The sequence below is a fragment of the Xenopus tropicalis genome, chromosome 3, assembly GCF_000004195.4.
Source record: "Xenopus tropicalis strain Nigerian chromosome 3, UCB_Xtro_10.0, whole genome shotgun sequence".
NCBI classification, from domain to species: domain Eukaryota; kingdom Metazoa; phylum Chordata; class Amphibia; order Anura; family Pipidae; genus Xenopus; species Xenopus tropicalis.
In genome coordinates, this window is record NC_030679.2 from 150,734,563 (window position 1) to 150,806,651 (window position 72,089).

Genomic DNA, 72,089 nt, shown 5'->3' on the forward strand with positions numbered 1-72,089 from the left:
AGGCCCCTTAGTCTGTCTAAAGCTAACATTTAAGGGTGCGCTACATTATTGTTATAATAATGGTAGGAAAGTGTAACTGCTGGGTACATGGGCAAAGCTGACATTTCTATGAATAAGCTCTACTAGAGATACACTTACCATATTCAATTTTATCTATTTTTCAGACCTATAATATATGCATACAAATAATAGTTTGTATATCTAGAGATGATATGCAGATATATTAGATATGATATACAATCAATTATTTGCTTCTCCCTCTGCAGTAACAACCCCATCAGACCTTCAGGCATAAGTATCTCTTCTGCAAATTATGGAAATGGAAATATCCATTTGTCCTTTATAGACTCCATGCTGCATTGAAGGGTATTCCCATGACGTATTTAGCCGGGGCCATAGAGGCTAATTAAAGCTATTCACCTGGAACCTTGTAATAAAGGCAACACAAGTGGGAAAAATACATTTTGTTCAACATATTACAAGGGCACCATTCATCCCCAAGAAAAACTATGGAATCTCGTCTGAAACCCTATATCCACCCCATCTCCCATACATTCAATTTTAAGCAAATCATTCTATTTTTTTTTATTGGTTGATTTTTTTTTTTTGCTATTATTTTATTATGTAATAATAATACAGTGCTTGATGATAGTTATGGGTAAACTTCCGCGAAATTTGCCAGAAAACTTTGGCGAAAATTCACCACAACAAATTTTCAGAGCAAAAAACGGCCATTAAATTTTATGTATTTCACTTAAAAACAACAAAATTAAAAAGAAGCAAACATGTTTTTCCATTAGGTTTAATAGAACCTGGAAATACAGAATGTATGTATGGTATTTGTAGATTAAAACGTCCATGTCAGCACCATAGGTTCTACAATCTTTGGAACTAGTGATGAGCAAATTTTTTCGCCAGGCATGAATTTGCAGCGAATTTCCGCATTTCACCATTGCCGAATTGTTTCGTGAAACTTTCGTGAAAATTCGCCACAAAAAAATTAGTTGTGTGGCAAATTTGGGAGTGGTCACGTAAAAATTGGGCACGGTCGCGTCAAAAAAGGTCATGGTGTTTCAAAGGGGCGTGGCCACGTAAAAAGGGGCGTGGTGTGTAAAAGGGGCGTGGTCTCGTTAAAAAAAAAAGGCAGATGACAAAAAAAAGATACAGGCAACCAAAAAGGGAAAAAGATGCAGGCGACAAAAAAGATACAAGCGACAAAAAAATTGCGCGACAAATGCTAATTTTTCACCGTTTCACCATAAAATTCACAAAACGGAAAGAAAATTCCCTGAAACGGTGAAAAATTCGCTCATCACTATTTGGAACTTGTAAGGATATATTTCATTGCAAAGAATCTTCAATAAATGATAAAACCCAAAGAGTGGGAACAATCAAAAAAATCATGGCAGCAGTGAAGTACTTATGTCCTAATAAAAGTCATGCTTTTTATCTTATAAGTACTTCACTGCTGCCATGATTTTTTTGATTGTTCCCACTCTGCAGGTTAATTTATTGGTGATTACCTATAACCTAGAGACTGAGGTTTAAGTTGTGAGACAATCTATATTTATTGTTATTGGATTTTTTTGATTTTTTCAGCTTTATTTACCTTTATTTTTCTACTTTTTTTATCTATTGAGGCAAGACATATGCACACCGTCACTTTTTTATTTACAAAGAATCTTACCAATACCAAACTAGCATGGTCATATCGGTAACCATCGCCCTTTTATATATTTCACCTTCAATTGTCATTTTAAGATGCTTTGTGTTGTCCTTTACTGGTCATGTGACAGAAAATAATGCAGCTTCGAACCATGGCAGAGTTGCTGTGTCTTTTACTCTATGTGGAATTATGCATTGGCAAATACTGCTGGTATATTTTTCTTGAATGACTGAAGTTTATTAGAGCACAAGTCACATGGCTGAGGGCACCTGAGAAGCTAAGAAGATGGCTGGTCCCACCAAATTCCCATCAAATTTTGAAACTTAAATACAACGAAAATCTGTTTGCTCTTTCAAAAAGAAGCTCTATTAACTGATGCGTTTTGGAAAAAAACATGTTTTCCCATGACAGTATTCCTTTAAACTTTACAAAATAGAATGCATGGGATAGGAAAAAGATTCAATTTCAGAAAGAATCCTATTAGACTGAGCATAAAGGTAAATGTGCCTTGGCATTGTACATCTGTACTGCAGCAAACACAGGAATTATGTCATCAAATAGCCTGACCAAAGCTTAGTCGATAGGATTGGGCACAATGGTACAGTTATCGGACCCCTTATCCAGAAACCCATTATCCAGAAAGTTCAGAATTACGGAAAGGCCATCTCACATAGACTCCATTTTAATCAAATAATTCACATTTTTAAGAGATATAAGATATAATTACCCCTTATTGGGGGCAGAACAGCCCTATTGGGTTTATTTAATGGTTAAATGATTCCCTTTTCTCTGTAATAATAAAACAGTACCTGTACTTGATCCCAACTAAGATATAATTACCCCTTATTGGGGCAGAACAGCCCTATTGGGTTTATTTAATGGTTAAATGATTCCCTTTTCTCTGTAATAATAAAACAGTACCTGTACTTGATCCCAACTAAGATATAATTACCCCTTATTGGGGCAGAACAGCCCTATTGGGTTTATTTAATGGTTAAATGATTCCCTTTTCTCTGTAATAATAAAACAGTACCTGTACTTGATCCCAACTAAGATATAATTAATCCTTATTGGGGCAGAACAGCCCTATTGGGTTTATTTAATGGTTAAATGATTCCCTTTTCTCTGTAATAATAAAACAGTACCTGTACTTGATCCCAACTAAGATATAATTAATCCTTATTGGGGCAGAACAGCCCTATTGGGTTTATTTAATGGTTAAATGATTCCCTTTTTTCTGTAATAATAAAACAGTACCTGTACTTGATCCCAACTAAGATAAAATGAATCCTTACTTGAGCCAAAACTATCCTATTGGGTTTAATTACTGTTTAAATAATTTTTTTAGCAAACTTAAGGCAGGAGATCTGAATTACGGAACGACCCCTTATCCGAAAAACCCCAGGTCCCAAGAATTCTGGATAACGGGTCTCATACCTGTAGTATATAAAAAGATACAAAGGGGTAGACACCCTTAGTGTTTATCATTAAAATCAATTGTCTAAATAATAAATACAAATTGTACAAATTGCAAATATAAATACGTTTTTCTGGCCCGATATTTCCAAGATATGGTTGTTGGCTGCTCCACAATAGATCCCACAACATGAATATGGAAAAAATGCAGAATTAATGTTCATATATTTCAGTCCCATCAGATTCATGAACACATGTACAGTATGAGCCACTGAATTAAATGGTAATGCATCCCCCTACTTTGTAGTAGTACGATCCAAAGCTGGCTCTCATCTCCTGGTTCCTTAGGCTGTAAATAATGGGATTGAACAATGGCGTGACAACAATGTACAACAGAGAAAGAACTTTATTTAGTTGTACTGAACGCTCTGCAGAAGGAAGAAGATAAATGGTGAAGAGGGTCCCAAAGTAAGTACACACAGAGACAAGGTGGGCACTGCATGTAGAGAAAGCCTTTCTTCTCCCTGTCTTAGTAGGGATTCTCAGAATTGTGCAGAAAATAGCCCCATAACTTCCAATGATTAAACCAAAAGGAAAAAGACCAAGAGTGATAACTATAAAGAGGGCTTCATTCTGTATGATGTGGATATCAATAACTGACAAATCCAAAATGGGACCCAAGTCACAGAATATATGGTCAATGACTTTTGAGCTGCACGACTGATTACTAAGAAGTGTTAAAGTTATTATTGACATAATTGTAAATCCAAACAGCCAAGCTCCAAGAACCAGACAGTTACAGGCCCTGGAATGCATAACTGAGGAATACCTCAAGGGGTTGCAAATGGCCTGGTAGCGGTCAAATGCCATTACAGTAAGGAGCAGGCACTCCACACTCCCTGAAGAACAATACAGATAAAATTGGAAGAAGCAGCCATACATTGACATTGTCCCCACTTTGCGCCATATAACATACAGCATGTTTGGGACAATATTACTCGTGAATATTATTTCACATAAAGAGAGGTTACAAAGAAAAAAGTACATAGGGGAATGAAGTGTGGAACTGGTTACTATTAAACCAATGATCAATACATTCCCAGTTATGGTCACAAAATAAATGAGAAAGAAGAGAATAAACAGAAGCCCTTTCATTTGGTAGAGATCCCCAAATCCAAGGAGAACCAGTTCCATTGCCATCGTCTGGTTAAACACACATGTAACCTGTGTAGAAGGGTAAGTTAAATAAGAGATAAGTAAGTATTACAGTCTAGAAAATACAATATGAACAGTAGTTATTATATACGGTTCCTTAGAGGTAAATGGCCTTGGTGTCTTGTCAGGGACCTTTAGTTATGCAGCTGTGGCTTCTCATTCATGTAGAACAGTGGTTCTCAACCTTCCTAATGCCGCAACCTTTTAATACAGTTCCTCATGTTGTGGTGACCCCCAGCTATAAAATAAATATATGTTTTCTGATGGTCTTAGGCGACCCCTGTGAAAGGGTCATTTGACCCCCAAAGGGGTCCTGATGTAGAATGCGTTGGTTCTGTCAGTATATAAAACAGTTGTCTCCTCCTTCACCCTCCATGGGGATGTCCTAAAGGACTGTGAATTTCTCTACATCAGTCATTTAGATTGTCCCCCCAATTCTACACATCTAATTGAACCTTATAAAAAATACCTTCCCCCCCGGGTAGCTTATCTGCCTGCTTCATTAACCTGTCAACCTGACCTGTAGGTCCTATCACAAAATAGTCCCATCAAGCTGGTAGGCTGACCCTACCCAATTTCCCCCAGCATACAAAGACAATGAGAACAACCAGGTTGGGATAACAGAGGCCATGGCTGTATTCACACAATTGCTATTAAATGGGAAGTTTTAATAAATAGCAGTATTAGCATAACAATAGCATAAAATAGATGAACACTAAACATCCCCACATGGAATGCTTGCCCCATGAAAAAAAACACCAAAAGCTGGGCTACCTGCCATGCTGGGCATCTCACTTGAGAGCAATAGGTGGGCAAGTGGGAACAGGCAACCAAAATACCAGTGACCTGGGACATTTGTCAGAGGAGACCATCATCAACCTTGGCACACTTGGGCTTGAAACTAGGGCATAAACGGCATAAACCCCACCACCCCTGGCAAGCCTTCTTCCACTAGAGATGAGCCAGAGTTTTCAACAGGTATGAATTTGCAGCGGATTTCTGCATTTCGCCATTGGCCATTTTGGGCGAAACTGCTGCAAAAATTTGCCTAGAGAGGAAAAAGTTGCGATTGCACCAAAAAAGCCAGTGATGCATCAAAAAAGTTGCGTGATAGCCAAGGCATAGAGGCAGGGAAGGCACTATATGACTGACAGACGGGATTATTAAATAGCTTTATTATGGGTATGGATGTGTTTATTAAAAAAAGGATTTCCATTCCAAAGCTTTTTATGTTAGGGTGACAGCCCCCCTTAACCTGGCACTGGCCACACTGGCGCTGTACTACCAAATGAAGTTAATAATCATGATTCCCATCTGTGATTTAGCTAAGAATATTATTTGGGATATGGATATTTCATTCACATTGCTGTGAGCCAATCATTTGGAAAAATTATCGTATTGGCCCAATATTGCCCACATCAAGGGGCCAAACGAGCAGATCGTAGTGTGTATGGCCAGCCTTAGAGCAATACTGCAGTATACAATACTTTTGTCCTTGGAGCAATTTGGGATTAGTTCGTAGTTCCCAGAATTCCTTTTGTCTATTTGCATATGTATGAGATGGTCTCCTCAACCCCAATGTTTTCTTTGTGAATCCCCACCCCTGGCTCTCCCTAAGCTGATCAGAAAACCTTGCGCTACACTCATAAGCCCCAAGAAGGGTGAAACCAGTCTATAGTTGGGAATCTGATCAGCCTATAGGATAAACCCATTTAAATGGAATTTTCTTGGGGCTCTTTGGGATTAGTTCCCAGAATTCCTTTTGTATCTTTTGAGGGAAACTGCATTGAGACCATTCATGGACATTTCCGGACACAAATTGATTGTTTGGTATACAAGTGTGTGAACACTGAACTATATTTTAATGAGGACCTTTTTACTACACCGTTGCTACACAGATACTAGGGGAAGTTACTGCCTGGCTGTCTACACTCACTCGCTTTACCATTTACTCTGCCTGTATTTAGTTGCACTCATTAGGAGGAGTAGTAGGAACAGATGCAGCCAAGTTCCTTTCCCATGTTGTTGCGTTATGTCGCTTCCAAACTAACCATCTTGTCTGGTCGTCAGGATCCTCATGTAGCTAAATCCACCTTAGAGTTGGTCCGGCCTCTGCTGGTAATGCTCCAAGAAGCATTGTACATGTGAGATAGACTTTCATTAAAGCACAAGCAGAATGAGACTTCTATCATGATTCAATGGCATTTTATATTATTCTATTCACCCCTGGGAATTAATTAGATAATGTCATGAATGGTCTTAATAGGAGACACAAGATTTCCAGTAAAATAATGTGAAACTTGGTTTACGCTGTTCTTTGAGTAGGAGGCTGATTAGTTACCCTTTGTGTTTGTGGGCAGTCCCCTAATGTTGAGAGACACCTAAGTTGAGTCCTAAATCACAGTTAGAAGGGGAAAGCTGATCCTGGGTAAAAGTAGGCTTCATGTAGTCCCATAACTGATCAGGTCCAGGTCATTGCTCCATTGTATAAAAGGGAGAAGCTGGTGGGGTTTGTGCTCTTTCTTCTTGGATTAGAGCTTGGTTAGAGCCTGGATGGAAGAAGGCCTAGTAGGGGAGGTCATTTCTGAGTATAATCTCTTTTATAGCTCACTCTAGGAGTAAGCGTTAGGATCAGGGTTTTTAGCAAGCAGCCTGATGCTCCTAAGAGGAGAGTACTGTAGAACCATTAGAGTCCTGGTGTAGCACCTACAGGGTCATGCTGGGGGGTGCAGGTCCCATCGGGGCTGCTGCCCCCAGAGCCCATGCCATGGCCCCCACATTCCCCCACAGGGGCTCCCACCACACAACCCCTCCCCCAAGCATGCATAAATCAAACTTACTTTCAGCACATCGGGGGAACACACACCCAGTTCAACCCTGAGCACCTTCAAGATAGGGACACAATTGTACAAACTTAGACACTACTGTAGCTTGCCCAGCTGCCTGCCTAAATCTTGTGGTTGAAAATTTGCAAGTTGACAATCCGCACACTGGTTACTGGCAAACACTTCTGAAGGTTCTGTATATGAGTATGTGCTAAACGACTGTTCAGTCCATTGCCCTAGAGATTGTTTTAAGCACCACTGGCGCCATTTTTGAGTCTATCCTTTACACCAACATTAAGCAAGAGCTGGGCCAGTACGACCCTGCAAAGTGAGAATCCATTATCACAAGCAACTTGCATGGATTTACAGGTTCAGCTTCCCTTGAATTTCCCACCAGGTGCAAAGTACATGGGGCATTGTAACAAGGGAGCCCTGAAATGAATACTTGCCTTGAGGAGCTGTTTCTTCCATGGTTCCCTTGGCATAGAGCACCTAGATCTGCAATAGACCTGGGCTTTATGAAATGCATGGAAAAATCCATCTCCTCCACTCTTGAAATCCTTGTCATGGCCTCCCAGAGGATGAAAATCCCTTTAAATCCTTTTGCATCTCATTACATCTCTTTGGGTGTTTCTTCATATGTTCCTGGTTGTCTCCTTCTTTCCTCTCAGAGGCACCATCAAGTCATACCAACTACATCGACTCCCAACTGCTTCCCTCTGAAATGCCATTGCTGAATTCCCCCATAAGGAACATGAAGGCCCATTAAAGCTAAACAAAGAACATAGTATGCCTTTGCCCCAGTGGCCGATATTCTCACAAAAGGTAACTATTATGTTCAGCACAGGGTACAAATTGCAAAACAAGGCATAATCTTATTGTACAGTGCTGCGGAATATGTTGGCGCTTTTTAAATAAATGTTAATAATAATAATAATAATCTACCACATTTCTAACACTTTGCACCCTGTCTGTGCTTATTAAATTGCCCCTTGAGAGAATCTCATCCATTAGGGCAACGGCCCACACAGTGATTCTGACTCTTTTGTGCACAGATCGTTGTCTGTCCATGAATACAGTGCAGCCTATGCTCAGTACTCAATCATTTTTGTATTCATAATGGAGAGTGGAAGGGGCAAGTAATCACACCCCCTGTTGCCCCCAATGTGTCCCTAACTTCACATCATTCCTATTATCTCTTTATTTTTCCTATTATCTCTACCCTGGCGTTTTCCTAACACTTCCCACTTCCATTCATCCAACACTCACCAGTAACATCTGCCTGTATGAGTTGCAGGACACCTTGGTAATCCTATTACAGTAACCCAACAGCTTTCACCCCTCTGTGAGTTTTGGGGGTCACCTCTCTGAAGAGTTACAATGCACCATTGTGATTGGATAAGTGGAAGAGTTTATTTGCCGAGAACTGAAGAAGCTGCTCGGATGAGTAGTGAAATGTCTTCAATGATTACTCAGCAAGTCCACTTGCTCTAGTTTGACTTCTACTAGATATTCTGCTATTTAGTGGTAAAGGTACGGGATCCATTATCCGGAAACCGGTTATACAGAAAGTTCAGAATTACAGGAAGGCCATCTCACATAGACTCCATTATAAGCAATACCTTCTACAGTACTTGATGGCAACCAAGATACAATTACTAGTGATGAGCGAATTTTTTCACAAGGCATGGATTTGTAATGAATTTCCACATTTCGCCATTGGCGGAATTGGCGAATTCGTCACGCGGATTTTTTTGGCGAACGTCAAAAAGGGCGTGGTCGCGGCAAAAAGCCCGGGCCAACAATAAAAATAGACGCAGGTGACAGAAAATAGCCACTGCCGACAAAATAGCCGCGGTTGACAAAAAAATTGTGCAACAAATGCGTTTTGCAAATTTTTTCGCCATTTCGTGAATTTTATGGCACAGCCAAATTGGACAAATTCGCTCATCACTAACAGTTACCCCTTATTGGGGCAGAACAGCCCTATTGGGTTTATTTAATGGTTAAATGATTCCCTTTTCTCTGTAATAATAAAACAGTACCTGTACTTGATCCCAACTAAGATATAATTACCCCTTATTGGGGCAGAACAGCCCTATTGGGTTTATTTCATGGTTAAATGATTCCCTTTTATCTGTAATAATAAAACAGTACCTGTACTTGATCCCAACTAAGATATAATTACCCCTTATTGGGGCAGAACAGCCCTATTGGGTTTATTTAATGGTTAAATGATTCCCTTTTCTCTGTAATAATAAAACAGTACCTGTACTTGATCCCAACTAAGATATAATTACCCCTTATTGGGGCAGAACAGTCCTGTTGGGTTTATTTTATGTTTAAATAATCCAGAAGGTCCTAAGCCTTCCTGATAATGGGTCCCATACCTGTACTGGGGGTTAAGTATAATTATCTAATGATTATTATATATTGTTAGGAAATCAGTCCTATAGAAAAATATATTTAGTTATTATATACTTTTTTATTCCCTGTTTTCCTAAAAATAATAGAGGCAAGGGCTTTCCTAATTTCAGCACTCCGAAAGCTATAGATAATTGGGTTTAGTAATGGAGTGACCACGCTGTACAGAAGGGAGAGGGTTTTGTTAACCTTCACAGATTGGCGCCCACTTGGGGTTACATATAAAGAGATCATGGTTCCATAATATGTACAGAAAACGGTGAGGTGGGAGCTGCAGGTTGAGAAAGCTTTCTTCCTTGCCATCGTCGACTTAATCTTTAGGATAGCAATGAAAATGCTGATATAGGTGGCTATAATATAGATAAATGTGAACACAAAGACTGGGATTGTTTGTGCAAATACTTCAAATTCAGCCGGGGAAGTGTCTGAACAAGAGAGCTCCAGTACTGGGGCAAGATCACAAAAGAAATGGTCAACAACACTGGAGCCACAGAAGTTTAACTGGAAAATCATGGAAATGGAGATGGTAGGCAGAATGATGGCAGCAGCCCAAGAGAGGACAACGAGCCAGAGGTAGCATCTAAAGTTCATTATTTTGGTATAATGCAGGGGCTTGCAGATAGCCAAATACCGGTCATATGACATTGATGTAAGAAGGAGACATTCTGCTATTCCTGTTGCAGCAAAAGCATACAGCTGAAGAGCGCACCCAAAGAAAGAAATTAGGCAACCCCCTTCCAATATAACCTGGAGCATTTTGGGTACAATATTTGTAGTGAAGATCATTTCACACAATGAAAGGATTAACACCTTCATCAATGAGAATCTTGGTACCATTGTGATTGGATCATACCTTCTTACACCTGTCAGTTTCAGCTAACACCTAACTGAACAAGTTCAATGGAACCATTGTGATTGGATGTCTGTGACTCTACTACCATCAAGAGTTTAAATGCCGGGGAATTCCCTACCAGTCATTTGAACTGAAGAAGCCACTCGGATGAGTGGTGAAACGTTTTCAAGAAAAACTCAGAAAAAGTCCAGTTGTTTTAGACTTAATTCTACTAGATACTGTAACATGAATCCATAAAGTAATGCTTTAACTCTTCTGTATTTGCTGCAACCGATGAACTCGTGATTAAGTGTTTAGCCTTAACAAGGGATTCTGTATATATATTCTCATGACCTCAAATTCATTAATCTTTAGCTTTTATTGTATATGTGAATGAAATGCTGTGTATTTTGAACTTTATATTTATGTGATAAACTGTGTCGAATTGGGATTTTTTATTTTTTGAACACTTAATTTTCCTTTTTAATAAAGATGAACCAATTGGTTTTACCCTAAGTGGTGTTTATTTGAGCGCTAACTCTTGGGTTGTGATACATTCACATCTTATTTTGATGCAAACGTGTCTTTTTGCTCACTCTGCAAACCTTTGCTGTGCCGAATTTTTGTGGCTGTTTCTCGAAAAGTTTTGCAGATAATCCATGCCTGGCGAAAAAACGTCTTTAGCAAAATCTTAAACAAACAATTAACAACTGTTTTTGGGCACTTTGCAAGATCTTATTAGCCCTGGGGCTTGGAACCCTGGAACCCTGGAACCCAAGTGAAAACTGCAAGATCTGAGCACTCGGGATGAGCAAAAAATGTGTCAAACTGCGAAAAGAAATTGCGAAATGGAAATGCGTTAAAGTCAATGGGCAACTTTTTGACACTCATCAATTTTTAGGTGCGCAATATTTTTACCCGTGACTTTTTTTCTTACTCCAAATGCATTAACGGTAATGGGCGTTGTTTATTTTTGTTTTTAAATCTCTAAAACCACGAAGAAAAGAAAATTTTGACTTGAGGTTTTATGGGTTCTATGAGTGGCAGGACACCTTGGCAATCCTATTACAGTAACCCAACAGATTCACCCCTCTGTGAGTTTTGGGGGTCACCTCTCTGAAGAGTTACAATGCACCATTGTGATTGGATAAGAGTTTATTTGCCGAGAACTGAAGAAGCTGCTCGGATGAGTAGTGAAATGTCTTCACTGATTACTCAGCAAGTCCACTTGCTCTAGATTGACTTCTACTAGATATTCTGCTATTTAGTGGTGAAGGTACGGGATCCATTATCCAGAAACTGGTTATACAGAAGGTTTTTGTTTTCTAAATTTAAAAATAATACCTTCTACTTGATTGCAACTAAGATACAATTAACCCTTATTGGGTGCAGAACACTCCTTTTGGGTTTATTTAATTTTTAAATCTTTTTTTAGTAGACTTAAGGTATGGAGATCCAAATTACAGAAAGACCCCTTATCTGGAAAGCCCCAGGTCCTGAGCATTCTATATAATGGGTCCTATACCTGTACTGGCAAAGAATGAAGTGTGGGTTAAGCATAATTATTTAATAATTATTTGATATTTTAGGAAGTACTCCCCATAGAAAAATATATTTAGTTATTATATACTTTTTTCCTCTTTTTTCCTAAAAATAATAGAGGCAAGGGCTTTCCTAATTTCAGCACTCCGAAAGCTATAGATAATTGGGTTTAGTAATGGAGTGACCACGCTGTACAGAAGGGAGAGGGTTTTGTTAACCTTCACAGATTGGCGCCCCCTTGGGGTTACATATAAAGAGATCATGGTTCCATAATATGTACAGACAACGGTGAGGTGGGAGCTGCAGGTTGAGAACGCTTTCTGCCTTCCCATCGTCGACTTAATCTTTAGGATAGCAATGAAAATGCTGATATAGGTGGCCATAATATAGATAAATGTGAACACAAAGACTGGGATTGTTTGTGCAAATACTTCAAATTCCACAGGGGAAGTGTCTGAACAAGAGAGCTCCAGTACTGGGGCAAGATCACAAAAGAAATGGTCAACAACACTGGAGCCACAGAAGTTTAACTGCAAAATCATGGAAATGGAGATGGTAGGCAGAATGATGGCAGCAGCCCAAGAGAGGACAACGAGCCAGAGGTAGCATCTAAAGTTCATTATTTTGGTATAATGCAGGGGCTTGCAGATAGCCAAATACCGGTCATATGACATTGATGTAAGAAGGAGACATTCTGCTATTCCTGTTGCACCAAAAGCATACAGCTGAAGAGCACACCCCATGAGGGATATTTTGCAACCCCCTTCCAATATAACCTGGAGCATTTTGGGTACAATATTTGTAGTGAAGATCATTTCACACAATGAAAGGTTCCTGAGAAAGAGGAACATTGGCGACTTGAGCCGCTGGCTAACCGACACTAATCCAACGATCAAGGCATTTCCAAATAACGTCAATATATAAATAATGAGGAAGAGAATGAAGAGGTAAGTGGTGATGCTCTGAAGATGATCAAATCCAAGAAGGAAAAAATGGGTCAGTTGTGTAGTGTTTCCTCCAATCATGTTACACAAAGTAAAATCAAATGGAAACTTGAAAAAAGAACTATATTAGTTTTAACATTTCCAACTGATATTAATGTGAAAAATGAAACGTAGCAGTAACTCAGCTAATGAGATGTCTAACTCCCCAAAAACCTTATTATATAACAAGACTCAAACGACAGGTTCTTCAGCATAAGAAAAAGCTTATTTATGATATAATCAAATACAGAGTCTTGGGAAGCCTTTTCAGCAACACAAACCATTGGAAGATGTGTTATAAATGATTATTATTATTTATATAGCGCCATCAGTTTACGCAGCACTTTACAGAATAAAGGGGTACAAAAGACAAAACAGTTAATGTATACATATAAACAATTCACAAAAATGGGTTACAGTTACATTTGGATGAGGATTGGAGACACTACGGGGAGGGCCCTGCTCACAAGAGCTTACATTCTAAAAGGGAGGGCGGCTGAGACATAAGGGAAGGGTAACTAGCATGGCGGTAGAGTTCATATTTGTGTGAAAAGTGACAGTAAGTGTGGAGTGAGAGGTGAAATCCAGTGGTTAGTGAGTGTTTGGGAGAAGATTAGGGGTGCTCAGTGGGTAATCTCATTTCTGAGGGTTTAGGTTATAGGCTTGAGTGAAAAGGTGAGTTTAAAGGCTTGGAGAGTCTGGCAGTGCCTAATGGGATGGGGAAGAGCGTTTCAGAGGATGGGAGTGAGAGTGAGAAGTCCTGGATGGGAGAGTGAGAGGAGGGGATGAGTGAGGAGGAGAGAAGGAGGTCATGTGTAGAGTGAAGGTTACCCCTGGGGGTACTTGAGGGTTAGGGGGGTTATATAGAGGGGTGCGGCACCAGTGAGTGCTTTGAAGGTGAGTACAAGAATCTTGGACTAAATCCTGTATGTGACAGGCGCCAGTGCTGGGATTGGGAGGGGCGGCACTTGGGGAGCGGGAGGAGAGGTGTATGAGTCTGGCAGCACTGTTCCTGATGGATTAGAGTGGGGGCAGTTCAGACAAGGAAAGCCCACAGAGCAGTGAGTTGCAGTAGTCTAAGCGAGATAGAATTCAAGATAAGTTATAATTCGTTACAGGTTATAGAGGCAACTTCATTACATCATTTGCGAGTTGCAAAGGTTACAGATAAGGAGAACCCCCTTTCAGCTGCCGATATCGGCCCTTTAGACAGATTCGTGTATGGGCGCCACTGACGGGCCTCCCCAACTGACATCCAGCATGAAATCAGCCAGATCTCGATTGGGCAGGTTTGATTTTTCCATCGTATCGGGGACCACATTGGCTCTTGATTCGACCCCCGAACCGACGATGCCTATGCCTGCCCTAGGGCCAAATGATTGAAATAGCCCAATATAAATGTTTCCAACAGGAAAATAAAAAATGATAAAGAAACTGGAAGAGGAGGAAGGTTTATTATTATTGTTATTACTTTTTAGAATGGTTGAAATAATACGAGCTGTGTGTATGCTTTACCAGAGATGTGACCCCTTGATAGAAAGTGATACAAATACAGACACAATATATTGGGTACAATCTAGTCCTGACAAAAAGAAACTCCCATTGACTTCTATAGAAACTTGCAAGCTTTTACACGATTTTTTACTTTTTACATTCGATTTATTGGGTTTTTTGCACTTAAGAAATACCAGACATTAAAGTGGTTAAACCATAACTTAAATTCGAGTTTTGTAAGTGCGAATCGAGAAAAAAATCAAACTTGACCGTTGATAAATCAACCCCTTAGTATTTATCTGATACAGTTGGAAGCCTTTAGTGTAATATATGGAAATCTTCAGGTGAAAAGAGAAGAATGGATATTAGATGTAGAGCTAAAACAAGAACTCCATTTACAAACTGGATATTAAATACCCCAAAACATCCACACATTTATATATTTGAAATAAAATCATTTTTTCAGTCCAAATTTATGGAAAAATAATAATCAAATATTAGTGCCATTAGTTACATTTCCCTCGTTCATCCGAAGTGTTTCCTCGCTGGCTGACAGGCTTCAGTACTTACCTCAACAGAATTATCGGTCAAAAAGTAAAATGAGTTGATGGCCCCAACTGGTCTGGCCTCGTGGGGAGCGGCACACAGTTACCTACGGGCTGCACACATTTCATTTATCATCGAGGTGTTTCCAGTTTGCATTACGTATTTATATTTTTTTTTCAAAGAGAGAACTATACATTTGACCAATCAGAATCTTCTCTCAGTAATTGAGTCAATACTCCTAAGACATCATGAGTAATAAGAATAGATGTCTTGGCTCTTGGGATTAAAAACTCAACATTAGTGAGGAACTTGTTAGCCGATCCCATAGGTAAAGGAGACATTTAATTATGAACAAGATTAACATTTGTTATATTCAGAAATATCGGTTTAGAAATGACCCTTAGTGAAGGCACCTTAGCTCAGACATTTAGTAAAATTTGGTATTATTTCTTTGTGTAGCAAAAGTCTTAATATTTTACACACCTTTATAAAAGTCATGTATGTAAGGTTTGACATTTGTCCAGGTTATAATATATATAGTAGTGTTTAGTCTAAGTCAGTGGTCCCCAACCAGTGGCTCCTGAGCAACATGTTGCTCCCCAACCCCTTGGATGTTGCTCTCAGTGCCCCCAAACCAGGGAGTTGTTTTTGAATTCTTGGCTTGGGGGCAAGTTTTGGTTGCATAAAAACCAGATGTATTGCCAAACAGAGCCTCCTGTAGGCTACCAGTCCATATAGGAATTTTTATTAAAAATAAAAATGCTTACAATAAGAAACAAAACAATATAATTCTTATACTAACAATACAAAAGTAACGGTTTTGTTGAATTGACCATGAACAGTTCACATTTTACTCCCTCCCCATTCCACCCACATGAGGACGGACAACTATCAAAGTCCACCCCTTTGTCCATATTGACCGCCTCCCCTCCCCACACCCTCACCAATCCCACAACACCCAATGGATAGCCAGTTCCAAAGTCTTGTCTCTGTCCAGTTTGGCTTCTATTCCCCTCCACCAAACCAAAATGTCCAAAGCCCACGCCCACCCTAACCCCTTCCCCCACCCAAAAGAAAAAGACCCCCAAACCCAATACAAGGCTTCCGCCATAATAATCAAGACAAAGGCTTGGGATCTGTCGAAAATGCCTAAAAATAAACAAAAAGGCAGTATCACGTTCTTGAAATAAATATAAACATACAAAAACCAACTCAGTAGCAGAAGGAAACTGCCTTGGGGTGAAGCCTACAGGGTAAAGCCCCTCCATAATGCCGGGGTACAAGAGGATCGAGCCGACTCTAACGATCGAATGTACCTTAGCTCCACCATGATGGATTTAGCAATGTTCTCAGGAGTCACATCCGAACCAAAGGAATAGCGGCATCGCCCGTGCCATAGATGGTACCTATATACTGTAATAACCAGGTACAGCGTCTCATGGTCGTGGCTGTGCAGTTGGGCCAACACACCATAGGCCAGTTCAGCATAGCCCAGGGTGCCCAGGAGCAAAGCACAGAGAGCTCGGGAGACCTGAGAGCGCACACTCTTTGCCAAGGGACAATGCTGCAGAAAATGCTCCTGGGACTCCTCCACACCACATCCCCAGGGGCAATTTCGGTCGACCACCGACAAATACTTGACTTTTCCCCTGACAAAGAGTTTTCCCTGAAGAGAGAGCCAGGATAGGTCAAATAACTTGGGAGGCAACCTCTTGCTATTAAGGAAACGCAAGCTCCTGACCAGAGTGTCCCCAATGCAGTCCCTCAAGGCTAGCGGAATAGCAAAGTAGACATCTAGCACCCTTATATAAAGAGCGCGCCTGGAGGCTGTACCGAGATCATCTACTCTGATATCCCATCTCCTGAAAAGCTTCAGCCCAAGGACAAAGTATGATGGGGGATGACTATGTTGCACCCGCACCTGCTTCACCCTATCGCCCTGTAACCAGTCACCTACGAAAGGGGATACCCAGGCCCTGACACTGCTTTGCCACGGAACTTCAGTTCTTCGACCCAGATGCCCAAAGTTAAACTTTAGGAAAATGGTGCCAAAGAAGGCCACAGGACACAACATGTCCAACCCACCCTCTTTTGTCTGCAGGTAGGTTATCCCTCTTTTTACAGGGTTCAGCCTACTCCCCCAGAGCATCTGGAAGAACAGGCTGTGGATCCTCGCATAGAAAGCTTCTGGCAAAGGATAAACAAAAGACACATACAGGAGGAGAGGGACCAGGTAAGTTTTGATGAGCTTCACCCTTTCCCTATAGGACAGCCTCCATTTTTTCCACCACTGTACCCTTGCATTCACGGCATCCAACTTTGATTCCCAATTGAGTTTGGAATTGTCTTCCCTCCCAAATTTGACCCCAAGGATACTAATTTCTTTGGAGGCAATCTGAAAATCAGGAAGAGGGAAATCTGGCTCCCCTTCCACAGTCCAGAAAGCCTCCGACTTGTCAGTGTTGCTACCAGTCCATATAGGGGCTACCAAATAGCCAATAACAGTCCTTATTTGGCACCCCCAGGAACATGTTTTATGCTTGTGTTGCTCCCCAAGTCTTTTTACATTTGAATGTGGCTCACAAGTTAAAAAGGTTGGGGATCCCTGGTCTTAGTCAACTCATACAAGCATCTTCTCAGTTCTCTGGCACCCTGAAGAGTAAGCCCTATGGCCCACAAGGCATGTTCTCCACCCATGTTTCAAGTTCAATGGAGTTTAGTGCCCTTGTCACTAGCAGTGATGGGCAGACCCAACCAGAAAACACTAATATCGGCAAAAAAAAAAATGGAGAATTCACCCAAGTGCCACAGTACTAATATTATCACTATGGCGCCATGACTTCTTGAGACAGGTATGAAAATAATTTCAATTGTCACACTGTAAAATTACCATAATCCAGTAAATTCAGGTTACTTGAGGTGTGAGTTGTGAAACCATTGGTATAATTATGGTAAAATGGCATTGTATGTGGCTGATAGGCGGTGTAGCAGCTTCCCCCCTCTGCCCAGGGATGGTTGTTATCATTCTTTGATATCTATAGATGGCCTATTTCATGACTATTTCAGACCAGTTGTCATATCTAGTGATGGGCGAAATGTTTAGCCAGGCATGGATTCGCAGCGAATTTCCACGTTTCGTGAAACGGATGAAAAAATTTGCCATGGAAAAATTTGCCGCACGTCCAAAAATTGTCGTCGGCATCAAAAGAATAGCTGTGCGCCAATCAGATTTTACCTATTGTCTTGGTGGAAATCCAACCTGCTGCCAGTCTCACAGTAATAACACCGGGGTCCCCAAACTTTTTACACTTGGTTACTAGGGGACCGCAATTTTAGTTTTGGAAAGTGGGCGGAGCCACCAACAGCCAATCAAATTTAACTAATTGATTTTTGTTGGTTTGATGCCAGAGTTCCCAAACTTTGCACAGTCAGTCATTGGGTGACGCATTCAAGTTTGTTTTTTGTTTTTTTTTAAAAACTCAAAGTGGGAGGGGCCAACAGCAGCCAATAAAATTTTACCCATTGACTTTTATGGGGAAATTGAAACTGCTGCCAGTCTTACAGCTTTGAGGCTACACTCCCAAAATTTGAATCACATAGTCAACCTGAATGAAAATATTTTGATTGCTGGATGCCCAAAAGTGGGCGGAGCTATGAACAGCCAATCAGATTTTACCTATTGACTTGGTGGAAATCCAACCTGCTGCCATTCTCACAGAATTAACACCGGGGTCCCCAAACTTTTCACAGTTGGTCACTAGGGGACTGCAGTTTTGAAAAAGTGGATGGAGCCACCAACAGCCAATCAGATTTTACCTATTGAATTTTATTTGTTAAGTGCCAGGGTTCCCAAACTTTGCACATTCAGTCACTGGGTGACTTCGTACTCAAGATTAGAAAAAGAGGGCGGGGCTGCCAAAAGCCAATCACATTTCTTTCATTGTTTTAAGTGGGGATATTTTAACTGTTGCCATTCTCACATGTTTAATGTCACAGTCCCCAAACTTTGCACAGTTTGTCACTGGGTGACTATTTTCCAAGTTTAGAAAAGTGGGCGGGCCAACAACAGCCAATCAGATTTTAACTATTGGTTTTCACCCATAGAATTCATATGTTTAAATTTAAACTGCTGCCATTTTTTAAATATTAATACTAAGGTCCCCAAACTTTGCAGCGCTAGTCACCAGGTAACTGTGGTTCAGAGTTGGGAAAAGTGGGTGGAGCCACCAGCAGCCACTCAGATTTTAACTATTGGTTTTCAATGGGGAAATTCAACCTGATGCCATTCTCACAGTATTAGCATCAGGGCCACTAGGGGATTGCATTTTTAGGTTTTAAAAATGGGTGGAGCCAGCAACAGCCAATCAGACTTCACCTATTGGATTTTTTTTTGTTTAAATTTAAAATGCTGCCTTTCTCACACTATTTATGTTAGGGTTCCCAAACTTTGCAAAGTCACTGGCTGACTACATATTCAGGGTTAGAAAACATGGGAGGAGCCACCAACAGCCAATCCATTCCCACCAATTAAATTTCATTGGTTTATATTTAACTGATGCCATTTTTTAAGTATTTAAATATTTAAGTATTTTACAAAAAAAGTGGGCGGAGACACCAACAGCCAATCACATTTCCCCTATTTACTTTCAACGGTGAAGTGTAAAATGCTGTCAGTCTCACAATTTTTAGTCCCCAAACTTTGCACAGTTGGTCACTGGGGGATTGCAGTTCAAAAATGGGAAAAGCGGGTTGGGCCACTAACAGCCAATCAGATTCCATCCATTGAATTTTGTTGATTTAAATTTAAAATGCTGCCATTCTCACACTATTTATACAAGGGTGCCCACTTTTTGTCCCTGGGTGACTTCGACTCAAGCTTAGAAAAAGTGGGCAGGGCCACTAACCACCAATCACAATTTACCTATTGACTTTTATTAGTTTGAATTTAAACTGCTGCCATTCTGTAACTATTAATCCCAGGGTCCCTAAACTTTGCAGAGTTAGTCACTGGGTAACTGCAGTTCCAGGTTAGACCAATCAGATGTCAGTCGTTGACTTTCAGTGGGGAAATTTAAATTGCTGCCATTCAGACACTATTAAAAACAGGGTCCCCAAACTTTGCACAGTGGTTTTACTATGTAACTGTGGTCCAAGGTAAGAAAAAGTGGGCGGAGCCAACAACAGATCAGATTTCATTCAGTGACCTCACCTTTTTCAACCCAACATGAAGTTTGTTCTCAAACTTCCCTTTCTAGTTATTATATACTTTTGTATTCTCTTTTTACTTAAAAATAATAGAGGCAAGGGCTTTCCTAATTTCAGCACTCCGAAAGCTATAGATAATTGGGTTCAGTAATGGAGTGACCACGCTGTACAGAAGGGAGAGGGTTTTGTTAACCTTCACAGATTGGCGCCCACTTGGGGTTACATATAAAGAGATCATGGTTCCATAATATGTACAGACAACGGTGAGGTGGGAGCTGCAGGTTGAGAAAGCTTTCTGCCTTCCCATCGTGGACTGAATCTTTAGGATAGCAATGAAAATGCTGATATAGGTGGCCATAATATAGATAAATGTGAACACAAAGACTGGGATTGTTTGTGCAAATACTTCAAATTCAGCCGGGGAAGTGTCTGAACAAGAGAGCTCCAGTACTGGGGCAAGATCACAAAAGAAATGGTCAACAACAATGGAGCCACAGAAGTTTAACTGGAAAATCATGGAAATGGAGATGGTAGGCAGAATGATGGCAGCAGCCCAAGAGAGGACAACGAGCCAGAGGTAGCATCTAAAGTTCATTATTTTGGTATAATGCAGGGGCTTGCAGATAGCCAAATACCGGTCATATGACATTGATGTAAGAAGGAGACATTCTGCTATTCCTGTTGCAGCAAAAGCATACAGCTGAAGAGCGCACCCAACGAAAGATATTTTGCAACCCCCTTCCAATATAACCTGGAGCATTTTGGGTACAATATTTGTAGTGAAGATCATTTCACACAATGAAAGGTTCCTGAGAAAGAGGAACATTGGCGACTTGAGCCGCTGGCTAACCGACACTAATCCAACGATCAAGGCATTTCCAAATAACGTCAGTATATAAATAATGAGGAAGAGAATGAAGAGGTAAGTGGTGATGCTCTGAAGATGATCAAATCCAAGAAGGAAAAAATGGGTCAGTTGTGTAGTGTTTCCTCCAATCATGTTACACAAAGCAAAATCAAATGGAAACTTGATGCAATGAAAAAAAGAACTATATTAGTTTTAACATTTCCAACTGATATTAATGTGAAAAATGAAACGTAGCTTTGGAATGTTGTTCATTTTCCCCAACAAAAACCTTATTATATAACAAGACTCAAACGACAGGTTCTTCAGCATAAGAAAAAGCTTATTTATGAATTAATCAAATACAGAGTCTTGGGAAGCCTTTTCAGCAACACAAACCATTGGAAGATGTGTTATAAATGATTATTATTATTTATATAGCGCCATCAGTTTACGCAGCACTTTACAGAATAAAGGGGTACAAAAGACAAAACAGTTAATGTATACATATAAACAATTCACAAAAATGGGTTACAGTTACATTTGGATGAGGATTGGAGACACTACGGGGAGGGCCCTGCTCACAAGAGCTTACATTCTAAAAGGGAGGGCTGAGACATAAGGTCAGGGTAACTAGCATGGTGTTAGAGTTCATGTAGGTGTGTAAAGTGACAGTAAGTGGGGAGGTGAAAAACCAGTGGTTAGTGAGTGTTTGAGGGAAGATTAGGGGTGCTCAGTGGGTAGTCTCATTTCTGAGGGTTTAGGTTATAGGCTTGAGTGAAAAGATGAGTTTTAAGAGACCGTTTAAAGGCTTGGAGAGTCTGGCAGTGCCTAATGGGATGGGGAAGAGCGTTCCAGAGGATGGGAGTGAGAGTGAGAAGTCCTGGATGGGAGAGTGAGAGGAGGGGATGAGTGAGGAGGAGAGAAGGAGGTCATGTGTAGAGTGAAGGTTACCCCTGGGGGTACTTGAGGGTTAGGGGGGTTATATAGAGGGGTGCGGCACCAGTGAGTGCTTTGAAGGTGAGTACAAGAATCTTGGACTGAATCCTGTATGTGACAGGCGCCAGTGCTGGGATTGGGAGGGGCGGCACTTGGGGAGCGGGAGGAGAGGTGTATGAGTCTGGCAACACTGTTCCTGATGGATTAGAGTGGGGGCAGTTCAGACAAGGAAAGCCCACAGAGCAGTGAGTTGCAGTAGTCTAAGCGAGATAGAATTCAAGATAAGTTATAATTCGTTACAGGTTATAGAGGCAACTTCATTACATCATTTGCGAGTTGCAAAGGTTACAGATAAGGAGAACCCCCTTTTAGCTGCCGATATCGGCCCTTTAGACAGATTCGTGTATGGGCGCCACTGACGGGCCTCCCCAACTGACATCCAGCATGAAATCAGCCAGATCTCGATTGGGCAGGTTTAATTTTTCCATCGTATCGGGGACCACATTGGCTCTTGATTCGACCCCCGAACCGACGATGCCTATGCCTGCCCTAGGGCCAAATGATTGAAATAGCCCAATATAAATGTTTCCAACAGGAAAATAAAAAATGATAAAGAAACTGGAAGAGGAGGAAGGTTTATTATTATTGTTATTACTTTTTAGAATGGTTGAAATAATACGAGCTGTGTGTATGCTTTACCAGAGATGTGACCCCTTGATAGAAAGTGATACAAATACAGACACAATATATTGGGTACAATCTAGTCCTGACAAAAAGAAACTCCCATTGACTTCTATAGAAACTTGCAAGCTTTTACACGATTTTTTACTTTTTACATTCGATTTATTGGGTTTTTTGCACTTCAGAAATACCAGACATTAAAGTGGTTAAACCATAACTTAAATTCGAGTTTTGTAAGTGCGAATCGAGAAAAAAATCAAACTTGACCGTTGATAAATCAACCCCTTAGTATTTATCTGATACAGTTGGAAGCCTTTAGTTACATAGTTACATAGTTTTTTTCAGTCCAAATTTATGGAAAAACAATAATCAAATATTAGTGCCATTAGTTACATTTCCCTCGTTCATCCGAAGTGTTTCCTCGCTGGCTGACAGGCTTCAGTACTTACCTCTACAGAATTATCGGTCAAAAAGTAAAATGAGTTGATGGCCCCAACTGGTCTGGCCTCGTGGGGAGCGGCACACAGTTACCTACGGGCTGCACACATTTCATTTATCATCGAGGTGTTTCCAGTTTGCATTACGTATTTATATTTTTTTCTCAAAGAGAGAACTATACATTTGACCAATCAAAATCTTCTCTCAGTAATTGAGTCAATACTCCTAAGACATCGTGAGTAATAAGAATAGATGTCTTGGCTCTTGGGATTAAAAACTCAACATTAGTGAGGAACTTGTTAGCCGATCCCATAGGTAAAGGAGACATTTAATTAAGAACAAGATTAACATTTGTTATATTCAGAAATATCGGTTTAGAAATGACCCTTAGTGAAGGCACCTTAGCTCAGACATTTTGTAAAATTTGGTATTATTTCTTTGTGTAGCAAAAGTCTTAATATTTTACACACCTTTATAAAAGTCATGTATGTAAGGTTTGACATTTGTCCAGGTTATAATATATATAGTAGTGGTTAGTCTAGGTCAGTGATCCCCAACCAGTGGCTCCTGAGCAACATGTTGCTCCCCAACCCCTTGGATGTTGCTCTCAGTGCCCCCAAACCAGGTGATTATTTTTGAATTCTTGGCTTGGGGGAAAGTTTTGGTGGATAAAAACCATATGTACTGCCAAACAGGATTTTAGCTTGCCGCCTTTCTCAACTTTGATTCTTTCTCCGGACTTTTACAATTTGCCAAAGAATTTAAAACATTTTCAACCAAGTCACTTGTGTCCCAAATGAACCTGATCTTGATTGATCTGGAAAGCTAAGCAGGGCTTGCCCTGGTCAGTACTTGGAAGGGAGACAGCGTACAGCAGGTCTCTTAACTCTTTGACTTTTGTCATGGCCCTTTTGGCTTTAGCTTGCCGCCTTTCTCAACTTTGATTCTTTCACCGGACTTTTACACATTGCCAAAGTATTTCAAAATTTTCCAACAAAGTCACTTGTGGCCCAAATGAACCTGATCTTGATTGATCTGGAAAGCTAAGCAGGGCTGGCCCTGGTTAGTGCTTGGAAGGGAGAACACAGCGTACAGCAGGTCTCTTAGAATTTTGTCATGGCCCTTTTGGCTTTAGCTTGCCGCTTTTCTCAACTTTGATTCTTTCTCCGAACTTTTACATTTGCCAAAGTATTACCTCTCCAACCGCTCCTCCTCTGCTATGCCACTTTGACAATCCTTGCACTGGCTTCCCCAACCATCCTTAAAATTCAACTAAAAGAAATTGCAAAGCAGCGGAAAATGAGTTAAAGTCAATAGCCAACTTTTTTACACACATCAATTTTTACATGGTACTTTGGTGTAGAAAGGACTCTTTACCCTTGTTGGATTTGTCAGAATGTGTACTTTACAAAAATATATTGTTTTGTGGGGGTCTGTTTATAGTTAGGGGAAGTTTCGGCACATAATACACTGACAGGGCGCTCTGTGTGCAAAAGCTGAGTTAGCAGGCGAGAAATCCATATGCGCTATTTTCATTTTGGGGTCAGTACTTACCGCAGACTTTAGTATATCTCTGCATATTGGGCATCAAACTGTTCAGTAGACCTTAGGTGTTCCTATTTGGGGTGATTTGCCATTGTACGCAAGAAATTGTGTGAGATAAATGCGGCAAATTGCAACATTTTTAGGATTTTCTGAAATGTCATAAAAACCAATAACTTTAGGAAAGCTCTGCAGATTGGTACTTTGGTGTAGAAAGGACTCTTTACCCATGTTGGATTTGTCAGAATGTGTACTTTCCGAAAATGTATGGTTTTGTGGGGGTCTCTGTATAGTTAGGGGAAGTTTTGGCACATAATTCACTGACAGGGGGCTCTGTATGCAAAAGCTGAGCTGGCAGGCGAGAAATCCATATGTGCTATTTTCATTTTGGGTTCAGTACATACTGCAGACTTGGGTATATCTATGCATATTGGGCATCAAACTGTTCAGTAGACCTTAGGTGTTCCTATTTGGGGTGATTTGCCTTTATCTGATCTTTATCAAGAAATTGTGAGAGATAAATGCGGCAAATTGCAACATTTTTATGCGATTTTCTAAATGTCATATAAATCTGCAAACTTAGGAAAGCTTTACAGCTTGGTACTTTGGAGCAAAAAGAAATGTTTACCCATTATAGATTCGGGGGGATGTTTACTTTCCAAAAATATATGACTTTCTGGGGTGAGTGTACTTTTTATGTAGCATTATCGCACATAAAGGATGTAAATGTGTTGATTTCGGAGGCGCTGAAATGATAGATCATATGGGGGTATGTTCCCATTGGGGCCCCTAAATGCCACATACTTAGGTAAACCTATACATATTGGGCATCAAACTGTTCAGTGGACACCTGGCGTTCAAATTTAGGGTGTTTTATCTTGGTACCTAATGCTATGTGGGAGATAAGATGTTGCAAAGTGGAAGCTTTGAGGGGATTTTTGGAAATGTCATCAAAATTGCTAACTTTAGAAAAGCTGTGCGGCTTGGTACTTTGGAGTAGAAAGACATAGGTACCCATTTTAGATTCGGGGGAATGTGTACTTTCCAAAAATATATGACTTTCTGGGGTGAGCGTACTTTTTACTAGCTTTATCCCACATATAATGATGTAAATGTGTTGATTTTGCAGGAGCTGAAATGACAGAAATAATAGATCATATGGGGGTATGTTCCCATTGGGGCCCCTACATGCCACATACTTAAGTAAACCTATACATATTGGGCATCAAACTGTTCAGTGGATCCCTGGCGTTCATATTTAGGGTGTTTTATTTGGTTACTTTATGACCTGTAGGAGATAAGATACTATAGACTGGAAACTTTGAAGCGATTTTTTTAAAAAATCACAAATTTTGATAAAAACCAATAACTTTAGGAAAGCATTGCGACTTGATAGTTTGGAGCAGACAGACAGTTGTGCCTATTCTGTATTCCCCAGAATCTGTTCTTTCCAAAAATGTACAATTTTCTGGGATAAACCTTCTGTTAGTGGAATTTTTGTCCTTGAAATCTAAAGTATGCAGCTTTCTGGAGCAGTGCTTTGGAAATTTGGTAGTGTCCTGCCGGGAGTTTTTGACCTATATAAGTGAGAAATCACCATAAAACTATATATATTTGGTATTGGCACGTTCAGGAGACAGGGGACTTTTCAAATCAGTTGTATATTCGTGCATAAAATAATTTTTGTTTCTAGTATGTGTGTTTATATTATGGAAAATTAGATTTTTTTGCATTTTTAGACATTTAGAAGCCTATATCTTGTTACAGAATTGGAATTACACAAAAATTCTACCATATTTTGAAAGCTTAGGTTGTTCTGAAAAAAACAATATATTGTTTTCCTGGGTAAACTAAAAGTCCCCCCGAGGAAAGGCCCCTAAATTGAAACAGTGCAAACTGTTCAAAACTGTCTGGCAATACAAGTTCCGCTTTGACCAAAACGGCTGGCAGTAAAAGGGTTAAAGGCAATAGGCATTTTTCTTTTGTTGTTTTTTTTTTTTTAAATCTCTAAAACCACAAAGCAAAGAAAAATTTTCCAGCTGAGTTGTGGTTTTATTACCTCAACCACTACACATCTTCTTCTACTGAGTGATGGTCTTTAGTCTTGTCTTTTAAATGCTGAGCTACCCCTATTATTCTTGGCTGCAAAAACATAATCCCACCATTGACTGGACCACTGGTGTCTGAAGTTCGTTCTGTTTTTCCAATTGTTTGTCTTCCCCTGTAGTTCCTGCCTTTCTGCAATCACTATTCTTGAACCTCTGCCATCATGTTATAGTAACTTTTGTTGATGTGTTTGAAAAGAAGAATGTAGAGGTCCTTTATATATATTTCTGTTGCCAAGAGACTTATTCCATGTCAAGCTTGCCGTGGGGTCTTTTCTTTGGGGGGGGGGAAGTTGTCTCTTTTTGTCGTGGATCTAAGGATTCTAAGGCAGATGCATTATCTAGGTCTCACCTTTCTGAAGAACCTCCTTCCTGCCATCCCTTTCCCATTATTTCTCATGAACACCCAATTGCCCTCCTAGTAAGAATTGTATATCTAGTTCTTCGGTACATCAGATTCCTCAGTGGGGTTTCTCTTCTACAGTAGCATTGAAGAGCATGGGTAACAACCAAACAACAGGACAAAGCAATAGGAAATATATGAAGCCCCATTCACAACCTTCATTCCAAGTCAAGCAGTAAATGGATCCAAAGTTGTGAGTGTATTGACGCTATTTATTGGTACTTGAAGTTGCATCTGCTCCTTGCACATGTATATTAAAAAATAAGTTTTGGACCACATGTATAGTTAATGTGAAGAGATTGCTGATTAATCATTTTCACATGGAATAAACTGTACGTTTCACTTTGTATTATTTAACCTTAAAAAAGGCCCCAAGCAGGAGCCGAAATGTTGGTTTTGGTGCCGGCAGATTTAAGTCCAGGTGAAGTGAAACCAGTTGGGGATATAAATAATTTATCGGTGAGAAACGAACAGACATTGGATTTTGAAGTAAAAAAAAAGATATCAACCCCTTGTTTTTGATTTTACAATGTTAGGGTGAAGAAAAAATGCCAAAAAATAAAAAGGGTTAAGCTGAAGGAGAAAGTAGTGAACCAATCATCTTGAAGGAGATAGTATATAATAGTTGATAAAACTGTAGGTACATACTTCCTGATTAAGTTCTATATGTGAACAAAACAAAAAGATTAGCTGCACTGTAGTGATGTGCAGGTCAAGAAAAACTCAACCTGCTCCCCCCTCCCTATCCAACCCGGCCTCTCCCCTCTATTTATAGACCCGCCCCTTATGTGATGACATCGGTGTGGTGGGCACACACCTATAAACTAATGTAAACCAGCAGTGTAAGGTCGCAAGCCGCAAGTGGAGTGCCGAGGTTTATTTTTGAAAAAAAAAGTCAAAACTTTCTTGAGATTTACTATGCAACCATACTGCACGCGCCAAAAAAATTACGAAGAATTTTTCAACGAAAAGAAACGGGACAGACTCGCTCATCACTAGTTACAATTGTCAACAGAGATTAGTTATTAATAATAAAGTCTCAACTTATACTAGGGTTCTAAGTTGGAGTGGGGTAGCTGTAGTCTTCTATTTTGGGTTCATTAATGACATGGAAGGGAAAGCCATTCAACCCTTCTAAGATATCATATTTAAGGGTTTGGGGATAAACTGGTAACAGGCCAAGGTCAAAACCAAAGGAACAAGCGATGGGCAAGAACAGACTTCCAGGAGCAGGAAATGGGCAGCTAAGTCACCCCTAATTGCTGAATGATCCCCAGTATAGGATACTGGAGGTGGCAGCCTTAAATTGGCCATTTATTAGACCACTGCCTGCAGCTGGATTGGGGGCGTGGGCCAGGTGTAAGATTTTTAACTATATATAATAATAATATAATATTATATTAATAATCACCCCTCTTACTAGGGTTCTGGTTCTTTTGAGAAGCAGACAAATAACCCACACCAATAAGTGTATATTAAAATGAATATATTGAGTAGCAAATCAATGGATTGTTACAATTAAAGGATAAGTTAACACAAAACAATATATTTACATTATTTACATATACAGATTAATAACAAGTCTACATTATTATAGCTACCGACAAACAAAGAACATGGTGGTCTGGTTCCTCTTCTCTAACCATGGCCTCCTCTGGTCTGTCTCACATCCTGCCCGGCCACTTCTGATCCAGTCCCCAGGTGCTCCTCCCAGGTTCTTCCCCCAGGTTCCTCCCAGGTTCTTCCCCCAGGTGCTCCTCCCAGGTTCTTCCCCCAGGTTCCTCCCAGGTTCTTCCCTTGACCACTGTCCAGCCCACATTTATACACCTTTTCAGCCACTGCCCCCCACATACCAATGGATCAGATGGGGTTGATAAAAACCACACCTTGCCCATTGTTCAGTAACTATTGAGTTTTATGGCTTCTCGCAGACGTACTGTCCCACCATCCACAGAAAAACCCTTTGATATGGACATTTGGCTTCAGGTGTAACTTGAACAACTGGTTTATAGTAATCAGTAGAGCTCCCCCCACACTCAGTGTATAACACATAAATATGTATAGACACACAAACACATATGTATATAACACAAAAAATGGCACCCAAGATGAGCAATTTATTACACAGGAAATACATAGAAGAGTAACTGTCATTGATATTATCAACCAGTATCAGACCATACTGAAGCCCTGAGGAGCAGCGGCCAGTAAACCCCATGTCCCTGGTTCCTGACAGCCTCACCAATCAACACTCGCTTGGTCCATCTGATGTTTGCTCCACAGTTAAACAAATGCCCGATTTACTAATCTGTACAGACAAAAACAAGAGATCCTCTACACCCATTATCAATATATTAAGGACATCAAGGCAGTGGCCAGCTCTGTGTTGTAGATCCCATCGTTCCCAACGACAGTGATCCCAGTGGTGGCCACTAAAGGGGCAACCATTAACCTTGTAAGAAAGTTGCTTATAAATAATGTAAATGAAGCAGTAGAATTCTTAATAAATTAGATCAAAGTGAGGGTATGGCTGAGGAGACCAGGGGTAACTGGGGCTTAGTTGTATATCACAACCTCTGCACCCCATCTAATAATTAATATTGTTGAGTGGTAAGCACAACTTTGCCTTTTGCTATGATTTACTAACCTGCACTTCCTGGAAAGGACTCTAAGATAGGGCCACTCTTAGCCGTTATAGGCAGTGTATATCGAAGAGCCAGCCCTGTTAACATAGGCAAGTTTATTTGAACCCTACATGGGCCACACACATATGGACTCAAGCTTTAGATGCCCACACCCCCCACATTTATCCAGTGCTAAAGGGCCCACAATAATAGAACTTGACTGCTCAGAGGGTACCCACAGGATAATAGTCCAAACTTAAAGGTCCTGTACACCCAGTGTCGGACTGGCCCACCAGGATACAAGGAAAACTCCCGGTGGGCCCAGCTGTCAGTGGGCCCTCCTGCTCCTGGCCATTTGGCCTGCTTCATGGACATTCCCTATTTTGTATGGGAACAAGGAAGCTTGATAGATGGAAGAATAGATTATTGTGTGTAGAGAAAAGAGACTAGGATAATAAAGAGTTTGAGGGAGGAGAGATTAAAGTTTTGAGAGTGGGCCCATGGTCCAGGGTTTTCTGGTGGGCCCCTGTCATCTCAGTCCGACACTGTGTACACCCCCCTACATTTATGGTGTCAGTACTGCCTTATTGCTTCTATAAAACTCCCACTGAAAAGGTCCTCATATCCCAACATTATCCCAGTAGATAAGGGCTCTGATTGAATGGCCATAACCCCACGTGGACCCAACCTATTACTGCTTACTGTAAAGGGCTGAAGTCCTATTACTTACAGTGTAATAACATAGATATGTGCAGAATTAGCCACTAACTCAAACTTCTATATGTTCCTAATTAATAATTGGGCATTTTATGTTTTTAGCACCTAATTGGTCTCTGTGGGATATTTTCTGTTTGATGCCCTTAAGGGACCCACCGACTACTATATAAATTTGTAAAGCTGAAACGTCTTATACTTCCATAAAATGGAGGGACAAATTCATCTTATTCCACACATTGCTGACTATCTAACCAATCACTGATTTTGCTATTCATTGCCATTATTCATTGTGTGTCTGTGTGAGAGTGCAGACTAAGGTAAGTCGGGGCTTGAGGAACAAACCTACCCATGACTGTAACACTCTGGTTTACAATTGTAAGTGCCCAACTGAAATCCTTCAGGTCTTTGCTGTAACTAATAGATGAACCCTAATGTGCATTTTAGCAGCTTGTCTTGGAGACCAACCGTCTCATTACCATAAGTGGTGAAAAAGGTTTCCTAAAGGTGCCCATACACGTATCAATATTATTGTATGAAATGAGGTGCATATCATATTATGGTGGGTAGAAATGGGCAAAAACCTTGGATAATGGTCATCTCGTCGATCAGCCAGGGTGGAATATGTTGACCAACGCCTTTGAAGGTGCCGGAACATCGGCAGTAGGTTCATGTTGAATCGTCAGACAGGGGTAGAACTCTATTGTTTCTACATGCTTATCTGCCAATTCAGCTCTTAACATTAGTGGAGTGGAATAATAATCTTTCCTGCAACCAATGGTCGTAGGAAAGTTCATAACTGTAATATGTATGGCCACCTTAAGACTTTAGAGTACCAGCCAATATTATGACTACATTACCAGAATTATCTAACGTAATACCTTTAATTAGCCCAGAGAACTTCATACGAGGAGGTTAGAATATCCGGGACCCATATTGCACTTTGTTGAGTGTAATTGCTTATCTGGAATTTAGAGCAAGCGGGTAGAACGGTGAGACCGGCACGGGGATAAACAAGGGAAGCAAGAGGTAATTGAAGATCGACAAATTTTATTATATTATTAAGTTTCACCATGTGTAGCTTTATTTCAACCAGACAAAATGACACTAATGAGACAAAAATCACAGACTTCATTCTGCTTGGAATTAATGGGCCTCATACCCTAAAGATGGTACTTTTTAGCTTGTTCCTTGTGGTGCACATCACAACGGTATGCGTGAATCTTGTGATAATTGCTTTGTACTTGCAAAGCCAACAACTCAAGTCCCCCATGTACTTCTTTTTGAGCCATCTCTCTTCCTCCGACATCTTACTGTCTACATGCATTGTCCCCAACCTGCTGGACGCTTTACTGAGAAATGGAAAAAACATGTCTCTGGGCGGCTGTTTGGCTCAGCTTCTGGCAACTGGCACATCCACTGGGGCTGAATGCTACCTGCTCACTGCAATGTCCTATGACAGATACCTGGCCATCTGTAACCCTTTACATTATATGAAAATGATGAGCCCCAAGCTTTGTGTTCATTTAGTTGCCTGGTCTTGGTTTCTAAGCTTCCTGATCTGCCTGGTTATCGTTCTACTGCTTGCCCAGCTGGACTTCTGTAGATGCAACGTCCTTGATTATATTTACTGTGATTTTTCTCCACTTCTTGCCATTTCATGCAAAAACAGTTTGGCGCTGGAAATAACCACCATGGTTTTGTCCATTCCCATCATCCTTCTTCCTTTGGGGTTTATCATTTCAACCTATATCTACATCGGCCTGGCAATCCTCAGGATCTCCTCCAGTGTTGGCAGAAAGAAGACCTTCTCCACTTGTAGCTCCCACCTCACTGTTGTCTGCACTTATTGTGGGATACTCATTACTAAATACACCGTACCTATTGGGGGGCAGTCATTAACTATGAATAAAGCCATTTCTCTTCTATACACTGTAGGCACCCCATTGCTCAACCCAATCATTTACAGTTTTAGGAACCAGGAGATCAGGGCAGCTTTAAAAAAATGGATGACCAGAAGGGTGGGATATTAAAAACATGAGATGGAAACACAACCAGTTAGATGACAAACACATGGTTTAATTGACACTTAGGGGTCAAAGGGTATGTGGTCCCATTAGAGAAGCAAAAGCTCTTTAGAAAAGATGAGAATCTCTGTATTATTGTACCAGTTGGATAGCACCATGTATTGTCACCACTGTATGTTGAGGCTGTGTGATTGGCCTGTGAGAAGGCATCATCCAAAGCAGGATACGAGTCTAGAATAGAGCCCTATTCATATATACAGATTAAAAAATATAGAAAGAACTGCTTCTGTAGACCCAATAAGCTACAACCTCATACTGAGTTATCTAGGGGAATCTGTATGGCAGCTCAAATTCATTACAGACAACCAAATAAGGAATGATCAAGCACACAACAATCTATGGCTTTATACCGTAATGTGTAAGCCAGCGGTCCCCCAAAATTTTTTACCCATAAGCCACTATCAAATGTAAAAAAAAGAGTTGGGAAGCAACACAAGCATGAAAAAAGTTCTTGGGGTACCAAACATGGGCTGTGATTGGCTATCAAATGTAAAAAAGAGTTGGGAAGCAACACAAGCATGAAAAAAGCTCTTGGGGTACCAAATATAGGCTGTGATTGGCTATTTGGTAGCCCCTAGGTGGACTGGCAGCCTATAGGAGGCTCTGTTTGGCAGTACAACTGGCTTTTATGCAACCAAAACTTGAATCCAAGCCAGTAAATTCAAAAATAAGCCCCTATTTTGAGACCAATATTTAAGGGGTTGGGGAGCAACATGTCACCTATAGACAGAGAATAAATGGACTGTACACATAATAAGCTATATCCATTACCCTCCCTATGGCAGCTCCCACTATATAAAACCGATATACAGAGAAGGAATGTTCTGTGCACACAATAAGTTGGATATTGTGACTTTATTAGATTAAGGCTGGAATGCATCGATTGCTGGATTATTTCCAGTTAGATAAAATATGCTCCATATACCAGGGGCAGACCTGAACAAAGAATCGATTATTATTATTAACATTAATTAATAAAGCGCCAACATATTCCGCAGCGCTGTACAATAAGATATCTAAATACATATGAAAGCAAATGCTTTTTAAACCCCATACAAAATATTCACTGAGCAAATGTTCACCTCCAACACAGGGACCGTCTCCCAAGTGTCAGATTCTGGGGGGTGGCACTAACCCCTTTAACATTAGATTGTGTAGGAGAGGCCTTTGTTCAATTGGATTTTGTCATCATTTTTATGGTATAGTTTTTATTACTGTATTACACTGTTTATATTGCAAATAATTCTTCTGCCATTTAACATTTTATTCTTGAACCAACAAATGTATTTGTAGCTGTAATATTGGTGTGTAGGCGCCATCTCAGTGCATTGTGCCTGAGTCTCAGCTTTCAGCCAGCGCTACACATTAGAACTGCTTTCAGCTAACCTATTGTTTCTCCTACTCCCATGTAACTGGAGGAGTCCCAAGCCGGACTTGGATTTCTTACTATTGAGTGCTATTCTGATACCTACTGGGAGCTGCTATCTTGCTCCCTTTCCATTGTTCTGCTGATCGGCTGCTGGGGGTGAGGGGGGATATCACTTCAACTTGCAGTAAAGTGTGACTGAAGTTTATCAGATCACAGGTCACATGACTGAGGACACCTGGGAAACTAAGGATATGGCTAGCCCCACTACATTTTAAAATGAAATATAAAAAAAAATGTTTGCTGCATTGAAAATGGATTTCATGATTCTGTTTGAGAAGCTCTATTAACTGATACATTTTGCAAAAAAAACTTGTTACACGTTACAGAATCCCTTTAAGGAGGAATAATGAAGAAGTGCTGTCTCTAGAAAAAACAGATATGTCAAAGGTGCCCAAACTAACAAGACCAGCTTCCTAGAGTAAACTGGAAAATAGGCATTTGGAGAAGTTTCACTGGAAATTTTGGTGGTTTTACCAGTTGTTTGACTTGTAGTTTTTTCTTTTTCTGTCATTTTTAGTTTTACATGAAGCTTATTGGCAATATGGCTCCCTCAGCAGGATCCAGAGACAGGCGTGGTCTGTATAAACCTGGGTCAAACATCAGAGGCACTTAAGGCTCATTAGTGTACACTAACATAGTTGGGGGGAGCAGGTCCCTTAGCAGAGTAAGGTGTCTTGTTCCCCGAAGTTTTAAAAAGGGATGCATACATTTGCTCTGCCCCTTACTGGTTCACCCACTTGCTGGAGGAGGTGGTGGGCACTAAAGGGCCTGAGGTGTGAGTAGGCCTCAGTACAGGAGAAGTGCAAGGTTACATAGTTACATAGTTACATAGGGTTGAAAAAAGACCTGTGTCCATCAAGTTCAACCCATCCAAGTAAACCCAGCACACCTAACCCACACCTACCAATCTATACACTCACATACATAAACTATAAATACAACCACTAGTACTAACTGTAGATATTAGTATCACAATAGCCTTGGATATTCTGATTGATCAAGAACTCATCCAGGCCCCTCTTATAGGCATTAACAGAGTCTGCCATTACCCCATCACTAGGGGCATTCCCCAACCCCCTCACTGCCCTCACCGTGAAAACCACCTACGCTGCTTCAAATGGAAGCTCCGTTCCTCTAATCTAAAGGGGTGACCTCTGGTGCGTTGATTGTTTTTATGGGAAAAAAGAACATCCCCCAACTGCCTATAATCCCCTCTAATGTACTTGTACAGAGTAATCATGTCCCCTCGCAAGCGCCTCTTTTCCAGAGAGAACAACCCCAACCTCGACAGTCTCACCTCATAGTTTAAATCTTCCATCCCCTTAACCAGTTTAGTTGCAGTCTCTGCACTCTCTCCAGCTCATTAATATCCTTCTTAAGGACTGGAGCCCAAAACTGCCCCCCATACTCAAGGTGAGGCCTTACCAGGGACCTATAAAGGGGCAAAATTATGTTCTCATCCCTTGAGTCAATGCCCTTTTTTATACAAGACAGCACTTTATTTGCTTTAGTAGCCACAGAATGACACTGCCTGGAATTAGACAACTTGTTATCTACAAAAACCCCTAGATCCTTCTCCATTAAGGATGCCTCCAACACACTACCATTCAGTAGATAGTTTGCGTTTATATTATTTCTACCAAAGTGCATAACTTTGCACTTATCAACATTGAACCTCATTTTCCAGTTTGCTGCCCAGTTATCTAATTTTGTCAAATCGCTCTGCAAAGCGGCACATCCTGCATGGAACTTATAGTTTTGCACAATTTAGTGTCATCAGCAAAAATAGAAACAATACTGTCTATGCCCCCCTCCAGGTCATTAATAAACAAGTTAAACAGCAAAGGCCCAAGGACTGACCCCTGCGGTACTCCACTAACCACACTGGTCCAATTAGAAAATGTTCCATTTACAACCACTCTTTGTACTCTATCCTTCAGCCAGTTCTCTATCCAATTACAAATATTATGTTCTAGGCCAATATTCCTTAATTTGATCATTAACCTTCTGTGAGGTACTGTATCAAACGCTTTAGCAAAGTCCAAGTAGATGACTTTGGTAAGATGGATTTGTAACAGTCACTCTAGCAGCAATACATAGTCAGGGTAGTTAGTAGAGCAGCCAGAGGCTCCAACAAGGGGACCAGATGGGTCAGTATCCTGCGGTGACAGTGCTGCCAGTATAGGGACTCAAGCAGTTAGGCTCAGGGATAGAGAGATTATTCGTCAATATTAGGAAACCTTAAAATGGGCAGATGCCAGCAGAAGTACAAAATATGTTTTTCCACAAAAATTTTATAATGAAAGTGCCAGTACACAACATATGTAACACTGCTATAATTGTATTGCATTTAATTACATTCCAATTTTTTTTTTCAAAAAAAGGGCGAGGTTGTGTAAAAAAAACCACTGTGGCGTCAAAATAGACGCAGGGGGAAAAAATAGACGAGGGCGACAGAAAAAATCACGCGACAAATGCATTTTACAAAATTTTTGCCATTTCACGAATTGTCTTGCTGTTTCGCGAATTTTATGGCAAAGCGAAAAGGGACAGATTCGCTCATCACTAGCCATTAGCATTTGTAGGCCTCTTGCAGATACATAAGAGCTATAACTAAAGGTGTAAATTATTTTTAAGAAAGTTTAAAAAGTGCAATAAAACTACAAGACCCTGATTCAGTGAAAAAGCCCATGAAGACCAAATAGAAAGACAGGTTCTTCAATCCGAGTTGACTTGTAAAACTGCTTATGAGAATTTCATTAATAGTCATTCCTCAATAACATTAGACTTCCCCAAAAACACATTTTTCACCCTGTGTGAGAAAACACTGAATCTTAATAAATAAAGTTGTTATTCCATGATTTCTATGGACAAAAACAGATGATTCCTATTCACTATTACACAATTACCAGCAAAAAGCAAATCTACCCCACAACACAGACATTGTCCCATAATAGATGAGAAGCTATCCAGGCTATGAAAGCAAACACACTAGGCTTGGATATACTGTATAAAATCTGAGTTCAAGTTTTCCCCTGATTTAAGAAAATTGCAACCAAAAATTCTGATCATGGGTTTCTTTAGAAAAAGTTGTTGGGAAGAACGTGGGTCACAGTTTGTAGCCACAAATACAGGGTAATGAATTTAGGAATCAAATTCCATAAAAATATTGCAGAGCTAAATATGTTGTGTATTAGCACTCACAAGATTTGTTTTGTGATTTATTATGTGACAACATCACAAATCCACAAAAAGCAAAAACACACCATCTAAAACCTGCTAAGATCATGTAGAAGTCAATGGCTGATCTCCTATTTACAACTGTAAGATCTTTTTTTGGTTCCCGGTTTTAGATTTTTTTGGGGGGGAGGTTACGCTGTCGTTTGTGTGACAATACCAAAAAGTTGCAATTTTGACGTTTTTTCCCCTTTTTTGTTTGTGCTTTTTCAATTCGGATCTTCAAATTGGGGAACTGAGTTTATTTTCAAAAAACCCCTAAAACCATGAAAATCCAAATGTTGATAAATGGGCCTCACCGAGTTGGACAATCATTATTTAACCAAGAGGTAAATTGATTTTTTGTAGCTTCTAATGAGATTAGGAGAACGTTTCTGATTTTCATGAAAACATCTTGGTTAAACTCCTTAATGGAACAGAATTCTCAAGAACACTAGTTAACTAGTAAGGCGAAAAAAGAAGATAGGTGAAAATGGGTTTCAAACCTTCTTGATTTTAGGGCAAGGCCACATAAAAGAATTACACTCAGGCCACCAAGATTGTGTGGTGGCCTCAACTTGTTTGTAAATGGTTTTATAGTCTAAATTGGTTAATCTGTAATGCTGGTCTCTCCAGTTTGAAAAGAAATTTCCTCAATAGTAATTTGACAAGAAATTACTATTAGTGGAAAAAACATGATCTCAAATTTTTAATTTTTTTCCTTGGGTAAATAAGCCAAATTTGAAGGTGTGAATAAATTGGGCTTTTAATATTTTCTAATGAATAATTGTGTAACTTGGGGAAATATTTTTCATTTCATCAGTTGCAATTAAATTCAATTTTTTTCAAGTAGTGGGTTTTTGATTGTTACAAAAACATCAATGACATTAATTTGTGGGGGGGGACTTGGTTACAATGAAAAAAAAACACATGGTTTCATAAATTTTTACAAATTTCCAAAACCTCAAAATTAAATTGCTTGACTGTGGAAAATGCACCTTGATTTTTATAGTTTCAGTCAACAATTTTTCTTCATTTGAATTTTTTCCCAATTGATACATTTCAAAAGATCATGTTAGGAAAATTGAAATTTGAAAAAAATTCAAGATTATGGTGTTTCGCTGCAATAGTGGAAAAAAAATTATCTCAAATTTTTGCTTAGGTAAATAAGACAAATTTGAAGGTGTGAATAAATTGTGCTTTTAATATTTTTTGATGAATAATTGTGTAACTTGGGGAAATATTTTTATTTCATCAGTTGCAATTAAATTCAGTTTTTTCCAATTAGGGGGTTTTTGATTGTTACAAAATCATCAAATTAGAAAACATCAATGACATTGATTTGTGGGGGGGTGGACTTGGTTACAACAAAAAAACACATGGTTTCATAAATTTTTTACAAATTTCCAAAAACTCAAAATTAAATTGTTTAGCTTTGGAAAATGCACGTTCCATTGATTTTTATAGTTTCAGTCAACAATTTTACTTCATTTGAATTTTTTGACATTTTTGAATTTTTTTTCGGATTGCTAAATTTCAAAAGTCCATGTCTAGAAAATTCAAATTTGAAAAAAAATTAAAGATAATGGTGTTTTCAAGTTTTAACATTTTTGCTTAGGTAAATAAGCCAAATTTGAAATTATGACTAAATTGGGCTTTTAATATTTTTTAATGAATAATTGTGTAACTTGGGGAAATGGTTTTTTTTACCAGTTGCAATAAAATTCAGTTTTTTCCAAGTTGTGGGTTTTGATTGTTACAAAATCATCAAATTAAAAAACATCAATGACATTAATTTGTGGGGGGGGGAACTTGGTTACAACAAAAAAAACACATGGTTTCATTAATTTTTACAAATTTCCAAAAACTCAAAATTAAATTGCTTGACTGTGAAAATGCACCTTCCATTGATTTTTATAGTTTCAGTCAACAATTTTACTTCATTTGAATTTTTGAATTTTTTCCAATTGATAAATTTCAAAAGATCCTGTTTGAAAAATTCTAATTTGAAAATAAATTCAAGATTATGGTGTTTCCCTGCAATAGTGGAAAAAACATGATCTCAACTTTTAAAATGTTTGGGTGAATAAGCCAAATTTGAAGGTGTGAATAAATTGTGCTTTTTTTATTTTTTAATTAATAATTGTGTAACTTGGGGAAATATTTATTCATCATTTTTTTCCAAGTTGTGGGTTTTTATTTTTTCAAAACCATAAAATTAAAAAACATCAATGACATAATTCATAATTTCCAAAAACTCAAAATTATATTGCTTGACTGTGGAAAATGCACCTTAATTTTTGTAGTCAACAATTTTTCTTCATTTGAATTTTTTTCCGATTCCTAAATTTCAAAAGTTCATGTCTAGAAAATTCAAATTTGAAAAAAAATTTAAGATTATGGTGTTTTGCTGCAATAGTGGAAAAAACATGATCTCAAATTTAAAAATTTTTGCTTGTGTAAAATTAGTGGTTATTTAATGTTTACATAATTTACAAAGGGCTCTTTTAATTTCTTTGCTCCTCAAGCTGTAAATAACCGGATTTAGCAGTGGAGTCAAAACTGTATAGAGCAGAGACAAAACCTTATTGAGGGACAATGAGTGGCCTTTAGACAAAAATAAATAAGCAACAATCAATGACCCATAATATACGCACACAACTGTCAGGTGGGAGCTGCAGGTGTAAAAGGCTTTCTGCTTTCCAGTGGAAGAGGGTATCCTAAGGATGGCACGCAAGATGATGATATAAGTAGCTGTGATGAAGGCTAAGGGCAAGATACTTGCTGGTAAACCTCCAATGAGGTTCTCAGCTTCAACAAAAGCTGTGTCTGAACAAGAAAGTTGAAGAAGAGGCGCCAGGTCACAAAAGAAATGGTCGATGACATTTGGACCACAAAACTTCAATCTTCCTACTTGAACAGCTGTGAGCAGCATTAGCATGAACGCTAGAACCCAACACCAGAAAGCAAGGTGGAAGCATCTCTTGAGGTTCATGGCAGATGAATAATGCAATGGTTGACATATGGCTAAATATCTATCATACGACATGACGGATAGAATAAAACACTCTGTAGCTGCCAAGGAACCAAACAGATAAAACTGAGTTAAACATCCCACAAAGGTGATGGTGACTTCTCTCACTATACTGTCCAACATTAGTGGCACAATTACTGTAGTCAGGAGCAGATCACAACAAGATAAATGGCCCAAGAAGAAGTACATGGGAGAATAAAGACTTTGACAGAAGGTCACCAACATAATAATCGTGAGATTTCCCGCCACTGTCCACAGGTAAATAAGGAGGAGGCCAGGGAGCAAAATACCTTTGAAGTTAACAAGCTCATAAAATCCCAAAATAGTAAAATGTGAAACTGTTGTCCAGTTTGCCTTCATTTCCTGCCAATTCAAGAGAATAAGTTTAAACTTGCACAAACTGTGTAATGTAGGGACTGTATTAAAGGTCGTAGGTTAAGTATCTTGAAATACAATTCTGCTCTGAAGTCCAGAATTAGGGGTAGATCCTTACATCCACCTCTCCCCAAATGTCCATATTTAGGGCAAGGTACAAAATATCCTACATATTGCAAATGAGGATGACAGACTGCAAAACAAGGTTGTCTGTTCCCTTCAACATTATTCAGAGAAACTACCTCCTTTGCAGAGGAGCAAATATGTGAATATGTTTTAGGGGGATCCACTGAGTATGAGACTGAAGATTCCTATTGTATTTTTTGATGTAGAACAGCACCCTCCAATTTCTTGTTCATCCCCCAATCAAAGAAAATTAAACCCATTCTGAACAATAAACTATCATCAGCTGGAACCTGAACTAATACCCCTTCTGGGTAGGCCAACCACTAATTATAAACACTCACTCAAAGGGGCACATTTACTAATCCACAAATGTCCGAAAAGCGTCTAAATGCGTTTTTTCCGTAATGATCGGTATTTTTTTCGTCGCCGTCACGACTTTTTCGTCGGCGTTGCGAAAAAATCGGTTTGTTTTTTCCGCCGTTTACAATTGCTGAATATGAAAAAATCGCGTCGTGACAGCGACGAAGAAAACACGACAGCGACGAAAAAGTCACAAAATTTTCGTTTCCAATCCAATTTTCTCCCATTTGGGATTCGGATTCGTGGATTAGTAAATGTGCCCCAAACAGTCAGTGCCAAGAGTCATGGTGCATGCTGCAAATGGCCCTGGCCCACCCATCCCTTCCAACTGACTTTCAACACTTCTAAGAAGCCTCTCTTATGCGCAATCCCAGTTTCCTCAGAGTCTTAACATTACTTGGCTTATTTATCAATTTTTTAAGTTTATAGATTCGAGTTTGTTTTTCTAAATTGAATTAACTCACATAAGGAAAACTTGTTTGAATAAAAAAACTGCAATATCTCTCATTTTTAGATTTTACGAGCTCTAAAGACTTGAGTTTTAGAATATGGCTTGACTTTGCCTATGACAACTCCTATTGACTTCTATAGACACTTGCACATTTTTACATTTTTTGCACTGAATAAATACCTGACATTTGAGTTTTCAATCCATTACCACCAAGTTTTCTAACTGCAAAAAAAACTCAAATGGAGAAAAAAAAACTCGGGGAGAATGTGCAGGGAACCTACTTCTTCATGTCCCCATTAACAGCTTAGAAAATATAAGTTCTTGTTTTTCTCTTTTTTAAATGTGACCTGAGTGATATATCAACACAAATTTCCATTATATTGCACCTTCCCTGGTTAGAAACATGAACCTGTTTAGACAGCTTGCCTTGCTGTGGCATACTGCATCTACCTGTAGAAAGGAAATATTTTATACATTGAACTGTTCTTCTTTAAAGGTGAGCCCTGGGGGGCATCGGGTACAGCAGATTAATGTTTAGAGAGAGGCAGAGATATAGATACAGCTGTGTATGCCTATAACAACGCATTACATAGGCACCTACCTGCCTACCTGCACTTATGGAGAACAAGCTATAAATGGCAAAGGGCTCATTTATAATAGGCACAGTGGTTAAAATGGCATCGCTGGGCAGACCCGCAGTTGGAAACGGGCATCAGTCGGATTGGCATGGGCAAGTGGGTCACAAACTGCTGCTTTTATGCAAGAGCCCTTGTTAGCAGGAGATTGGGCCAGTTGGGAAAAGAGGGGCCTTGGGGAAAAACACAATTAGGCCCTTTTATGAATGTAAGTAATTATGATATGAGTTAATATGTAAAAAATGTAAATGAAATTGAATTTGTACAAATCATTAGGCCTTAATCAAGAGCAATCTGCCCCCAACGCTTGAAAAATGTGATAGTTGTGCCCCCCCGGGAAGCATTGCTTTGGCCAGGTTGCAGGTACATGCAGTGTATTTCGGCCCAAAACTGTTTGGGTATGCAGTTACAGAATTTTTCAAGCGTAGGGGGGATGATTCTTGGCCTGTGGATATCTGCCCCATGTGGCATAGTCCTTTTATACACACCGAGACAGAATAGGGTGGGGTTTACAAGAGCAAAGTGAGAATTAGACAAAAGTGAAGAGACAAGATAAGGGTCCACTGGGTGGGAGAACAAATGGCTCTAGATCTTATCAGGGTCGGACTAGGCTGCTGGGACTCTGGGAAAAATCCTGGTGGGCCCTGGTCCTAGTGGGCCTCGGCGGCCCAGACCCGACCCTTGCCGGCACTCCCCCTGCCCGACCGTTCCTACCCTGATGCGTTAAATTTATGCATGCTCAGGAAGGACATTGGGTGGGGGACCCTGCGGGGGGGGGTTAAGGGAGCCCCGGTGGGCCCTGTAACCCCCAGTCTGACCCTGGATCTTATCCACATCACAAGTCCATATCAGACTGTAATAAATGAACTACAGATGGGAAATGGGACATGTAACAACAAGATAAAATTTCAGCCCAGATAATGATAATCGTCCCAGGGTTGACAGTTTAGATTAATAATGACGGGGGCTACACATGTTCTTCCAGTCCTTTCCACCCCCTGTCTCTTTCTGTGCTTTCTCCTTTATTCTCATTCATGCTTCACTCACTGCTATTTGGACCTTGTACCAAATCTTTGGGATATGACCAGACACTTTAGTTTACTTTATGCACAAGTCACAAGTTTTGTGTAGCTCTTGTCTCTCCATTGTAGAAACCTCAAAGCAAAATAAAATAAATGACATTGAGACGAAGTGCCAAGTGCAAAACACATGGCGCTTGGCACCCACTTTGCATGTTGCCCATGTTTGTGAGTTTGAAGGAACATCTTGTCCCAGAACCTTTACTTTAGACTTTAGACTGTGCTGATCCTGCCCTTTCCTCTGATTCTGATGACCTTTGTAGAAGTCGGCCTGGTGACCAAGATAGAATAATCTGCCGGGCAAACGTCTTCTTCATTTTGAGGATTGGGAAGGAGGAGTCTTGTTCCACTGGATGTAAAGGGGAAATGCCTGGCTATATCCATACATTAGCACAAAAAATTGATTGGCTGTTATGAGCTAAGGGGGCCCAGCCTGAAGGCCAGTTAGAGGGGGATTTGGGGTGAGTGCTTATTTATGCCCTGGGTACCCCTGGAACTATAGCGGGGTGACTGTTACCCCAATGTTTCTATATATCTGTAACCTTGTTATGGGCTAAGGGGGCCCAGCCTGAAGGCCAGTTAGGGGGGGATTTGGGGTGAGTGCTTATTTGTGCCCTGGGTACCCCTGGAACTATAGCGGGGTGACTGTTACCCCAATGTTTCTATATATCTGTAACCTTGTTATGGGCTAAGGGGGCCCAGCCTGAAGGCCAGTTAGGGGGGTATTTGGGGTGAGTGCTTATTTGTGCCCTGGGTACCCCTGGAACTATAGCGGGGTGACTGTTACCCCAATGTTTCTATATATCTGTAACCTTGTTATGGGCTAAGGGGGCCCAGCCTGAAGGCCAGTTAGGGGGGGATTTGGGGTGAGTGCTTATTTGTGCCCTGGGTACCCCTGGAACTATAGCGGGGTGACTGTTACCCCAATGTTTCTATATATCTGTAACCTTGTTATGGGCTAAGGGGGCCCAGCCTGAAGGCCAGTTAGGGGGGGATTTGGGGTGAGTGCTTATTTGTGCCCTGGGTACCCCTGGAACTATAGCGGGGTGACTGTTACCCCAATGTTTCTATATATCTGTAACCTTGTTATGGGCTAAGGGGGCCCAGCCTGAAGGCCAGTTAGGGGGGGATTTGGGGTGAGTGCTTATTTGTGCCCTGGGTACCCCTGGAACTATAGCGGGGTGACTGTTACCCCAATGTTTCTTTATATCTGTAACCTTGTTATGGGCTAAGGGGGCCCAGCCTGAAGGCCAGTTAGGGGGTATTTGGGGTGAGTGCTTATTTGTGCCCTGGGTACCCCTGGAACTATAGCAGGGTGACTGTTACCCCAATGTTTCTATATATCTGTAACCTTGTTATGGGCTAAGGGGGCCCAGCCTGAAGGCCAGTTAGGGGGGGATTTGGGGTGAGTGCTTATTTGTGCCCTGGGTACCCCTGGAACTATAGCGGGGTGACTGTTACCCCAATGTTTCTATATATCTGTAACCTTGTTATTGGCTAAGGGGGCCCAGCCTGAAGGCCAGTTAGGGGGGTATTTGGGGTGAGTGCTTATTTGTGCCCTGGGTACCCCTGGAACTATAGCGGGGTGACTGTTACCCCAATGTTTCTATATATCTGTAACCTTGTTATGGGCTAAGGGGGCCCAGCCTGAAGGCCAGTTAGGGGGGGATTTGGGGTGCTTATTTGTGCCCTGGGTACCCCTGGAACTATAGCGGGGTGACTGTTACCCCAATGTTTCTATATATCTGTAACCTTGTTATGGGCTAAGGGGGCCCAGCCTGAAGGCCAGTTAGGGGGGGATTTGGGGTGAGTGCTTATTTGTGCCCTGGGTACCCCTGGAACTATAGCGGGGTGACTGTTACCCCAATGTTTCTATATATCTGTAACCTTGTTATGGGCTAAGGGGGCCCAGCCTGAAGGCCAGTTAGGGGGGGATTTGGGGTGAGTGCTTATTTGTGCCCTGGGTACCCCTGGAACTATAGCGGGGTGACTGTTACCCCAATGTTTCTATATATCTGTAACCTTGTTATGGGCTAAGGGGGCCCAGCCTGAAGGCCAGTTAGGGGGGGATTTGGGGTGAGTGCTTATTTGTGCCCTGGGTACCCCTGGAACTATAGCGGGGTGACTGTTACCCCAATGTTTTTATATATCTGTAACCTTGTTATGGGCTAAGGAATAAGGAAAACCAGACAACAATTTTGATTGTGACATGTTGGGATTTGTTTTGCTTCCTCTGAAATAACATTGCTGAGTGGCTATACATTGGAGAATACATTTAGGCATGTATGATCATCCTTTGATTTATTCTCACCAATAGCACTAGAATCCACTGACTAATTAAAACCAATTAAAAACTTACTAAGAGCTTTTTTGATTTCTTTATTCCTCAAGCTGTAGATAAGCGGATTCAGCAACGGCGTCAACACTGTGTAGAGCAGAGACAAAACCTTATTGAGATTCAATGAGTGGCTTTTGGATAAGAATAAATAGGCAACAATCAATGTTCCATAATAAATGCACACAACTGTCAAATGGGAACTGCAGGTGTAGAAGGCTTTCTTTTTGCCAATGGCAGACGGTATTTTGAGGATGGCGCAGAATATGCTCATGTATGTCTTAGTGATGTACAGCAATGGCAAGAACGTTGATGGAACTCCTACTACAAGGTTCTCAGCTTCAACAAAAGCTGTGTCTGAACAAGAGAGTTGAAGAAGAGGCGCCAGATCACAAAAGAAATGGTCGATGACATTTGGACCACAAAACTTCAATCTTCCTACTTGAACAGCTGTGAGCAGCATGAGCAGGAACGCTAGAACCCAACACCAGAATGCAAGGTGGAAGCATCTCTTGAGGTTCATGGCAGATGAATAATGCAATGGGTCACATATGGCTAAATATCTATCATACGACATGACCGAAAGAATATAGCACTCTGTGGTTGCCAAGGAACCAAAAAGATAAAACTGGGCAAAACATCCAACAAAGGATATGGTGACTTCGGTCAATATACTGTCCAACATCAGTGGGACAATGACTGTGGTGAGGAGCAGATCGCAGCAAGATAAATGGCCCAGGAAGAAGTACATGGGAGAATCAAGTCTTGGACTGAAGGTCACCAAGACGATAATCATGAGATTTCCACTTACAGTCGCCAAGTAAATAAGAAAGAGGCAAATGAATAAAACGTCTCTGAAGCTGTAAAGATCATTAAATCCTAAAAGAAGGAAATCTGCAACGGTTGTCTGGTTTTCCTCATTCATTTTCTGCTTTCTGTGTGAAGGAGCTCCGTCTTATGTTGACTGTGAGATTCTGAAGGGTACAGGGTCCTATTAAGAAAAGGGTATAGGTAAATAACATATTCTGCTATATATTTTAGAGTAAGTAATAGACTTCTTATAACCTTAGTCAACTGAGACCAGTGACAGTCATTCTTGTAAAGGAACCCCCCAGTTTGGGAGCTGAATGCAGACGTAATGTAGCCCTCAAACATGACCTTATAGAGATGCCCCAGTTTCAGAACAAAATACAAACATACAGTACATAGCTACTGTCTGAATCCAGATCTGAAGAACCCAGGCACCTAACCATAATGTTGGATGGATCCCCCAGTTTGAGAGCATGATACATACTAGTGACTAGGACCCTAACCCAACTCCCAACCTGAACCCTACACAACCCGGCTTCCTCCCTCTATTTATAGCCCAATGCCAGACCCACCCCACAATAACGTCACAACAGGGGGCGGGGCGTGCCGGGAACTCATCTATAAATTAGAGACCTGGAAGCAGAAGCCGGCAGTGTAAGGTCGCGGGTGGGGAGGTTGAGGGGAAGCACTTAACCCGAACCTGCCTGCAACCTGCAGTTCACATGGCAAGGTCGGCCTGAACCCGGCCAACCCACAGGTTAGCCCACAGGTCCCTCGGGTATCAGGATGTCCCCCACATCACTAATACATACATATATAGTTTTCCAGTTCTCCTTCTCCACCTTCGCCAAAATCATAGCTTTATTCCGATGCCTTTCGTGTCTATTATTCCAGCATTTCCTCGGAGCCTACATATATAGATATATACCTTATGTCTGAATAACATGGTAATGGAACCTCACCATAATTTTATAGAAACCAGCTTAGTTGAACAGATGAATACACATATATGTACCTACTGTCTGAATCCAGACATGAATAATATGTTCCTCAGCACAAATAAACATGCCATTATAGAGGTGTCCTGGTTTGAGAGCCTTATACAAATAAACATACCTACAGTCTAAATATAGAGCAGAATAATGTCGTTTTCAAGGTCACCAACCATGATGTTACTGAGATCCCCAGTTTGAGAGATGGGTACACACATATATACCTTCTGTAGAATAACTTGGTTTGTAAGGTTCCTAAACATAATGTTATAGAGATTCCCTAGCTTGAGAGCTGTATACAAACCAACATGCCTACACTTTGAATCTAGGGATGGTCTTCAAGGTACCATGGTCTTCAAAGTTCCAGTTTTAGAGCTACAGACTTAGATGCACACCTGTCTGAGCTTAATAAACGGGTTTTCAAAGGTGAATATACACATACTGTACTTACCTACTGTTGGAATCAAGAGTGATGAAGAACTTGGTCTTCAGGGTTCATAACCGTCATATGATATTAATCCCCCAGTGTGAGAGATGTCTACACACACTAATATTCCTATTGTCTGAATCCAGAGCTGAACAACACAGTTCCAAATGTACCTAAATGGAGAACCCCCGGTTCCAGACCTGTATACCAACAAACACCCTTACTGTTTGAATCCAGTGCTGAATAACATGGTCTTTATGATACCATGGTTTTATAGAGATCCCCCGGTTGGTGAGCTGTAGACACCGATACACGCCCATTGTTTGAAATCAGAGCTAAATACCATACACACACCTAATTTCCAAAACCAGATCTAAATGACACGATCCATTGGTCACCCAACCCTGAATATGATCTCAATGGCTGAAGTCAAAGCTAAGTATCCTCCAGGGATGGGACATCTGCCATTAACTTCTACATGATCTCGGCCAGTTGGTCTTTAGGACCAAAGACTATGATGTATTAGAGATGTTCCATTCTGAGGGCGAGATTCACATATACAGGCATATACATACACATAGGAGGCCATTTTCAAATGTTCAGATTTTTTTTTCCCCAATTTAGATTTTTTTTAGTACCAAAACTTGAAAAAGTTGCAACTTTTTTAGAGATTAACTATGCATACAAATCCGACAATTCACCAAGATCATGTAGAAGCCAATGGCAGATGTTCCTTCCCCTGGAGGATCCTTCTTTGCTTCAAAACATTAAGGGTTTTTGGATTTTTGACGCTGGTTTTTTTGTGCGACAATTCGAAAAAGTAGAGGTTTTGATGAGACGATTCAAAGAAGTTGTGGTTTTCTGCAAAATATTTTTCCACACTGACTTTTTCGGTTTAGACTTTATAATAAATGTCAGACATTTGTGGAAACGAGTTTATTCAATTTTTAAAATAAAAAAACAAGGAGAAATGATAGTGTTTTAGAAAATCTGCCCCATAGTGAATACCTGCGCAGCGCATACAAACCTATGTGGGTTCACGGGGGACGGCAATAGACTTGTCTTTTTTAGAGGTAAATTGCTAAAAGAATTAAATACAGGTATGGGATCCGTTATCTGGAAAACCTGGATATTCCAAATTACTGAAAGTCTCTCATAGACTCCATTTTAATCAAATAATTCAGATTTTTAAAACTGATTCCCTTTTCTCTGTAATAATAAAACAGTACCTGTACTTGATCCCAATTAAGATATAATTACCCCTTATTGGGGGCAGAACAGTCCTATTGGGTTTATTTAATGGTTAAATGATTCCCTTTTCTCTGTAATAATAAAACAGTACCTGTACTTGATCCCAACTAAGATATAATTACCCCTTATTGGGGCAGAACAGCCCTATTGGGTTTATTTAATGGTTAAATGATTCCCTTTTCTCTGTAATAATAAAACAGTACCTGTACTTGATCCCAACTAAGATATAATTACCCCTTATTGGGGCAGAACAGCCCTATTGGGTTTATTTAATGGTTAAATGATTCCCTTTTCTCTGTAATAATAAAACAGTACCTGTACTTGATCCCAACTAAGATATAATTACCCCTTATTGGGGCAGAACAGCCCTATTGGGTTTATTTCATGGTTAAATGATTCCCTTTTCTCTGTAATAATAAAACAGTACCTGTACTTGATCCCAACTAAGATATAATTACCCCTTATTGGGGAAGAACAGCCCTATTGGGTTTATTTAATGGTTAAATGATTCCCTTTTCTCTGTAATAATAAAACAGTACCTGTACTTGATCCCAACTAAGATATAATTACCCCTTATTGGGGCAGAACAGCCCTATTGGGTTTATTTAATGGTTAAATGATTCCATTTTCTCTGTAATAATAAAACAGTACCTGTACTTGATCCCAACTAAGATATAATTACCCCTTATTGGGGCAGAACAGCCCTATTGGGTTTATTTAATGGTTAAATGATTCCCTTTTCTCTGTAATAATAAAACAGTACCTGTACTTGATCCCAACTAAGATATAATTACCCCTTATTGGGGCAGAACGGCCCTATTGGGTTTATTTAATGGTTAAATGATTCCCTTTTCTCTGTAATAATAAAACAGTACCTGTACTTGATCCCAACTAAGATATAATTACCCCTTATTGGGGCAGAACAGCCCTATTGGGTTTATTTCATGGTTAAATGATTCCCTTTTCTCTGTAATAATAAAACAGTACCTGTACTTGATCCCAACTAAGATATAATTAATCCTTACTGAATGCAAAGTAATCCTATTGGGTTTAATTAATGTTTTATTGATTTTTTAGTAGACTTAAGGTATGAAGATCCAAATTACAGAAAGACCCCTTATCCGAAATACCCTTGGTCCCCAACATTCTGGATAACAGGTCCTATACCTGTATAAGAATAATGATAAATAATGATAATGACAATGTGTTTCCTATTGGATTGTGATGGGTGAGACACAAGAGGTAGAACATTCCTGATCCAGTGGTTGGTGGAATCGAGGCAGAAAAGAGACAATAACAAATAAAAAGTCTGTAGCAAAATGTGTTATAAATACCTATTGGAACAACAGGGAAATTCTGTAGTTTAATTGCTCGGCACAGGCCCAAGTACTCGGGAGCAGAGCAGCGGCGTCTGTGCGAGTGTAAGGAGCGAGCGGCTTGTTTTATACTATACGCCGAGTATCTATCAAGCAATGATCCCCTGGGATAGAACCCGAGAGAGAATCCTTGTTAATTGGAGAGAAACGGGGGGCACAGGGGATTTATCTACAGAATGTAGAATATGGAATATGAGGGATGTTAACTGCTTACTGCCTGTTATACAGGGAACTCTGAGTATCACTCATGTATTATAAGGGATAATGTACCCCCTACTGTAAATGATAAGGATATTAGCAGTCACTGAGGGGTTCTGTGCCCATATAAAGGCACAAGGCTGCAGGCTGAGTTATACAGGGAACTCTGAGTATCACTCATGTATTATAAGGGATAATGTACCCCCTACTGTAAATGATAAGGATATTAGCAGTCACTGAGGGGTTCTGTGCCCATATAAAGGCACAAGGCTACAGGCTGAGTTATACAGGGAACTCTGAGTATCACTCATGTATTATAAGGGATAATGTACCCCCTACTGTAAATGATAAGGATATTAGCAGTCACTGAGGGGTTCTGTGCCCATATAAAGGCACAAGGCTGCAGGCTGAGTTATACAGGGAACTCTGAGTATCACTCATGTATTATAAGGGATACTGTACCCCCTACTGTAAATGATAAGGATATTAGCAGTCACTGAGGGGTTCTGTGCCCCCCATATAAAGGCACAAGGCTGCAAGCTGAGTTATACAGGGAACTCTGAGTATCACTCATGTATTATAAGGGATAATGTACCCCCTACTGTAAATGATAAGGATATTAGCAGTCACTGAGGGGTTCTGTGCCCCCCATATAAAGGCACAAGGCTGCAGGCTGAGTTATACAGGGAACTCTGAGTATCACTCATGTATTATAAGGGATAATGTACCCCCTACTGTAAATGATAAGGATATTAGCAGTCACTGAGGGGTTCTGTGCCCCCCATATAAAGGCACAAGGCTGCAGGCTGAGTTATACAGGGAACTCTGAGTATCACTCATGTATTATAAGGGATAATGTACCCCCTACTGTAAATGATAAGGATATTAGCAGTCACTGAGGGGTTCTGTGCCCCCCATATAAAGGCACAAGGCTGCAGGCTGAGTTATACAGGGAACTCTGAGTATCACTCATGTATTATAAGGGATAATGTACCCCCTACTGTAAATGATAAGGATATTAAAATTATCTGAGTTTTGCAGGTGAGGGAAATTCCATGTAGTGCAACCTCTGACCTGTTGGAGGCAAGTTTTCCTGATGGCCCAGAGGTATTATGGGCATTTTCTAATCTTTTTTGATCCCACTGCCTGGAAGGGGTTTGCTGTTCTGGAGGTCCAGGCACGAGACCTCACTAAGGAGAAGTCATTTTGAAGCAACTGGGGCTGAAACCAGTCTGCAGCCAATAAGAGCAGTAGAGAATATTTTAGGCCACAGTAGGACTTAAGATGAGATGACACTGGGATAGAGACAGTTTTTTAGATTTGTTCCTCCACCTTAATCTGTCACCATATTATAAATGGGCTCTGGGTTCCTGCTCTGCCATCATGCCCCTTATTGGCTGGGCAGTAACCAATCCATAAATAGGTTCAAACAGGCCAAAAAAGGAAGGATCTATGCACCTCCCTTTGCATTACTAAGCCATTGTGCGTATGAAATGGTGAAGCTGTAACTATTTACCTCTGTTCATATTTTCCATGGAATGACACCACCCTGCTTAGCTGCATTATTTTGGGACAGTGTCTTATGGCCAAATGGTCTCACAGGGTAATTCTCACCCACTGTTTTTTGTAGGAACAAGGTCTATCTCAAAGGCCAACACTCAGTATTAAGGACATTATGGAAGCACCTGTATGCCAGTGCTGGGTATTCTAAGTTTCCTTGTTACTTTCTCCCAACTAACTTGCCCTCCCATCACCCAGGTCAGCAATTAGATGATGAGCAGTTAATGTTGCATTGGCACCATGCTTGCGCTGATGGCTCTGCAGGCATTCTGATGCTACGCAATGCTGGGTGGTGCCATGAAGAAGACACACAGTGTGACCTTCGCTGCTCTGCTCTCAGAGAGATGACAGGGTAGTGGAATGGTGGGGTCTCCCAAACTTGCTAGTAGTGTAGAGGTAGGTGGGAGGGCCTTTACAAGTGATAGTTTTTAGAACAGGAAAAACAGGAATTCTGCCAATAGAATTACTGCCAATGGATTTGCCACATTAGTGCCACCTAGAACCCTATATTTATTCTGTAGAAAGCTTTACCATACCTGAGTAACAGCCCTAGAAGCTCCCTCTGTTTGTTTAAAATAGCAGCTGCCATTTTAGCTTGGTCTCAGTAGCTTCCCTGCTGCAGCTCTGGCTGCTGGTAGCTCAGATTACACATTCTGATGGAAGGGGGAGTGAATTCTTATGCATTCTTATGGGAGGGGGAGCAGGAGAGAGCTGCGCAGACTCGGGCCCCAGGAATGAAGGATTTTCCCGGTGTCCTGGCGGCCCAGTCTGACCCTGGAACAAACCAACAAATGTGTGTACTTACAGGCATGTTTGTGTGCACCTGAATGCACTTGTGTTTGATTGTGTGTGTGTGTTTGAGTGCGTGCAAATATTTTTGACTGAGCCCAAGTGAATTAAACTCAATCATTGTTATATTTATAAAATGTCACGATAATGCTTGAATCATTCATACGAAGGTTTCGAGTTAACATAAGAAAATCCCAAATTTTTCGATTTGAAAGTAGTGTGAAAACTCGAAAAATTTGAGTTTAAGCGGACGTTTGTTTCCATGACTCCTCTTTATTCTTTTCCAGGAATGAGTGCCAATGCTCCTAAAATTGCCACTGGAGCACTTCCTGTTTAGAAAAAATAATGTGTTTAAGTTTCACTTGAAACTGGGTGAAATGGGAAACAATGAGGGGATTAACTTCCCCTTGAAACTGGGTGAAACAGAAAACAATGAGGGGATTAACTTCTCCTTGAAACTGGGTGAAACAGAAAACAATGAGGGGATTAACTTCTCCTTGAAACCTGGTGAAACAGAAAACAATGAGGGGATTAACTTCTCCTTGAAACCTGGTGAAACAGAAAACAATGAGGGGATTAACTTCTCCTTGAAACTGGGTGAAACAGAAAACAATGAGGGGATTAACTTCTCCTTGAAACCTGGTGAAACAGAAAACAATGGGGGGATTAACTTCTCCTTGAAACTGAGTGAAACAGACAACACAGAGGGGATTAACTTCTCCTTGAAACCTGGTGAAACAGAAAACAATGAGGGGATTAACTTCTCCTTGAAACCTGGTGAAACAGAAAACAATGAGGGGATTAACTTCTCCTTGAAACTGAGTGAAACAGACAACACAGAGGGGATTAACTTCTCCTTGAAACCTGGTGAAACAGAAAACAATGAGGGGATTAACTTCTCCTTGAAACCTGGTGAAACAGAAAACAATGAGGGATTACCTTCTCCTTGAAACTGGGTGAAACAGAAAACACAAAGGGGATTAACTTCTCCTTGAAACTGGGTGAAACAGAAAACAATGAGGGGATTAACTTCCCCTTGGAACTGGGTGAAACAGAAAACAATGAGGGGATTAACTTCTCCTTGAAACCTGGTGAAACAGAAAACAATGAGGGGATTAACTTCTCCTTGAAACCTGGTGAAACAGAAAACAATGGGGGGATTAACTTCTCCTTGAAACCTGGTGAAACAGAAAACAATGAGGGGATTAACTTCTCCTTGAAACTGAGTGAAACAGACAACACAGAGGGGATTAACTTCTCCTTGAAACCTGGTGAAACAGAAAACAATGAGGGGATTAACTTCTCCTTGAAACCTGGTGAAACAGAAAACAATGGGGGGATTAACTTCTCCTTGAAACCTGGTGAAATAGAAAACAATGATGGGATTAACTTCCCCTTGAAACTGGGTGAAACTGAAAAAATGAGGGGGTTAACTTCTCCTTGAAACTGGGTGAAACAGAAAACAGTGAGGGGATTAACTTCTCCTTGAAACTGGTTGACACAGAAAACAATGAGGGGATTAATTTATCCTTGGAACTGGGTGAAACAGAAAACAATGAGGGGATTAACTTCTCCTTGAAACTGGGTGAAACAGAAAACAATGAGGGGATTAACTTCTCCTTGAAACCTGGTGAAACAGAAAACAATGGGGGGATTAACTTCTCCTTGAAACCTGGTGAAACAGAAAACAATGGGGGGATTAACTTCTCCTTGAAACCTGGTGAAACAGAAAACAATGAGGGGATTAACTTCTCCTTGAAACCTGGTGAAACAGAAAACAATGGGGGGATTAACTTCTCCTTGAAACCTGGTGAAACAGAAAACAATGAGGGGATTAACTTCTCCTTGAAACTGGGTGAAATAGAAAACAATGATGGGATTAACTTCCCCTTGAAACTGGGTGAAACTGAAAAAATGAGGGGGTTAACTTCTCCTTGAAACTGGGTGAAACAGAAAACAGTGAGGGGATTAACTTCTCCTTGAAACCTGGTGAAACAGAAAACAATGGGGGGATTAACTTCTCCTTGAAACCTGGTGAAATAGAAAACAATGATGGGATTAACTTCCCCTTGAAACTGGGTGAAACTGAAAAAATGAGGGGGTTAACTTCTCCTTGAAACTGGGTGAAACAGAAAACAGTGAGGGGATTAACTTCTCCTTGAAACTGGTTGACACAGAAAACAATGAGGGGATTAATTTATCCTTGGAACTGGGTGAAACAGAAAACAATGAGGGGATTAACTTCTCCTTGAAACTGGGTGAAACAGAAAACAATGAGGGGATTAACTTCTCCTTGAAACCTGGTGAAACAGAAAACAATGGGGGGATTAACTTCTCCTTGAAACCTGGTGAAACAGAAAACAATGGGGGGATTAACTTCTCCTTGAAACTGAGTGAAACAGACAACACAGAGGGGATTAACTTCTCCTTGAAACCTGGTGAAACAGAAAACAATGAGGGGATTAACTTCTCCTTGAAACCTGGTGAAACAGAAAACAATGGGGGGATTAACTTCTCCTTGAAACCTGGTGAAACAGAAAACAATGAGGGGATTAACTTCTCCTTGAAACTGGGTGAAATAGAAAACAATGATGGGATTAACTTCCCCTTGAAACTGGGTGAAACTGAAAAAATGAGGGGGTTAACTTCTCCTTGAAACTGGGTGAAACAGAAAACAGTGAGGGGATTAACTTCTCCTTGAAACTGGTTGACACAGAAAACAATGAGGGGATTAATTTATCCTTGGAACTGGGTGAAACAGAAAACAATGAGGGGATTAACTTATCCTTGAAACTGGGTGAAACGGAAAACAATGAGGGGATTAACTTCTCCTTGAAACTGGGTGAAATAGAAAACAATGATGGGATTAACTTCCCCTTGAAACTGGGTGAAACTGAAAAAATGAGGGGGTTAACTTCTCCTTGAAACTGGTTGATACAGAAAACAATGAGGGGATTAATTTATCCTTGAAACTGGGTGAAACAGAAAACAATGAGGGGATTAACTTCTCCTTGAAACTGGGTGAAACAGAAAACAATGAGGGGATTAACTTCCCCTTGAAACTGGGTGAAACAGAAAACAATGATGGGATTAACTTCTCCTTGAAACTGGGTGAAACAGAAAACAGTGAGGGGATTAACTTCTCCTTGAAACTGGTTGATACAGAAAACAATGAGGGGATTAATTTATCCTTGGAACTGGGTGAAACAGAAAACAATGAGGGGATTAACTTCTCCTTGAAACTGGGTGAAACAGAAAACAATGAGGGGATTAACTTCCCCTTGAAACTGGGTGGAACAGAAAACAATGATGGGATTAATTTATCCTTGAAACTGGGTGAAACAGAAAACAATGAGGGGATTAACTTCTCCTTGAAACTGGGTGAAACAGAAAACAATGAGGGGATTAACTTCTCATTGAAACTGGGAGAAATAGAAACCAATATTGGGAATAACTTCTCATTGAAATTGGGAGAAATAGAAAATAATATTGGGATTAACTTCCCCTTGAAACTGGGCGAAACTGAAAAAAATTAGGGGGTTAACTTCTCCTTGAAGAACAGGCTGTCACTTACTAATCTATTCCCCTACTATTCTAAGCCTCCATAGGACTCAATGGTACTCGACAGATCAAACCTGCAGAATTTATTTTTTTTTAACAAAAAAAGTTAATGAAACATTAATAAATCACAAATTATGGGAGTTATTTCTGAAAAACTTGCTTAGTAAATGTGCCCCTAAGTGTATCTCTGTATGTCTATTCAGGTCACAGAGATGGACATAGGTTGTTGCACACAATAATCACACCAGAGCCAATTCAATATTGTGAATTTATTATAAAGGCAAAATACAAAGTAGTAATTCCCCAATATCCCATAAAACACATGAGTAGATTCACTTGAAAAATAAACAAGTCATATAAGTTGTGTGCCTTTAAGGCCTGAAACACAAAAGATGTTTTTTGTAACTGCCTGTCTGCTTGGTTTCCACATTACTACTTATAGGGGGGGGGGTTATTTACATTGGGATTTATTTATTTTTTTATACATTTTCTTAATCCACGACTAAACACTCATTTCCACGAATGGCAACAAATATATTTAACAAAAATATCTGAACTGAAAAAGCATGAATGAAAAAAAGGTTGCGGTAAAAATGGAAAAAACGCACAAAAAACAGGACTTTTGGTATTGTTGTCAGACAATTAGCTCTCATGGGTTTATTTATCAATTTTCGAGTTTGCAGATTCAAGAGTTTTTTTCCTAATTTGAATAAACTCACATTTTTCAAAAAACTCAAATGCTGGCTTATTTATTAATATGGAAAACTGGTTTGAATTAAAAAAAAACTCGAATACCTTGAATTTTTGAGTTTACAAAGTTTACTTGAAAAACTCAAAAATCTTGAATTGAAAATATGGCTTAGCTTTGCCTAGTAAAACAGCAAAAAGCAAATGGCACTCAGGGCTTAGAGGAAAAATTCCTTTTAAAAAAGATTTTATTTTTTTAAAAGGAATTTTTCCTCTAAGCCCTGAGTGCCATTTGCTTTTTGCTGTTTTACTGGATTCTGGGAGGGTGCCGATCCCTCTGGCAGTGTGCACCGGGCGTTCTGATTTGGAGAGCTAGGGTGTGCGGAATAAGCCTCTGTTGTGCTTAGCTTTGCCTAGGACAACTCCCATTGACTTCTAAATGAACTTGCAAGCTTCTAGCTGATGAATTTTTAAATTCAAAGTTTTTGAACTACAACTCGAATTTTGGGAGTTTTTGCACATAAAAATTGCATGAAACTGGGTGAAACAGAAACAATGATGGGATTAACTTCCTCTTGAAACTGAGTGAAACTGAAAACAATGAGGGGATTAACTTCTCCTTGAAACTGGGTGAAACAGAAACAATGAGGGGATTAACTTCCTCTTGAAACTGAGTGAAACTGAAAACAATGAGGGGATTAACTTCTCCTTGAAACTGGGTGAAACAGAAACAATGAGGGGATTAACTTCCTCTTGAAACTGAGTGAAACAGAAAACAATGAGGGGATTAACTTCTCCTTGAAACTGGGTGAAACAGAAAAAAATGAGGGGATTCACTTCTCATTGAAACTGTGTGAATCTGAAAACAATGAGGGGATTAACTTCTCCTTGAAACTGGGTGAATCTGAAAACAATGAGGGAATTAACTTCTCCTTGAAACTGGGTGAAACAGAAAACAATGAGGGGATTCATTCTCCTTGAAACTGGGTGAAACAGAAAACAATGAGGGGATTCACTTCTCATTGAAACTGTGTGAATCTGAAAACAATGAGGGGATTAACTTCTCCTTGAAACTGGGTGAAACAGAAAACAATGAGGGGATTAACTTCTCCTTGAAACTGGGTGAAATAGAAAACAATGAGGGGGTGAACTTCTCCTTGAAAATGTGTCACTGACTGTTCTATTCCTCTACTATTCTAGGCCTCCATAGGACTGAAATCTGGCAAATTTTTTTGACAAAAAAGTTAACTAAACATTAATAAACATTATGGGAGTTAATTTCTGAAAACTCTGAGAAATTTTTCTGAGAAAATTTCCGAAAAACTCAAATTTTTCAAGAAACCATATCAGGAAAATCGAGTACTGGCAAAAACTCATTCATAAAACTCAAAAATATCTAGAAGTAAAAAAGAAATCAACTTTTTCTCAAAATTGCTTAGTAAATGTGCCCCATAAAGAGGTCCATTTGTAATGTCTATTTCCCTTTACTTTTGCTCGTTATCCACAGCTACATAATAAACAGCATGAAGAGGATTTTGGAAGGTAGTGGAGAAGGTGTGTAGGAGCCTAATACTGCTAGAAAGCTGAAAGAACGATATGCGTCCCTCCTCATAGTCCAGGTATACACCTATTCCTGCAACCGGAGAATCCATGGGAACTAGGGGTTCCTCACAGTTGTGTGCAGCATGAACATCACCTGACATGGGTTTATACAGGCACCACGAATAAGAATTAAATCCTAACAAAGACTCATCATCTGTTATAATTCTATCGTAGGACACCCCAAGACCCCAGCATTGAAGATCATCGATCTCCACTTCCCAGTAATGCCTTCCTGAAGACATAGCATTGGAACCTACCACCTGGTGTAGCCTAAAGCTCTGGTGTTGCCTTTCCCCTGGATCCAACCGGAAAGCATTAAACAAACCTTCAGAGATGCTCTTTCCCGCAAACTTACTAATGTCCATCAGCCGATGGGAAGCAACGTGACCCCACAGACCGTTTTCCTGCTGGATTTTTGTCACTTCATTTTGGAATCTGTGTAGAGCGGACTGTAAGTTCACCATAACAAGCACATCATCTAGACCTTTTAGACCTTGGAGGTCTGTTATGTCACATAATGAAGCCGTAGCACTGTTTAATTCACGGCTCTTGTTCTCCTGGATGGCCATTGGATCAGAATTGTTACGAAGGCCCTCTATCCCAGCAATCTTCTGAGATATGACTGATTTCCTTTGGTTTAGCTTCTTTATGAGGTTGGAGACCCTGTCTGCATCTTCTTTATTTTGCCTGGTGATCTCACCAATAACCTGAAGCTCCACCATTTTTAGTTGTGTTCTGATTTCAGAAAACATCTTTTTCACCTTGTTATTTCTACTCACTGACTTGGCTTTGGTATATTTTCGGTGCCTTCTCGCTTGCTGAGAGATCTTCTGCATCTTTTTCTCCATCAGTGTGAGCTGGTCAACAACACATTTCAGGTCATCTCTTTGTTGCTCTGATATATTTGTTACAAGAGTTACTGCATGTTGTCTGTGCTCTCCAAAAATGATACATGAGGGGCAGATGTAAGTACAGTCCACTAAGCAGGAATACTCGAGACTCTTCTGATGAACATTGCACTTTCTTCTATGCAGAGAAGTAATGGGGTCCATAAGGACATGGTCTGGTGTCTTACAGTGACTTTTCAGGTGAATATCACAAAGAAATGCTTCACATACCCGGCATATTTTCCTAACGTCAGTATTTGGCTTTCCAACACAGTAAGAACAGATATCCTTACTAACTTCTGTCTGTGTTGGTTGAGAAGTGAGACGTTCCACCATGTTCCCCATCTTGGAGTTGTTGTTGAGTTTCAGGTTCATTGGAAATGTCTCTCTGCATTCAGGGCAAAAAGGAGTTGAAGACTCCTGTCTCCTCCATGTTAATTGGATACACTCGTGGCAGAAGGAATGGCCACAAGGTAGTGTGACAGGAGTTCTAAAGAAATCTTGGCATATTGAGCACTTGAGCTCCTGCATCAGTGCAGCAAGTTCCATCCTGTCAGTGAGAAAAGAGAATAAAGAGCGGAGAAGTCCTTCTCACTGAAATAATGAGAGATTATCTCTTGTGGTCGGAATTTAAGCAATGTTACTTCCTGCATCTTTCAAAGAAATTACTCAAGTCGAGATTAGATTCTATTCAAAATATGAGCTCAGAGAAATGAAACCGCAACTGAAAAGTGATTGTGGACAATTGCCAACTTCTACTTAACCATGTGTGGACCAGTGGCATAGCGTGGGCTTTCGTCGCCTGGGGCCGACCGGAAATTTGCCGCCCCTCTATTTAGTTATTCTTAAAAAAAATAGACAAAATAAAAAAAGCAGCCCCCTCCACACAGTGCCCCCAATTGCCCTTAGACAGTGCCCCCAATAGGAAGTGCCCCCATACACAGTGCCCCAATTTCCCCATACACAGTTCCCCCATAGACAGTACCCCCCAAAGACCTTGCCCCCCCACAGAAAGTGCCCCCATACACAGTGCCCCAATTGCCCCATACACAGTTCCCCCAATAGAAAGTGCCCCCATACACAGTGCCCCCATAAACAGTGCCCCCAATTGCCCCATACAAAGTGCCCCCAATAGGAAGTGCCCCCATACACAGTGCCCCAATTGCCCCATACACAGTGTCCCCATAGACAATACCCCCCAAAGACCTTGCCCCCCAATAGAAAGTGCCCTCATACACAGAGCCCCAATTGCCCCATACACAGTGCCCCCAATAGGAAGTGCCCCCATACACAATACCCCACAAAGACCTGGCCCCCCCATGGAAAGTGCCCCAATTTCCCCATAGACAGTAGCCCCCACACAGTGCCCCCAATTTCCCCCATAGTACATACCCCCAACAGACCATCGGCGGCGGCTCCTTCTATCTTACAGGCAACAGGCGCTTCTATAAGGTTGCGCCTCGTCGCTGACGTGTGACGTCATACGCACGGGTGCAACCTTATAAAAGCGCCTGTCGCCGCCCCTTCTGATACGCCGCCCGGGGCCATGGCCCCCTCGGCACCCCCCTCGCTACGCCACTGGTGTGGACAAATCTCATATCTACTTGTTTGACTAATAAAAATTGCAGTTATATTAACCTGTGTGGGGACAAGGTTATCCCTATTGTAGGAGGTAATGTTACATGAGACACTCACAGCCCCTCCAGTATCACTAATGACAATGGAAGGAGCGTTGTGGTCATTTATCAACATTGGGTACATTTGCACTTGGGCTGTTGTCCATAGCAACCAATCATCCAGCTGCAGGTATATGTCCAGCTGTTTCTGTATATGTAACCATCTTTATGGAAATGGGGCTTCCTTCTACTCTGCAAAAACATACAGGCTGGTTAATTGGCTTATGATAAAACTGACCATAAGTTGAGTTAATGTGACCATAGATTGTAAGCTCACTGGGACAGGGACTGATGGGATTTTGATAGGGACCTTAGACTGTAAGCTCCACTGGGGCAGGGACTGATGGGAATGTGATAGGGACCTTAGATTGAAAGCTCACTGGGGCAGGGGCTGATGGGAATGTGATAGGGACCTTAGATTGTAAGCTCCACTGGGGCAGGGGCTGATGGGAATGTGATAGGGACCTTAGATTGTAAGCTCACTGGGGCAGGGGCTGATGGGAATGTGATAGGGACCTCAGACTGTAAGCTCACTGGGGCAGGGACTGATGGGAATGGGATAGGGACCTTAGATTGTAAGCTCAGTGGGGCAGGGACTGATGGGAATGGGATAGGGACCTTAGATTGTAAGCTCACTGGGACAGGGACTGATAGGAATGGGATAGGGACCTTAGATTGTAAGCTTACTGGGGCAGGGACTGATGGGAATGTGATAGGGACCTTAGATTGTAAGCTCCACTGGGGCAGGGACTGATGAGAATGTGATAGGGACCTTAGATTGTAAACTCCACTGGGGCAGGGGTTGATGGGAATGGGATAGGGACCTTAGATTGTAAGCTCACTGGGGCAGGGGCTGATGGGAATGGGATAGGGACCTTAGATTGTAAGCTCACTGGGGCAGGGACTGATGGGAATGGGTTAGGGCCCTTAGATTGTAAGCTCACTGGGGCAGGGACTGATGGGAATGGGATAGGGACCTTAGATTGTAAGCTCACTGGGGCAGGGGCTGATGGGAATGGGTTAGGGCCCTTAGATTGTAAGCTCACTGGGGCAGGGGCTGATGGGAATGGGATAGGGACCTTAGATTGTAAGCTCACTGGGGCAGGGGCTGATGGGAATGTGATAGGGACCTTAGATTGTAAGCTCACTGGGGCAGGGACTGATGGGAATGTGATAGGGACATTAGATTGTAAGGTCACTGGGGCAGGGGCTGATGGGAATGGGATAGGGACCTTAGATTGTAAGCTCACTGGGGCAGGGACTGATGGGAATGGGATAGGGACCTTAGATTGTAAGCTCACTGGGGCAGGGACTGATGGGAATGGGATAGGGACCTTAGATTGTAAGCTCACTGGGGCAGGGGCTGATGGGAATGGGATAGGGACCTTAGATTGTAAACTCACTGGGGCAGGGGCTGATGGGAATGATATATAATCTCTGTAAAGTGCTACAGAAATGTGTCTGCACTATATAAATCCCAGGAAACACAATAAACACTAGCATTAGTGATTAGGAAAACTCTATCTCCCCATCTTCAGACATTTATGAGTTAAATAAGAAGCAATAATCGGAAAACACCTTTGTGAAGCAGCGGAACAGGTTTGCTTTCATTCCTTCAGCTGAGGGAAGGAAACGGTTTCATTTCTTCCATTCATTTCAAGGTGAGTTTCAGCTCTTACACAGGCAGAATGCCAACACCCCAATGGGCTAACTGGGCACTCAGACCTTATTCAGATTTTTAGCACTGGATTTACAATGCGTCAAAAATGGCTAAAAATCCGAATCCGTCAATTCGCCAGATAAAACTTGCCTTCTTTTGTCTCGAAACTTTAGAGGTTTTGGATTTTTGATGCTGGTTTTCGGTGTGACAGTTCCATAAAGTTGAGGTTTTGGTGTGACGATTTGCAGCGACAATTAGAAAAAGTCGCTGTTTTTCTCACACTTTTAATAAACGTCAGACATTTGAGGAAATGAGTCTCGTCAGGTTTAGTCAAATATCCGACTATTCACCATTTACAACTTGCCAAGATCATGTAGACAGTGTTGGACTTTGTCGCTGGGGGGCCACCGGGGCTGCTGCCTGGGGGCCCCCACCCCAGTCCCAAGCTACTTCGGTGCACTGCGTACTGCTCTCCCACCCATCCAAAGTTTTAGTCCAAAAAATATCCACAGGGACTACTGCACTTAAGCGTTGTGTAATAGCTCTCTGTACAGTGGTTTGGGGTCGCCACTTCCAAAGTAGTGGATCATTTATGTGAATCCACCAGAGAGCTCACGTTCGTGCAGACAAGTGTTAAACTTTATTTAAAGATGCATAGAACTACATGTTTTGGACCACATGTGTCCTTCCTCTGGTGCAAACTGACATTTTTTAAAAGAGCCACATTCTTAATCATATATTGTTACAGAAGATATACTTTTTGGATTAGTCTTTGCTTGGGCTGCAATCAGTTTCTCATTTTCTATTTTTGCACTAAGGGAATTTGATAAAATTTGTGGTTTAAAACCATGAATTTTCTGAATTTATTCAATGTAAAAACCATGAAAAACTTACAAAACTGGCGAGGTCCTGTACAAGCCAATGGGAGCTGTCCTTTGCAAATTGTAATATATCTATTTCCATCAAGGCCTTATAGCTTTAGGGGGAAGAGCTTCGCTTGTAATCACATGAATATAAATTTTTAGAGGTAATTGTGTTCATTTTCATATTCGTTCCAAGATTTCATACATTTGTGCTTTTTACAATCATATTTTTTATTCAATGAGGAGACATTTATGCTTTTTTAATAGTGGGTGTAGCTGCAGTAGAAAATATTATACAAATATGAATTTTAAAAAAATCTGCCTCTCAGCCTTTTTCAATCTGAGTTCTTCAAGGGTTTTTTTAAGCTTCTAAACTCACAAATTCAAGGTATTCAAGTTTTTTTTGTTACATATCTATGAAGAGTCTCATTTATCCAGTTCATGACATACAGTAGTATCTTGTAGAATTAAGTCTAAGGCAACTGGACTTTTCTGCGTTTTCTTAAAAACTAGTGATGAGTAGTGATGGGCGAAATGTTTCGCCAGGCATGGATTCGCGGGGAATTTCTGTGTTTCGCCATTGGCGGATTGTTTCGCGAAACGGATGCAAAAACTTGTCACGGGCATCAAAAGTATAGCCATGGGCTACAAAAGAATAGCCATGGGCAACAAAAGAACAGCCACGGGTGACAAAAGAACAGCCACGGGTGACAAAAGAATAGCCATGGGCGACAAAAGAATAGCCACGGGTGACAAAAGAATAGCCATGGGCGACAAAAGAATAGCTGCGCGACAAAAGAATAGCCATGGGGGACAAAAGAATAGCCACTGGTGACAAAAGAATAGCCATGGGTGACAAAAGAATAGCTGCGCGACAAAAGAATAGCCATGGGCAACAAAAGAATAGCCATGCGACAAAAGAATAGCCATGGGCAACAAAAGAATAGCCATGGGCGACAAAAGAATAGCCATGGGCGACAAAAGAATAGCCATGGGCGACAAAAGAATAGCCGCAGACGACAATTTTTTTGACATGCAACATTTTCGCTGTTTCGTGACATTTTCGTCTTTTCACGAATCTTTTGAAAGATTCACAAATTTTTCGGTGAAGCAAAACAGGACAGATTCGCTCATCACTAGTGATGAATAGTGATGAGTGAATTTTTTTGTCAGGCACGGATTCGCAGCAAATTTCAGCATTTCGCCATTGGCGAATTCTTTTGTGAAAATTCATGCGGAAAAATTCAGTGCACGGAAATTTTTTTGTTGAACGTCAAATTGGGCAAGGTCATGTCAAAAAAGGGCGTGGTTGTGTCAAAAATGGGTGCGGTCGCATCAAAAAGGGTGTGGCATGTCAAAAAAAGGCATGGAAGACAAAAAAATAGATGTGGCTGACAAAAAAATGTGCGACATATGCGTTTGGCGAATTTTCTTGCCCTTTCGTGAATTTTATGGCAAAGCGAAGCAGGACAGATTTGCTCATCACTACTGATGAGTAAATCTGTCCTGTTTCGGTTCGCCATAATATTCACGAAAGGACAAGAAAATTCATGAAACGTAGAAAAATCTGCGGAAAAGCATATGTTGCATGATTTTTTTGGTTTTTTGGTATTTCTGTTGCCTCCGTCTTTTTTAACATAACTGAGCCCAATTTGACACGACCGTGACTTTTTTTGTGGAAATGTGGAAATTTGCTGCGAATCCATCCCTAGCGAAAAAAATCGATCATCGCTATTAAAAACGTTTCTCCACTCATCCGGAACTGAAGGAGCCACTCGGATTGGTGAAATGTTTTCAACAAAAGTCCAGTTGTTTAATTCTACTAGATACTTTTTTTTATGGAATCAAATTCTTTACATTCAACTTTTTTTAATAAATAAGTTTTTTTGAAGTAGAAAAACCTCTAAAACTTCTTAAATGAACATTTGGATCAATATGCCTCCAAGGGACAGATTTATTCAAATGTGAGATTAGAGCTCACCACTAGTGATGGGCGAAATGTTTCGGCAGGCATGGATTCATGGTGAATTTCTGCATTTTGCCATTGGTCGATTGTTTCGTGAAACGGATGAAAAAATCTGCCACAGAAAAATTGCCGCGCGTCCAAAAATTGGACGTCAAAAGAATAGTCTTGCGTCAAAATAAATAGTCACGGGTGTCAAAAGAGTAGTCTTGCGTCAAAATAAATAGCCGTGGGTGTCAAAAGAATAGTCTTGCGTCAAAATAAATAGCCGCAGGTGTCAAAAGAATAGTCTTGCGTCAAAATAAATAGCCGCGGGTGTCAAAAGAATAGTCTTGCGTCAAAATAAATAGCCGCAGGTGTCAAAAGAATAGTCTTGCGTCAAAATAAATAGCCGCGGGTGTCAAAAGAATAGTCTTGCGTCAAAATAAATAGCCGCGGGTGTCAAAAGAATAGTCTTGCGTCAAAATAAATAGCCGCAGGTGTCAAAAGAATAGTCTTGCGTCAAAATAAATAGCCGTGGGTGTCAAAAGAATAGTCTTGCGTCAAAATAAATAGCCGCAGGTGTCAAAAGAATAGTCTTGCGTCAAAATAAATAGCCGCGGGTGTCAAAAGAATGGTCTTGTGTCAAAATAAATAGTCGCGGGTGTCAAAAGAATAGTCTTGCGTCAAAATAAATAGCCGCGGGTGTCAAAAGAGTAGTCTTGCGTCAAAATAAATAGCCGCAGGTGTCAAAAGAATAGTCTTGCGTCAAAATAAATAGCCGCAGGTGTCAAAAGAATAGTCTTGCGTCAAAATAAATAGCCATGGGTGTCAAAAGAATAGTCTTGCGTCAAAATAAATAGCCGCAGGTGTCAAAAGAATAGTCTTGCGTCAAAATAAATAGCCGCGGGTGTCAAAAGAATAGTCTTGCGTCAAAATAAATAGCCGCAGGTGTCAAAAGAATAGTCTTGCGTCAAAATAAATAGCCGCGGGTGTCAAAAGAATAGTCTTGCGTCAAAATAAATAGCCGCGGGTGTCAAAAGAATAGTCTTGCGTCAAAATAAATAGTTGCGGGTGTCAAAAGAATAGTCTTGCGTCAAAATAAATAGTCGCGGGTGTCAAAAGAATGGTCTTGTGTCAAAATAAATAGTCGCGGGTGTCAAAAGAATAGTCTTGCGTCAAAATAAATAGCCGCGGGTGTCAAAAGAATAGTCTTGCGTCAAAATAAATAGCCGCGGGTGTCAAAAGAATAGTCTTGCGTCAAAATAAATAGCCGCAGGTGTCAAAAGAATAGTCTTGCGTCAAAATAAATAGCCGCGGGTGTCAAAAGAATAGTCTTGCGTCAAAATAAATAGCCGCGGGTGTCAAAAGAATAGTCTTGCGTCAAAATAAATAGTTGCGGGTGTCAAAAGAATAGTCTTGCGTCAAAATAAATAGTCGCGGGTGTCAAAAGAATGGTCTTGTGTCAAAATAAATAGTCGCGGGTGTCAAAAGAATAGTCTTGCGTCAAAATAAATAGTCGCGGGTCAAAAGAATAGTCGCGGGCGACAAATTTTTTTTGACGCAACATTTTCGCCATTTCGCAAATCTTTTGGCAAAGCGAAACAGGACAGATTTGCTCATCACTACTCACCACAGAAAAATTCACCCACTGTGGATATTGGATATTGTGGCACCGAATCCAAACACTTGGCATGACATGCTGATCTCTTGCTCCAGTGCCCAACGTAATACATAATAGTCACGTCAAAAGACTTGTTTGGCATGAACTTTCCTTCCTAAAACCATGCAAATGATTGCTTATAATGCCAATCTCCAGAATTCTGGATGGAATTTCTCAGCAATCTTTCAGTGGTGGGAATATGGTGGAACTTTACACTTAATAATTATAACAGTACACAGTAACCCTGGGACACGAGGACTTTTATCCTGGGACAAAGGTTTGTCAGGATTTTGTGTCTTCTTACCAACAGCAACAACAGTGAAGGTGAAATATTTGAGGAGCACTGGGAAATTACCAGGTATGGCTCTATATCGGAGCTTGAACACAAGGTAAAACCTGACAGAGAAACCATCAAGAGACTGACACAATGAAAATGGACAGTCTAGTAGACAATAGTATGGCAGCTCATATAATCTGACTAATGCCATTAGGTATTATATTTTTGAGGGCATTTTTCATATCTGCACTTTTCAAGCTGTAAATCATTGGGTTAATAAAAGGAGTCACTACAGTGTATAAAAGGGAAAGGAGTTTGCTAATGGTCTGTGACTGGTTTCTTGTGGGAACCACATAAATTCCAATGAGAGTCCCATAAAATATGGAGACCACAGCCAAGTGGGAGCTGCAGGTGGAGAAGGCTTTTTGTCTCCCGATACTGGACACTATCTTTAGGATTTCATGGGCAATACAGATATAGGATCCAATGATGAGTATAAAGGGGGAAAGAACTACAGGGGTAGATACTGTGATTGCCAATATCCATGCCAAGGAGGTGTCTGAGAAAATCAGAAATCACAACAACTGATGTAAAGCTAAGGGCAAGCAGCCATGACATGGCAATTAGTTTAACACACAATTTGTGGCTCATTAGTGAAGTATAACACAGGGGATTGCAGATGGCCAGATATCTATCATAGGACATCACAGTTAGAAGGAAACACTGTAAAGCTTCAGTGGCACAAAATAAATAAAGTTGTACAATACAGCCAATAAGGGGTATTGTAGCTCCTTCATTCATTACGGTACTGAGCAGGGTGGGCACAATAACCACAGACAGCAGGAGATCAGAGAAGGAGAGTTGTCGGAGAAAGAAGAACATGGGAGACTGAAGACCTCGGCTGACTGTTACCAATGCTATGACAAGGGCATTCTCATATACGGTCAGTATGTGAATCAGAAGAATCAATGAAAAAGTCAAGAGCTTGAAATTGTTGAGATGCTGAAATCCCAAAAGGAAAATCTCAGTGACCATTGAGTGATTGTTCATTTGCATTGCCTGGGAGGGAAAAAAGGTTTATTAAAAACTCTGCTGCTATTAGTAATGAGAACCCACCCAAAAAAATCAGTACTTGCTGGTTGGTCCCCACCGCCCTTTGGAACATAAACTGGCTGTTATTAGGACTGAAACTGTGGCACCAATGCAGAGGCTGAAGAGAAGGAATACAGACATCTAAATGGAGCTCTGAAAACTTGTGGGTACCCACAAGTACCTTTATGTGGGTACCCACTGGGCCTTTATCAAAACTAAATCAAAGACTATCAGAAAGACCAGACCAACACACAGAGGGGAGGAACACAGTAGGCGAAGTCATCCCATATGTTGATGGAATTTTCAACAAACATCACATTCCTGTGTTTTTCAAACCCAGCAACACTCTGAGACAGAAGTTGGTGCCCCCTAAAGACCCTACACCCAAGCACATGAAAAGTAATGGGGTCTAGGCCCCCCAGTGTAGTGAAGAGTCCTCTAACTTGTACATTGGGGAGACAAAGCAACCTCTCTGTAAGAAAATGGCCCAACATAGGAGGGTGACTCCTCAGGAGAAGACTCAGCAGTCTCTCTACACCTCAAGGAAAAATGAGAAGTCACAATGGTATTTTTTAACAGAATATGCCAGTTGCTGGAATCAGTCAGTCATTGCAGGAGACTCACAGTATGAGTGTGTTGGTTGCAGCACAGACTTAGGGGCACATTTACTAACCCACGAACGGGCCGAATGCGTCGGATTGCGTTTTTTTCGTAATGATCGGTAATTTTGCGATTTTTCGGCGTCTTTACGATTTTTGCGTAAAAACGCGAGTTTTTCGGCGTCTTTACGATTTTTGCGTAAAAACGCGAGTTTTTCATAGCCATTACGAAAGTTGCGCAAAGTCGCGATTTTTTCATAGCGTTAACACTTGCGCGCAAAGTCGCACCTTTTTCGTAGCGTTAAGACTTAAAAGGCGCGACGTTTCGCGCAAGTTTTAACGCTACGAAAAAATCAAGACTTTGCGCAACTTTCGTAATGGCTACGAAAAACTTGCGTTTTTACGCAAAAACTGTAAAGACGCCGAAAAACTCGCGTTTTTACGCAAAAATCGTAAAGACGCCGAAAAAATCGCAAAAAATACGAAAAAGTCGCAAAATGTTCGTTTCCAATCGGAATTTTTCCAATTCGGATTCGAAATCGTGTCTTAGTTAATCAGCCCCTAAAAGTTAAGTATATCAACAGCTTTTATCTAAATAATATGAAACCGATTTGTTAACCGATGTGCACCGAAAGTGCACATTAGACACAGAAATATCACAAGAAAGAAGAAGCATCAGACCAACCTGCTCTACATTGTAACAGCCGTTCCTGCAAGTCCAGCCCCAGGCATTTCTTCCTATGAAACATCTCCCAGAGAAATAGGATCTGCCAATAATGTACTGACCTGATTTGCTCCTATCAGAATGGCAGCGGCTACTGACCGGGAAGTGTTAAACTTGTCCCCTTTTATTTACTTACCCAGTCACTAAGTCTATGGGAAATCTGCTGGGACCTACTGAGGTTGGGATAATAAGCTCCATAGAGTAAAGCCAATGTCAAAGTTAATTAAAAAAATTAACCTTCCTATAACTTTATTATACATATAATGCTAGAATCATCAGAGCCAAATGTAGTTTTTTGGAGAGATCTTAGTAATATTTTACCATTGTAATTTTTTAGTAGGTTTTTAGTATTTTGCATTTTTTGTGTAAAATATGTTTGAAAAGATTCTCATTCATCCAGGACATGTAATATCTGTAGTAATAAGTCAAATCAACTTGACTTGCTGAATTGAGAAAGCCAATTGGATGACTGGTGAAACAGCTTCAGTTGATTTCACTTATTATTACAGATATGTTGTAAAAATACATTCCTTAAATGTACCGATTGTGAGACTCCATCAAACACTTCCGGCACACTTGTTAGAGCACAAGTAATAATTATGGTGTGGAACCCCAGCCTCCTCTCTTGTTGGTCCTTACACACAGGAACACAATATGGTTGAGAATATAAAATCCCCTTATTGCAGTTTATTGGCACAAAGTAATTTATTAAAGGGGACCTGTCACCTTAAGAAATAATCCCAAATTTATTTCTATCATGTTAGTTGAGCAAAATAAACTTCACTTAAATGATTTAAATCACATAAATCTTGTTTCCTTCAGTTTTGGAATTACACAATCACAGCAAGCAGGCAGCCGCCATTTTGTGGACCCTCTCAGTAAGGTAAAATCTTGTTTATATGATAGAAATGGGACCTGATGCCCATGCACTGGCTTCACAATTAGATGGTGAGGAGGGAGGGGAAAGTGCAGAAGAAGTGCAGTGACATCTAGGAAGTGCTAAAGGGAAAGTTAAAGTTACTTTCTGCCCCGCCTCTATGCCTTAGGCATATATAGAGGCAGGGCAGACTTTAACTTTATATATATTCGTTACCTTATCTCTCTATTCTCAGTGTGCCAACAGTGTTTCTCTCTGTATCAGTAGTGATGGGTGAAATGTTTCGCCAGGCATGGATTCGGTGCGGAAAAATTTGCTGCGTGTCCAAAAATTGTCGCCCGCGACAAAATAATAGCCGCGGGCGACAAAAGAATAGCCGCGTGACAAAATAATAGCCGCGAGCGACAAAAGAATAGCCGCGTGACAAAATAATCGCCGCGAGCAACAAAAGAATAGCCGCGTGACAAAATAATAGCCGCGGGCGACAAAAGAATAGCCGCGTGACAAAATAATAGCCGCGGGCGACAAAAGAATAGCCGTGTGACAAAATAATAGCCGCAGGCGACAAAAGAATAGCCGCATGACAAAATAATAGCCGCGGGCGACAAAAGAATAGCCGCGTGACAAAATAATAGCCGCAGGCGACAAAAGAATAGCCGCATGACAAAATAATAGCTGCGGGCGACAAAAGAATAGCCGCGGGCGACAATTTTTTTTGACGCACAACATTGAATATGAGTTTCAGATCGTTGTGTTTAAAGGTACGACCAATATCCCAACGCTTGTTGGAAGAAGACGCAAATCTGAACATGTATGGGATGAGCAAAGTGTTGATAATCTGTTCCAATTCTTATCGTTTTATGGCTGTAAATCAGCTATTTTTATTTATTTTTTTAACCTCAAGCGCCAGAGATTAATCTGCGAACTGGGCAAATCATAAGGTTTTAGTATTTAATAACTCCCACTTTACTGTGAGGCTGAATCTCCAATGGCGTCTATAGTGGGGTGACT

The 72,089-nt window shown here is 40.6% G+C and overlaps 6 protein-coding genes across 6 annotated transcripts; 1 reads left to right on the forward strand and 5 right to left on the reverse strand.

The window, feature by feature from the left end:
• Positions 1–12,000: 12,000 nt before the first annotated feature.
• On the reverse strand, positions 12,001–12,945 carry LOC116409650 (olfactory receptor 10A7-like). The gene has a single exon (XM_031898378.1). The coding sequence runs from the start codon at positions 12,943–12,945 to the stop codon at positions 12,001–12,003; it is 945 nt and encodes a 314-aa protein (XP_031754238.1).
• Positions 12,946–20,224: 7,279 nt separating this feature from the next.
• On the reverse strand, positions 20,225–21,148 carry LOC116409651 (olfactory receptor 10A7-like). The gene has a single exon (XM_031898379.1). The coding sequence runs from the start codon at positions 21,146–21,148 to the stop codon at positions 20,225–20,227; it is 924 nt and encodes a 307-aa protein (XP_031754239.1).
• Positions 21,149–31,607: 10,459 nt separating this feature from the next.
• LOC116409652 (olfactory receptor 11A1-like) lies at positions 31,608–32,471 on the forward strand. Its single transcript, XM_031898380.1, has one exon. The coding sequence runs from the start codon at positions 31,608–31,610 to the stop codon at positions 32,469–32,471; it is 864 nt and encodes a 287-aa protein (XP_031754240.1).
• A 7,175-nt stretch (positions 32,472–39,646) lies between these two features.
• On the reverse strand, positions 39,647–40,564 carry LOC116409653 (olfactory receptor 11A1-like). Its single transcript, XM_031898381.1, has one exon. It carries the CDS (start codon positions 40,562–40,564, stop codon positions 39,647–39,649), a length of 918 nt encoding a protein of 305 aa, XP_031754241.1.
• Positions 40,565–45,563: 4,999 nt separating this feature from the next.
• On the reverse strand, positions 45,564–46,490 carry LOC116409654 (olfactory receptor 6N1-like). Its single transcript, XM_031898382.1, has one exon. The coding sequence runs from the start codon at positions 46,488–46,490 to the stop codon at positions 45,564–45,566; it is 927 nt and encodes a 308-aa protein (XP_031754242.1).
• Positions 46,491–58,660: 12,170 nt separating this feature from the next.
• LOC100491764 (E3 ubiquitin/ISG15 ligase TRIM25) lies at positions 58,661–60,287 on the reverse strand. The gene has a single exon (XM_002932368.4). It carries the CDS (start codon positions 60,252–60,254, stop codon positions 58,701–58,703), a length of 1,554 nt encoding a protein of 517 aa, XP_002932414.4. The 5' UTR covers positions 60,255–60,287; the 3' UTR covers positions 58,661–58,700.
• Between the last annotated feature and the right edge of the window lie 11,802 nt (positions 60,288–72,089).

Excerpts from the sequence above, each read along its gene's own strand:
- LOC116409650 (XM_031898378.1), bottom strand. The coding sequence starts at position 12,945 with ATGATTGGAGGAAACACTACACAACTGACCCATTTTTTCCTTCTTGGA.
- LOC116409651 (XM_031898379.1), bottom strand. The coding sequence starts at position 21,148 with ATGATTGGAGGAAACACTACACAACTGACCCATTTTTTCCTTCTTGGA.
- LOC116409652 (XM_031898380.1), top strand. The coding sequence starts at position 31,608 with ATGGTACTTTTTAGCTTGTTCCTTGTGGTGCACATCACAACGGTATGC.
- LOC116409653 (XM_031898381.1), bottom strand. The coding sequence starts at position 40,564 with ATGAAGGCAAACTGGACAACAGTTTCACATTTTACTATTTTGGGATTT.
- LOC116409654 (XM_031898382.1), bottom strand. The coding sequence starts at position 46,490 with ATGAATGAGGAAAACCAGACAACCGTTGCAGATTTCCTTCTTTTAGGA.
- LOC100491764 (XM_002932368.4), bottom strand. The coding sequence starts at position 60,254 with ATGGAACTTGCTGCACTGATGCAGGAGCTCAAGTGCTCAATATGCCAA.